Here is a 70,702-nt window from a genome sequence, read left to right as displayed (position 1 = left end):
CTTTTCCATAGAAAGAAACAGAGTGACAAAGGCACGTCTCACCTGTTCAGGCAGAAGGCACTGGACCTTCGGCACCACGCCATAGATTCTGGTAAGTGCATCTTTGAAATCTGCAAGCTGGTATTAAACAAAAGCATTAGCAATGAGTTTCAACAGGAGAACTCGCACAGACTCACTTGATTTTTTTTTTTTAAGCTTGAGGATGTCCTGGATTTGTCGCTGAGGAACAAGTCACGGCTAACTAACCCACTTGGGCTCTACCCAGGAAGCCCAAGCGTCCCCAGCAGCCTGTCTGCTCCCTGCTCCACCTTCCTCTTCACTAGGCAGCTCTTCGCCATCTCCAGCCCAGCCTCTTCCCGCTAGGCCACCTTACCTACAGCCATCCTTACCAGACTGATGGTTGGGATTCCCAAAGGGTTCCCCCCGGGCCTGCCCCTCTCTCAAAGCTCTGCACTGCAGCTTGCCTTCGCTGCAGTGGGCACTACCTCCATCACAGGGGAAAAGCCCCTAAGAGCACCCACCCCATCAATCAGCTACAGAATTACACCCTGTGTGCTGCAAACTCCTCCATCATAGAGTAAGCACCCATCCCCCACCAAGCTCCACTCCAGAGCTCCCTCCTCTTCCTCTCCTCTCCTTCCAGGGCATCTGCAGTCCTCTATGGCTTCTGTCAGACGCGTGTCTACCCACACCTGCCTCGCCCTCTGCCGAGCACTCTGCTGTGGACCTTGGCAGCACTAGCTCTACAGCACACTTGTACTCCCTGCTGCTGCTCATTGGCCTCTCGAGTCACACTGTCCGCACCATTCTCCTTACTCCTCCCCGGACTCAAACAAGCTGTGAGCTACACTTCAGCCACCAATTTCCTGGAAGTGCCTGGTCACCAGACCCTCCCAGGGGTCCCACACAGCACACGAGTGGACATAGCCTTGGATGCTGGGTGCAAAGGAGACAGCCTGCTGTTATGTCAAACACTTTGGGATGAGAAGCTTCGCCAAGTCCCTGTCTTGGATTCCTGCCACCTTCCCAAGGGCACCAGGCAACTCGGCAGTAGGAACACTTGCCTTCCCATCACTGCCGTTCCCATCATCCCTGAACACCAAGCCAGGCGGACCTGGAGAGCCCCTTCCACTTCTCAGCTTAGGAGTCCAGATGAGTCTGGGGGAGCCCTACAAACCCCAACCCTTTGGTTGCTCAGAAGGGTCTAAGCTAATTTGCAGCCAAAGCTCCTCCCTCAAGGCCAGGCTCCAACTTCCTGCTCTCCTGGGAAAGCGAACACGCTCCTGCAGACAGAGCTGCCAGGTGACTTCACACACCATCAGCAGGACAGGGGAACTGCAGGAGAACAGCTGCCCTTGAGCTGTTTTAAAGCTCTCCTGGAAGTCCAGGGAGTACTTTAGCTTTGTGGGTGACACATCTCTCTGTGGCAAACAGAAGACAGGCACATGTCTTTCATAGGCAACAAGACGGGACATTATTCCCTATGTCACATAGTTTGCTTCCCCTCCAGCATGGCATTGGATGTACTCCGCCTGTGCGGAACCCCAGGGGACCTACTGCTTGGCAGAACCATGAGTCTGTGCCTCTAAGTCAGTGGCCTAAGCAGCCTACAGTGTGTGCACACATGCAAACACAAACAGCTCCAGCACAACCTATTTCAGGAAGGTTTGCGCTGGGCCACTTTAAAGCCCAAGTGCAGCTCACAAGATGAGCGGATCCTGCCAAATGCCCCCAGTGGCAAACACTAGATGCTAGATAGAAGACTAAAAGGTAAGACTTACCTGATAGTAATTGATGGATGGCTTGATCCCAAATTTTAGCAGTACACTAAAATAAAATGTGAAAGCCATTACGACAGTATGGGTCCATAACAGCCCAGGACTAAGGGGAGGGAGGGGTCAAGGAGAGTTTCCAGCCCAGGGACCTCATATTAGGATGGAAGGCATTGGCTCCCTCCCCCTCCCAACATGGTGTCATCAACTGGCTCCCCCACCATCAGCCCCAGTAAGAACGCACTACCCTGACAGTTGTCAGGCCTCACTCCTTGTTTGACCTTATAAGGTTTTCCCCCTGTACCCCTACAGCCCCTGAGTATGCAGATGAAGCATCTTCCAACACCCTGCCCTGGCCAGTGGTGCAAACCATGCAAGCCTTACCCAGAGACGCTGCCCACCTCCCCAGGGGCATAAAGACCCCGTGTGTGTGTGTGTGTGTGTGTGTGTGTGTGTGTGTGTGTGTGTGTGTCTACACTGTTTGGCTGCGCACTCACTGCCGACCAAGGCCCTGCACTGCACCCACACGGCCCAGATAAGCTTGCATCCCTCCATCCCAGTCCAGTGCACAGAGGGCTGGCTATCCCTAGGGGGAGAAGCAGACACAGCGCCATGACAGTAGTTATACTTTGTTCTTTTCATTGGAGTTCACAGTGAAAATAAGACGCTTTTAAAAGAGAATGTCTTTTCTGACTTCTGGCGATAAATGCAAGGAGGCAGCTCCTAGCCGCTGCTTTCCTGGCCTGGGCACATGCTATCCACGTGGGCCCTCTCCAGAATCTGAAGCTGCACACGGTACCCCACACCACCCCACCCACAGCAATACACCCTGAGCAAGCTACTGCAGGACAGCTGGTCCTGCCTCGTGTGACTCTAGACTTATCCTTAGGAACTGCACTGGCCAGATCATCAAAGGATTTAACTGTGTATTACCTAGCAGCCTGTCAGAGCTTCTCATGACAAACACAGACACCAAAAGCACACTGTAAAGGGCGCCAGATCACTCATTGTGAAGGAATTCTCTGAGGTCCCACCAAATCGTCCTGGGTGAGTCTAGATTTGAGGCTGCAAGTCTTTCTGAGTGCTGGCTTGACATCAGTCTGTTGCAGCAGGGAACAAGCAGGAAAGAGGAAGCAGGAACAGTCCCTGAAATGTCCTCAAATGCCCCCAAATCCACCTAAGTGTGCTGCTGCCTGCCCTGGCCATCAGTATATAATCAGCTTAAGGGTCCAAGCTTTATAAGTTACAGCTTTAGTACCCTGGATAAACTGAACTGAACATATTACAGTTTTTGGCCCAGTTTCTTTTACTGCTGTTTTTTATGGCATCACTGGAAAGTGCTGCTTATACCTGTAGTCACAGACTACCACCTGCTGCAGGTATCCCAGGAAACAAAGACAAAGACGGGCCAACCTATGTCATGTCCCCTTCTGCGTAAAGCCAGCTGGGTGCCAGCCCACGCAGGCACTTTCAGGTGCTCTGACAACTGGCTGCCTTTGCACTAGGACGGGAGCGAACATGACCTACAGTTTATGGTTACCTTGTTTATAGCTTATGAAACAGACAGGATTCTACATTTCTCTTGGGGAAAGTGGGGAGCATAACCCTTCTTCCACAAGTGTCCTTTGTCACCTTAAGCCAGCGTTGCCTCCAGTTAGTGGCCTCTGGGATGACCTGCTGACAACCAAGTGAGTGGCTGTGGCCCTATACAGCCAGTGATTCAAGGGTTAAGGCTCTGTACGCGTCTATGACAAGAAACTACTTGGCTTCAAAGGCTGCAAATAGAAGCTACTTAAGTTCCTTAGGCCATTTTCAACTCTCAGCAAGAGCTATGCTTACGGCTACCAGGCTGGGCCAGGCTCAGCAGCAGAAGCTCTCTGTGGGCCTGTCTGTCAGCCTCTGTGGAAGGGCGGCCTCTCTTCAGCTGCAGCCCTCCTGTGCTACAGAAGCACATGATGGACCTTCCTGAAGGGAGCCCTCGCAGCGGCGTCTGAAGTGCCTAGGTTTCTGTGTCAGGCTTTCCAAAGGTTTTATCCTTACTGCAAGAGAATACTGTATTCTCAGAAAACCCCACAGGCTAAGTAAACTATATACACAACTCACAGTGCTGAGGGTCTGATACACATCACATATCACTGGTATGTAACTCCTAGTATATATACCTAATAATGAAAATGTTTGTTTGTTTTATTTTGTTTTGAGACAGGGTCTCACTGTGTAGTTCAGGTTGATCTGAAACTTGCTATGCAGAGCAGGCTGAACTCAAACTTACAGACCCACCAGCCTCTGCCTCCAAAGTGCTGGGATTAAAGGTATATGCCACCATACATAGCCTAATAATGCAAAATTAGAAAATACAAAATGAACTTCAAAATCTCAACACTGCCCATCCATTCATTCTATCTCACAGAGAAAAGATCTAAACAGATTTTCTAGCCAAACTGTCCAATGTATGTCAGAAAGGATTGGGAGGCCTCTGCAGCCCTGCACTTTGCCGGCTGGTGGCTGTAAGGCATTCACTCATGGGGATTCTTTGAAGTTTACCTCATCCTTCCAAAGGCACCTGCCCCTCCTGTGCCAGTGCCTGATTAATCAATTCAAATCCCAGCTGTCTTTGAACAAAATGACACAGAAAACAGTCTGTGTGAGACAGTGACATACCATTATGGGCGTGTGGAGACAGAGTGTGTCTAGAGACCCAGTGGAGGGTTATTCATCTTTTCAACAGGCTTAATTCATGAACCTTAAATATGGCTGATGAGCAAAGAAAGGATCTTGGGAGGATTATTCTCATCTGAAGGAGAACTGCTCTGGCTAGAACAAGCTGTACAAAATGACAAGCCATGTGCAGACACTGTAAAATCTTTCATTGTTGGCAGACACTTATTCCTCACATGTCTGGGGGGCTGGAAACTAAGGTCAGAGTTCTTGTGTCTGGTGAGCTCTCCTATGTCCTTACGTGGGGAGGGTTAACCATCGCTCGCTCCCCAGTGTCTGCTGTAAAGAGAACTAATCCCCACAGGCGTGAGCCACCCATCTGGGGATGAAGATTTCAACCTCCAAACACGGAAGGTCATCTCCATTCAGGCAGGTGCAGGGTGAGCTCCCTGCTGATGCCCTCCTCACTCTCTCTAGGTCACTGGCTTAGCACGTGCAGTCACAATAATACACATTAAAGAGCCAGCAAAAGGGCGCAGCAGGTAACAGTGCTTGCCACAACACCCAGAACCCATGTAAAGGTGGAAAAAGAGAACCATCTCCACAAATGTACACACAATGTGGTACATGCATTAAACATATACATGCACATGTGTGCACACATGTAATGATAAATAAATAATAAATTCAAAAAATAAATAAGAAGCACTTAACACGCTTGGCACAACAGAAACGACTAGGTGAAAAGGGTCAGGCCACCACTGCCACCGCAGGGCACGTTGCTCTCACACACTGTCTCAGTGTGGTAACTGCCCAGGTCCAGAACTGCAGTCAAGGCAGGCAGTAAAAGCCTACACGGCTGTGGCTCATTTCTAGGACTTAAAAGGCCCTTGTCCTGCATCCTCCCACTTGTTCAAGGAGCAACTACAACCAGATACAAATATCTGTTGATGGTCGGTTGTCTCCAGGAAAATAATCTTAAGGCAGCAACTTTTTCAGAGTTATAGCACGCCTGTGAGACTTCACTTCCCTGGGGCTGACTCACGGATGACAAGTCAGCACCATGAGGCAGCCATGGCCTGCACACCCCGTGGTCATAATCTAGAGCGAGCAACGATCTTCCCAGGAGTGAGCCCACCACACCACTCTCAAGGAACACACATTGGAGGCTGTCAGCAGGAGGGCTCTGCGCTCACTCCCAGAGGCCTGGGCTCAGGTCAATGGCAAAGGCCTGCAGTGAGATGTGCACCCACCTGTTGAGGTCAAGCTGCTTATACAGATCCAGGCTCTTCCCGAAGTACTTCTTCTCTGAATTGAGGGCAGCCACCTGCGCCGCACAGGTGCCATGTTTATCCCATTCATGTTTCCTGTGAGGTTTACAGTTACAATGCTCAGACAAGACCTCGAGAACAGAGCTGCCACACGCACTGCACTTGTCACTGCCTACACAGGGCGGAAGGACAGACACCCCGTGTCTGCTCACCCTTCCCCAAAGAAACCTGGCCAGACACCTGCAAATGATTAGTAATGACTGTGGTGGTTGACGTAGATGGCACTTCCTTACGCTCAATGCTAACGAAGGGGCTTTGTTGTTCTGTGTTCCCTGGGTTGGTTGGTTTGGTTTTTGAGACAAGGTCTTGCTATGTCACTCAAGCTAGCTCTGACTGTCATCTTCCGGCTTTGGCCTCCTGAATGCTACGATTGTTTCATAAACATTTTTGCATTCTTTACTGTTTTATAGAATTCTGCAAGGGGAAACAGTACTGCTAGTTTATGAGCAAGGAAATTCTGGCCTCTACTAGCTCCAACACACAAAGACAGACAGACAGACAGACAGACAAACAGACAGACCCCTCCAGACACACACACACAATTTTTTTAAAAAGACATTCTATAGGCTAAAACAACGACTCAACAGTTAAGAGTGCATGCTGCATGGCTGATTCCCAGCACTCATGTGGCAGCTCACATTATCCACATGTCCAGCTCCGGAGGATCTGGCATTCTCTTCTGACCTCCCTGGGTACCAGGTACACACACGGTACGCATAAAAGCATGCACACACACATGAGTAAGCGAGTAAGTAAGTAACTTTTTAAAGGGAAACTGTGTACTTTTAACTGGGGCTTTAACACTGTCTAAGAGCGCCCTCCGCCCTGACCACTGGACGGCAGTGAAGCCTCAAGGAGGCTCAGGCTGCAGAGGAACCACAGCAGCAAGATCCCCAAAGCACAGACACTAATCACAAGTCATGTGTGGGAAGTCTGACGTTTTAACATCCAACTTTAAAATGGAAGCAAACCAGTCTGCCATTAACAAAAGCCAAAAGTGAATTCCTATCTCGCCCATACTGTTTGGTTAAATGTATGGACTCAGTGTACAGAAAGGCTGCCTCGCCTGTGATGATTTACTTCCTGCCGGCTGACTGAATTCCGACTGCCTCGGGCATGATGTGCACCTGGAATCCTACTTTACATAATACTGCTACGGCTTGGTTCTGGAGTATTCTGGCCCATGGCCTGGTCCGTAGTCCCTAGTCCGGTCCCTAGCATGGTCCCTAGCCTGTGATGTAAAATCATAGCCATGTGGCCTTGTGGGAAGGAGTGTAAGCTTTGTCACAGGTGAAAGCAATCTTGGCGGGCTTTGCCCTTGGACACACCAGGGATACTCCCTGAGATTAACCTTGAGATAGACTGGGTGGAGCCATCGTGGGCCTGGAAATCAGGAAGGGGACTGAGGGACTCTACCTGGACTATTGTGTTTCTAATCAACCCTCAATGGGAGAGGGAGACTACCCCTTACACGTGAGAAACAGGCAGGCTGCGAGGACAGAGAACAACAGGTTCAGACCGGGCTTGAGCGCACGTGGATCAGGAAGAGGATCAGCGCGCAGGCCAGAGACACCTAGGGACCCATCCCGTGGAACGGATACCAGAAGGTTCACTTGTTTCCCTTTAACCTTTTTTCCCTTTTGTAAGTTAGTTGGGTTGTATAATAAAGTTTAATTGTTAAGAAACAGAGCCAACATGGCCCCTGAGAAGGATTCAGAGATACCCTCTTCCTGCGTTTGTTTGCATTTCCTTTCTGCCCTGAGGTGAGCTGCCTCCTCTGTATGTGCCACTCGATGATGTAATCACTGTGCTGCCAAAGGCCCAAAGCCAACAGGACCAGAGACTCAAGCCTCTGACAAGCTTGGCTTTCCATTGGATGTTTCTGGTGTTTGTTCAGTTACAGACACTACAGCTCATCACTCCAAGAGCATTACAGTGAGAAGGACATAAGGGAGTTTTCATCCTCCCTCACACTAACTAGCTGAAATCCTTCCTAGAACACAGGCTAGGACAGACAAGTTCAAGGCTTGCCTGGGCTACAAAGTTAAGCTAGCCTAAGCAACTTAGTGAGCAGCTTTCTCAGAATTCAAAACAATATGGGAGTCAAACATCCAGTGCCTGGGACAACCCAGATTCAAGCCAGGAAGCTATTCTCTTCGTTGCCCGGCTTCCACTGACCACTGTTTATCTAAGAGCCTGGAAGAGCTCGCGCTCAGGAGAACGTCGCTCCACACTGCCGTCCAGGACGGGTGTGTCCTTCACAGCCCACTGCTTTTAAAAAGTACTACACAGAAATGTTTCCACGTTAAATTAAGATATCTGGAAAATATTATTGGCTGTAATGTGAAATAATAAATTTTATTATTGGAAGATGTAGAAAAAATTGCCTTCAAATTGAGAAAAACAAAACAATGCTTTCAAACAACTGTGCTAATTCTGGGCTCAGCTATGGCTGACCTGGAAGACTGACCCTGTGAGAGTCTAGCCTTTCCTCTGACCCAGGTCACCGCGAGGTCACTCTCCTGAAGGCAGGCTCCCTCTTCATGTGTGTCTGACTCATACTGGTTTTTAAACATGCAAGCATCTGATTTAGTTAAATTTCAGGGTTAGGACTTTTTAAATGAAGTAATGGACGGAAGAGCAATAGGCTGGAAAGAAGCTCACTGAACATTTCACCTGGCCTTGTTTAGCCCACCAGAGGGGGGTGCACCAGGGAGAGGCATTCGGGGGGTGCACCAGGGAGAGGCATTCAGGGGGTGCACCAGGGAGAGGCATTCAGGGGGTGCACCAGAGAGAGGCATTCGGGGGGTGCACCAGAGAGAGGCATTCGGGGGGTGCACCAGAGAGAGGCATTCGGGGGGTGCACCAGGGAGAGGCATTGGGGGGGTGCACCAGGGAGAGGCATTGGGGGGGTGCACCAGGGAGAGGCATTGGGGGGGTGCACCAGGGAGAGGCATTGGGGGGGTGCACCAGGGAGAGGCATTGGGGGGGTGCACCAGGGAGAGGCATTCAGGGGGTGCACCAGGGAGAGGCATTCAGGGGGTGCACCAGGGAGAGGCATTCGGGGGAGGGGTGCACCAGAATCACTTCTTGACAAGGGCTGCGCTCAGCCTCTAGAGTCAGGGCCTCTCCCTACAAGCTGCTCCCAGAACACAATTAAACTCTTACACTATGTTAAATATACATATGGCTGGCCAGGCGTGGTGGCGCACACCTTTAATCCCAGCACTCGGGAGGCAGAGGAGGTGGATCACTGTGAGTTCGAGGCCAGCCTGGTCTACAGCGCGAGTCCAGGACAGCCAAGGCTACACAGAGAAACCCTGTCTCAAATAAAACAAAAAAACCATATGGTCAAAAGAAACTCAGACTTACCAGAACTGGGTGCGGTTGGAAGATGGGTGAATTATATCCGGCCAGTAGATCTTCATGTCTCGCAATAGGTCCTACACATAATTTAAACAAAAAGTTTACCTAAGACCTAAAAAACTCTGAACTTCTAAGCAAATTTAACAAACCAATATACTAAACAAAAAGCACTCAAGCTCCAACAATTCAAGTGAGCAAAACTATTTTGTGCTCCTCTGGCACGGAGCACATTAAAGCCGCACAGCTGCAGTGGTAACATAAGTTCTTACAAAAGAATGAGAAACGAATGAAGAGGAAGGCTCTGCAACCACAGAACACACATGGAGCTGCAAGTGTCCTGCAGCTAGCTACACACTGTACAACTCCAGCCGCAAGGCACTCTGGGAGAGGCACGATGAGATCCACGCCTGTCTCAGGTGTCAAGACTGACAAGAGACTGACAAGGTCAGGAGTGAACACGGGACTTCAGGGCAGCGATGCCTCCCCGAAGGACACCTGTCCTCCTGATTCGTCAAGACGCATAAAACCACGGCACAAGATACAAACCCTAACGCAGGCTGTGGGCCTCAGTTAATAACACGGGATCGATACTGGCCTCCCTGTCCTGTGTGAGCTAGCCCCGCCTGTCCCTGCCTTCTCCTTTCCAGTGCTGCCTGACCCACCTGTCACTTTCATGTGCCTCTTCACCTGCCACTTCCCTCATCCTGGCTTCGGCCCCAGTCAGACGTCAGGGGATAACCTCGAGCAATGATGTGACCTACAGACAAACCAGGGCTCTTTCCTGCTGGAGAGACACTACACAGAACACCAGGCCTTTCTGAGAAGGGGCAGGGCATGGCGACTGCAGACCCGCTGGCCCCTCGCCCGGCTTCTCTGGGTCTCCCTCGGGCTATCCAACCCACTGTAACCACCAATCAAGCCGCCCCTCTGCCGGCCTCATCTTCACGGCCCCCTTCTCCATAGCTGTGGGGACTTGCAATGCAGTGAGCACTAAACAGCGTTTTACATTCCCTATAGACACTGAACAACTTCGCTTTTAAGGGAAAATGTACTTTATTAAGTTACAATCATGTACTATCGGGTTTAGCCTCACGCTCTACTTTTACCTCATCATCTGTCTCCTGGAGGACCTGGCCCGGATTCTTAAGAAATAAGGGAAGCCTGAAGTTGTCTGTGCAGAGTTTTTATATGCCACTGGCAAACTTGCGTATCTCACCACAAAGTGTGGAAGGACAGAACCAGCTCAGTGATGCTTCAGATGAGAGCCAGTGTGTGCACACTCAGATACTCAGTAAAGAGCCAGTGTGTGCACACTCAGACACTCAATAAAGAGCCAGTGTGTGCACACTCAGACACTCAGTAAAGAGCCAATGTGTGCACACTCAGACACTCAATAAAGAGCCAGTGTGTGCACACTCAGACACTCAGTAAGAGCAGCCATTCCTGTCACCCCAAACAGAATGGATGGCTCTCTAGCATTCACCTGCCATGGCCTCTATGCCACCCCGGTCACACCGCCGTATGACCAAGCAGGAATTGTTGGGGACCCTTAAGGAAAGATGAGGAGTGGGTTCAATACACCCTGTGAACCCCAAGAGCACTCTGTTAAGTCTCTCATATGCTCACAACTTATCCCTGACTGAGGAACTCTGACCCTGAAGAGGCCTATCATTTCCTCCTTGCTCTGAGTTCCCACTTAGAAACTCACACACCTACAGCCAGAACCGACCAGCCTTGGGCACCAACGCCCCTCCTCTGCAAGCCACACTTGTCTGGAAATGTCCCACCGTAGCCGCACAGAGCAGGTGCCTGCTTTCACTCACTAAGCCAGAGGCCCAGGGTAAGGACTAACAAGGGCTGAGAGGTAAGCATCAAGGTCTGCGCAGCGGGGACAGCCCTGCTCCCACCTCATCTTGCTCCTGACAGCTTACTCTGGCTTGGGACAAGGAAGAAAAAGGTTGATTTTTCCTCTTTTTTGAGTTTATGGGATTGCTGTAGATCAGAGTAGTTTCTAAACAAACCCAGGGGCTCAGGCCCAGCGAATTCATTCCTGAGCCTGCAGTTTTAAACACGACTTTGAAGGTGCACTTTTGAAGAAAGAGTTCATCTACTTCAACATTCTACTGCAACAAAGGTATAACAAGGGCTGGAGAGGTGGGCTCTTCCAGAGGTCCTGAGTTCAATTCCCAGCAACCACATGGTGGCTCACAACCATCTATAGTGAGATCTGGTGCCCTCTTCTGGTGTGCAGGCATACATGTAGGACAGTGTATACATAGTAGACAAATCTTTTTTTTTTTAGTATAACAAAAAGATTAATACCTTAATCTCATCCAAGTTGAAGTGCCAGGATTGGTTACAATCTTCTGCTCTATCCGGCCTTGAAATCCAAAGTTTAAGGAAAAGAAGAAATATTACTCTCATTTAGGAAGCCTTAAAAAAAGACACTAGAAAGTTCCTTCATTAAAATCTGCAGAAAGAGACGTTCTACTCAGGAGCTCCTTATTGCACTGGAGCTGGTCTCCAAGCACTGGTTCTCAGCAAACACTCAGGTTGCCTTCGAATGGAGTCAACGCCGCCCAGGAAGAAGACAAACAGGCTGGACTGTCGTAGAGGGAGCAGTGCGGTGCTCTGGGCTGAGTCTCAGCTCCCTCCTGGCAGAGGATCTTAGGGTGTGTGGGCCATGGCCACTGTAAGGGCGGCACACTAATACGCACACTTCAATACCACAGCGTACGCAGAGATAAAGGACTAACTCAAGAGACGCAGACAGGCAAGGCGGGGGAGCTGGCTGCTTGTAAGGTGTGGTGCGAAGCAGGTGATTTGTCTACTTAACTACTGATCTAACACCTTAGCCTTAAATGTTTATTTATAATAGGCCCCAATAACAAAGAAAGGACCCAAGATCCTTATTTATCTTTGATAAGGGGGTCTGGAAAGCGTCTCAGTGGTTTAGAGCATTGGCCTCTCTTCCAGAGGACCTGTGTTAAACTCCCAGCACCCACATGGTGGTTCACAGTGCCTGTAACTCTAGTCCCGGGGTAATGCCCACTCCTGGCCTCTGCAAGTGTCAGGTACACACATGGCACACAGACACACATGCAGGTAAAACATACACATGAGATTAATATATATATATATTTGGCTGAATAAACTTCCACCAAGAGTAACGGGTCTCATTACGGTGACCAGACTCAAGCCAGCCTTCCCCAACTGTCTCATTAGGTGCTTGCCATAGTCCATGTATTGTCCAATAATCCAGAGAGTCTCGGCAACTGCTGACTTCCTAGGGGAAAAGCACAGAAGGTGACTGGTTGTTGAAATATTTATCAATTCCATTTCCTTTTAACATACACCAACTAGACACAGGTACACTACTAACAGAAAGTAAGCCCAGTGCTACTACTGTGCAGGGCTATCCTAGCATCACACTCACGAGGAAATGCTACATGGAGCTTTCCAGGTCAGCCCTCAGACCACTGAGCTAACAGACCATCAGGTAGCTAGTTTTGCTCTTTCCACTCATTCACAGACATGAATATACACATTTACCCACGAACAGTCATGTGTAAGGACATCCTGTACCCTGTGACTCTCAAGCTTGCTCTGGTACCAGACCCAAACACTTCAGTAAAGCAGAAAGTGCTGAACACTTGAAGCCAACAAGTGAGTAAAAATAGGAGTACATCCTTGACTTCAAATATAATGATAAAATCACAGATAAAAATCTTAAAACCTTAGTAAGTAAAACCTCTCGGGGCCCTCCAAATGGCTTAGCTGGGATACAAATTTTTCCACAGTAAATGATGAGAGAAATAAATGTCCTTGGACTATCAGATTGGATGAAACAGAACAGAACTCGGGACAGACAGACACACACACGCACACACTCGTACAAGCACACCACTAAATAGGCAAATATGACAGTCGGACCCAGTTACGACAGACAGACATTAAGCCCCTCGTACCCAGACACCTCCCCACCACGCAGCCTCAGTCTATGGGCGATCTAAAGAAGAGAGTCCACTTCAGGTGCCTGGGTCATGGGTGACAGCCGCCTGCCGCAGAACGGCGGGATGGCGAGAGGCTGGGGTACCAGGCCATATACTATACTCAGCCAACACCCCAGCCCCTTCCTTAAGGAAAGCTCATTTCCTGTGGGCTCACTGTGCCTGAGGAGCAAAGCAGGCGCTGCAAGGTCTTTGCAGAACTCCATGGTCTACCCTGCTTTTATGGAGCTGACTCAGACAAGAGACAACTTTCTTCTTCAGTCAGCATACACTTGGGTCTCAAGGTGCCTCTTGATGTCTGTCTGTCTCATCAGACGCGGGGGAGTGGGGGAGCGGGGAAGACAGACAAGGGACAGCACCTGCTGCTAGGGAAGGGCACACTGAGGCAGGAGCTTCCCCAGCACTGTGGGGCCACGGCCTGAAATAAGTTGCTCAGAGGTGACGTTCTTATAGTGCTTCTAGTGACCGATTTTCTTTTGTGAACTGGATCCTAAAGACGTAAGACAGGAAGGCACGTCCATGCACAGCTACACTGCCGAGGGACTACACACCCAAGTTTCCTCAGACAGGCCCGACCAGCCTGCGGCCTCCTAAGGGCAGCTCCTCTCCTGCCAGCCTGAGGCAGAGCTTTCTTTTCACGTGGGTTTTGCAAGAAGGAGTCAAGGTTTCTAGCCATCCCTGCCCTGAGAAGAGCCAGTGGGATCCTCGTCACCTAAAGCCCTCACGTCCTCTGCCTCCCTTACACACCTTCTTACTCCACCCCACAGCAGAGCCAGGGAGCCGCCCCAGTGTGGTGTAGCAAGGCTGCTGTTATAAGTTCATCTGTCAACAGACAATTAAGAAAGGGAAGTGAAAAGGGAAATCTCCACTACTCCAAGCTCAGAGAAACAAAAAGCAGGAGGTATCCAGCCCGGCAAGATGACCAAACCACAGCAAAGTGGCTAGATACTTGTACCCTGCATAATTAGGAGGCCTCAAATTTGTTTCATTTTGTTTTTCGAGTCAGGGTTTCTCTGGTTAGCCTTGGCTGTCCTGGAGCTCGCTCTGTAAACCAGGCTAGCCTCGAACTCACAGAGATTCACCTGCCTCTGCCTTCTGAGTGCTGGGATTAAAGGCGTGCGCCACCACTGCCGGGCTTCAAATTTTAATCTCAAACAGGTTTTCAGGAAAACTATCAATGAAACTGGTGCCCATGTCAGCAATGGGACACAACACCTCAGGTTTCATGTATCAAACCCCAGGAGCAGGTTTATAAACCGCCCACAAGGATGAGCCTCCAGCTGGCATCACTCCTGCAGAAGGACCCTGACAGCCTAAAAGGACACGAGGCATGAAACAAGACACAGACGAGCAGAGGGGTACCGGCCTCGAGGGGCAAAGGTATCATGGCTACTAAGGAGAACAGAGAGGGAGAAGGAGGACAAGATGGGTACCAAGCAGAACAGTGTTGGCGGCAGGCAAAGGCCTTCCCCCAGATTCTGCTCTGGGGATGCATCTGAATAAAACTCAGTACAGGCCTAATGAAGGCAGAGCCATGGTCCCGAAAAGCATCTCTCTGTCCAAAATCACCTACACATGAACACAACTGCATCTCAAAATAGTCTTTAAGGGTATAATAAAAGTAAGAGGAGACCCTACTAGATCAGGCTGGGCCCAAAATCCGATCACTGTTGTCCTGAGAGACAGAGCTACTAAGTGTAGTAATTGGATTAAGATTGGCTCCTCCAGGCTCATATAGCTGAATACTTGGCTCCCAGCTGGTGGAACTCTTTGGGAAGGAGTAGGACGTGTGGCCATATTGGAGAAGGTGCATCACTGGGGTTAGGCCCATGTCAGGCCTGGTAACTCTCTCTAACGCCTGTTTGTATCTCAAGACCTGAGTTCTCAGCTGGTGCTCCTGCACCATGTCTGCCAGCCACAGTGCCCCTTCCCCCTCCCCCACCCCCAACGCCCCAGTCAATGCTGGTCATGGACTCTAACCCTCTGAAACTCCAAGTTCTAAATAAACTCTTGCTCCTGTAGGTGCCTTGCTATGCTGTCTTCTTATAGCAACAGACAGGTGACGGAGAGACCATGTGAAGAGGGCAGACACTGACATGGTTCATTGGCGTGAGCAGGACACCAAGGACGGTCACCTCTACAGTAGGAGCCAGGCAAGAGGATAAAACATGTGCTCCCAAGAAGCACTAGTCCAGTGCTGAGAGAGAATGACCTTCCAGTGTTCTAAGTCACACCACTGGAGAGTTTGGGACAGCCACCCTCAGAATCCATCACATGGTCCTCATCTGCAAATCACGTCAGGCGGTCCAGTTACATGACAGCCACTGCACAGATCTAATAACATCCGGCATGCAAGGCGGACACCCAGGCATACCAAGCAACTCACTCAGGTTCACTGGATCAAAGGGGCCGGTCAAAACAGAGCTCACCTTGCACACTGTCGGGGGCCAGTGCTGGGTCAAAATCAGTTTCTTCCACTGGTGGCTGCCACTGTTAAAAGGACAAATTTATTTTTCAAGAATGCTTTAAGGTGACAAAAATTCACCCATCCAATCAGCCACTCTTTCAACGTGGAGAGTCTATGGGACTAGACATACTTCACCAGAAACAAAGTCCCCCACCTCCTGAGGTACATCCCACAGAGGGAGACATGTATAGCATGGCGGCTCACATGTGTAAGAGAGAATACAGACACAACGTAGGAGGACAGGTGGGCAGAGGTACAGCCAGGAAGTATAACTGTACTGCTGAGGGGAAGTAACTGAGCCACATGCTGCCTTTTTCAGGATGCTCAGGTGGTTTAAGAACACAGACTCATACTCCTTCAGCTGTGAACTCCTAAGGCTCTGAAAGCTCACCTTTTCAGTCCAACTCACATGGCAAAACAAAACATGACCTGAGACAGCATAATAGCATCATCAGCATCCTACTCCGTGGTTAGCGTCACTGACCGCCCTAATCACAGGGTGGACCTTCAGAGACCACTGTGGATATGGATACAGTTACCTAGAGCCCGGCCTGTGTATGCTCCCTGGGCACGTGCGTCATCCATAGCCTAGCCTGGGTAAGCGGCCTTGTTACACGTTACCTGGACCACACACAGCACAAATACCAAACTGCTCATATTACAAGTCTACTAAACAAAGCTCTCCCAACCCAGAGACTTCACAGAGGGACTGTGGAGCTGTGCTGCGGTGTCCCCAGGGTGTTTAAGGAGGCGGAGCTGGAGCAACAACCGGAGCTTTAAGAGTTGGGACCCATGGGCTCATCGGGCCACTGGTGGTAATGCCCTTGGACAAAATTATCTAGTTCTCCTAGGATCCTGGCTAGACCTCCTGACACTTGCCCTGGAAGCCTAAACGATGAAGAAAGCCTCCCTCTACCTAAGAGAAAGAGCACGCTGTGAGAACCGGGCTGAAGAAAGTTAAAGCCCCAGCCATCTCTAGTGCAGAAACTTTATTTGCAAAGGTTCACACTGAGCCTGGGAGGTTAAACATGCCCAGGAAGGTAGAACAGCAGGGCTTACACTAAAACGCAACCAAACTATCTCTATCTGTAATTCTGACAAATACAAGGTTTATCAGTTTAATCAGAGGCAGCAAGCCTCGCCTACTCCAACGCGGAGACGCTAGAGGCCCAGCAACATAAGGGCTTCACCTGGCCTTGGGGCTTAAATCAATTCCACGCCTAACATCATGTCAGCGGCATACATTAGGCTGGCTGTAGAAGAACCTCACACTGCAGAGCCTTAGCTAACACTCACTGCTCCAAGTGCTTTCAGACGCTCTCTCGTAATATCAACTGGACTGTGCAGGGTAAGTGTGCACAGTAGGACTCCAAGTTCACACTCCTAGACGGGGACTCGCTTTCGTACCACACCACACACCACACACACACACACACACACACACACACTCCCGAATGCCACGCCATGCCACAATGACTGCAAATAAATTTGAAAGCAAAGAAACGCAACTGGGTTTCAGTTTTCTCTGGGAACAAAATACTTCTTTTTCAATAGCTAAACCTTAACATTTCCGCTCCAGTGGCGTAAACACCAAAACCTACTAATTGACTGCTACGCAGAGGAGGGGAAAAAGTCAAACGTGTTTAGGGATTAATCTGACAGAACCGAAGTGGAGATTATCAGGGATAGTCCGTGTGTCCCAGGAAGAACTAAGGTGCGCGGGAGAGCGCGGGGCCCTGAGATGAAAAACTTTAAAACAGGAAGGGCAACCTTCGCCTAGAAACCCGCCTCCAGCCCCGCCGGCCCGCTCTCCGCCGCGCCTGCGCTCACCTCCACAGCGGGCCCGCCCCGCACAGGCAGCACAGCGCCAGACCCCAGCCGAGCACGGAGAGCCAGCCCGGGAGCGCGCCGCGAGCCTCCGCCGGCGCCATCGCGCTGCCCAGGGCTCCACAGCCTCCCAGCGGCCTTTGCGCACGCCGGGTCTAACCGGACTCCACAGTCGTTTCACCGAAGGTTTCCGCCAGGGAGCAGCTTTCCTCGGGATAGCCCCGAAGCCACGCCCCAGAGCCCAGGCGGACACGCCCCCACGCCCCAGAGCCTCCGGCGGACACGCCCACACGCCCCGGAGCCCAGAAGAACACGCCCCCATGCCCATAGCCCAGGAGGACACGCCCCCATGCCTATAGCCTAGGAGGACACGCCCCCACGCCCTAGCGCCCCAGGCAAACACGCCCCCACGCCTCAGCCCAGAAAGTCTCTGTGCTCCAGTTCCAGAAGCCCTCAGTTCCTGGCACCAGACTGGCACGACTCCCCAAACCGTGACCCTCCAAAGGGAACACACCCCAAACCCCTTCGGTTCTGACAGACACGCTCCGGCTTCAGACGTCCAAAGTTCTGGGCCCACCTGACAGGCACGCCATGCTGCAGCCCCTCTCCTTTAGGAGACACGTCCCCACGCCCGGCCCACTGCCCCCAACACCGCAGCCATGCCACGCCCCCCTCCTCACGCCCCCTCCCATCCTCACTCCTGCCCCACACACACCTGCACCTGAGGCTCCCTCCTCATACACACTCGACATACAATGAAGAGAACGAGGGTGAATTGTAAAAGTCTCCTCCAAGCCCAGACCTTGTGGGAATAGCACTACCGTTCAAGCAAAGACCTCATGATCTGGATTACAATCCGCCTCCCGTCGGAAATGACGCCCATGCCATTTTGCCCCGATTGTCACTCTGGGAGCTCAGTAAAGCCCAGCTGCAGACTGCATGGGGAGGGCTAACCAGACCACTTATACTCCACTCTGAGTTGTGTAAGTCTTTGTTTTTCCACACCCCTGGGCAGCACAGAGCCAAGGATAGCTATAATGTGGCCCAAAACCATAAGCTGACTTAAAACATGATTTTTTTGTAATTAAAAATAATAATGTTATGATTCCCTAAGATATGCATTGTGCATAGTAAAGTTGTGTCATACGAACAGGGACCAGCCTCTTAAGGAGGCTGGGTTCCTTGGTGGTGACAGACTTGGGGAGGGGCAGGAATTGACAGCCACAGCATTTGGGCTTTTATTCAGATCACACAGAGGAAGGACAGCTCTATCCATTTCCCAGAGCCCAAGAGTGAGGGGGTTGGTTTTGGAAGATCTGCCCTCAGATGGAAGGAGGCAACCTGCCCCCCCCACCCCCTAACCCCCCTCCTCTCCTCAGAATTACTTACCACCTGCTGTGCTCGCTTCCCTCAGCAAGTGACCCGACAGACATGGGGCTCCTGCTTCCCCCTTCTCTGGAACGGGTCCTTCCAAGACCCTGTACTTCATTTTGTGTTCATAGCTTTTCTGAGTAGGTTGGTATTGGTTTTTTAGACAGAGTCTCAGTTTGTAATCTCAGGCTGACCTGGAATATACCATGTAGACCAGACTAGCCTCACTCTCACAGAGGTCTGCTTGCCTCTGCTGGGTTAAATGTAAGGCTCCAGCTTATTTCTGTTTTTTTTTTTTTTAAGAGTTATTTATTTATTATTATGTACACAGTGCTCAGTCTGCATGTACACCTGCAGGCCAGAAGAGGGCATCAGATCACATTATAGATGGTTGTGAGGCACCATGTGGTTGCTGGGAATTGAACTCAGGACCTCTGGAGGAGCAGTTGGTGCCCTCCTCTGAGCCATCTCTCCAGCCCCATTTCTGTTTTTTAAAAAGGAGCTTCCAAGTTATGAAAGTTCTCAACTTCCCAAAAGCTGGACGTGACCCTAGACCAAGGGTCTAGCAGGATCCTAAGCAGTCCCAGGCAGCGTGGGGACTGGAGACATGTCTGCGGTAAAGCAGCTCACTAGCTTACCAGGAAACCAGGCATCGGGGAGGCGGAGACGGTCTGGGGGTGATTCCATTGCTTCCCATAACACAGTGTGAAGGGACAAATGCTGAGGTTTAAGGCAAGGAGTTTGTCTGTGTAGCGGCAGGTCCTTGCTGAGGGTGGGTAGCAGGCAGGGAGGGACCCTTGGCAGATAACAGTGCCCATGAGCTGGTGTCCTTAAATCTGCGTAGACCCCAGAGACGGAGACGCTTCCACGGCATGACCTTTTGTGACCTCCCAGTGTTCACACCTACATTTTCACTCCCCTGCCAGTTTTTGCCAGACTCTGTTGCAACAATAAACTTCCCGATCCTGGCAGCTTATTGCAACAGCTTCCTCTCCAGGTGCAGATACGGCCTATGGGTTTGGTTTTTTGGTTTGGTTTCCGCCCCCCCCCCCCCCCCCCCGACCCAGGCTGGAAAATAAAAGCTCCTTCAAGTGGCAGAGTGATGTTTCCAGTGGCCCAAACACACGAGTTCTGATGCTTCATCCTCCGTGGAGCCCTGGGTTCCAGTGTGGGGACAGTCCAGAGAGACTGAGAAGACAGGCCAGCTGGACCTGATCACAAACAGCTGCAGCATCTGTGAGTACAAACGTGTCAGTCCACAACGGCGGCCTGAGCAACGTGCAACAGTTGGATGTGCCAAGTGTCAGAAAGCAGACTTTAGCGCTTCACGCACCCCGATAACCTGGACATTCTCAGGAAAGCAGGTCCCAGGAATGTGGGGACAGTAGCAAGGAGAACAAAGAGGGAGCATGGCCGTCGGGCTCCAGTGTACATTGCTGCATGGTTTCCAGTGGGAAGGTAGGACAAGGAGCGCGTATCCTGCCAAAGAGGAAGAATACAACACGGGCTTTAGCTCTCGTTTTCCCAGTGCTGAGCACTGTGAACCAGGCAAGCTAACCGGCTTCCTCCCAGCCTAGTTTCCACAGAAAGCATCAGGAAAACATCGTCTCAGTAGCCTGATATGTGGTTTTCAAATAAAGATGTCGGAGCCATTATGCCCAGTCCCCAGGAAGATCCCAGGGTTGTTTTCACCTCCTGAGACAGAGGCTGGGGACCGTGTGGATGACACGGTGGGGTCAGGGCTTCCTGGTGGGAACCGCCTTGGCTTGAGTGCACACTTGTGTATGAGTCTTCCTCGCCCCATTAGCTGTGTCCTCACATTCTCAAGAGCTTGGTCCCAATGTAGTGAGTCTTACTTTTAAACTCCTTTGTCGTCTGTGTCTTGACGAAGGCCAACTCTAGTTTGTTCTGCCCTTTCTCTTCTTGAGGGACCAAGATTTCTGGCCTTGCCGTGTCAGGCTGACTGCTGTGGGACATGTGTTGTAGAACTGTTGTATCCTGAGCTGCGGTTATGACAAAGCACGGACAGGAGAGAAAGAGAAGAGCTTTGTCAGGTAAAATGTTATTTCCCCCTGTGAATGTCACAGAGATAACTAAAGCCGTGAAAAAGAAGCAGAATAAACCAAACATCTCTGATGCGCTGTTGTGTGAAATGTGTTGTCTTTATCCTTTAATTTTGTACCTTGGACCAAAATGTCATCTACAAAATTTTACCCTGAAAGTCTATTTTCTGTATATTTTTGACTCGTTTTACAAATGATATTTACTCTGAAAATGAAAAAAAAAGAGCTTATTCATACAGTCACGAGTACAGACGCCCACGTGCACCTATAAACGCTCCTACGTGGGGATTATGAAAAGCTGTTTACTTGAGCTGTTTAAAACATCGTCTTGAGGGAAACAAGCCAGCCATGGTAGACTCAGCAGGAACGTAGGGAGAGATGTGTGAGAGCCTGGCAGAGCGAGGCCCTATGCCTCCAGTGGCACTGCAGCCTCTACTGGGTTCCCTGTCTTGGGACTCTCACTGAAAACCAAGAATTGGGCATGTGCAAATGACCTTTACCAAGAGACCCACTAAAGGCTGGCCTACACAGGGACTCCCTCTGTTCCAGCTCCTCTGACACTTGAATGTTTACCCCTCTGACAACACCTGTTGAAATTTAACCTCCACTGTGAGGTATTCAAAGGCTAGAGACTGAATCCAACCTTGGATTGTAGAGAGGGGTGGGCTTGTGGGCGCTAATTGAGGTTGAAAAAGGTCATAGAGTCCTCCCAATTGTACCTATGGCGTTCGAAAGAGAGAGAGAAAGACCAGAGGACAAATAGTCAAGATGGTCCCTATGTCAGTGTTGTGTTACCTGCTCCACCTTAGGATGCTGTCAACAAGACAGCTGTCAATCAAGCACCAGAGACAACAGCACTGTGTGGGCTTCCACCCTCCCTTGAGTTAAATGAACCTCCTTTCTTCTTCCTAGGTCTGCAGTGTTGTGTCACTAGCAACAGAAAAGCTGAGACCCAGATGCTACCTTTCTATCACTGTAATAAAATGCCCCAAATTCTCCAAAAGGAACAATTGAAAGGAAGAAATGGTTTAAGGTCAAAGTTTAAGATGTTGTCAGGCCAGGGTCACCTGGCTCTGCTGTTCCTGGGTCTGTGGTAAGGCAGAAATCATGGCAGAAGAGCATGCTGATAGAAACAGGGCCAGGGGCACGTAAGATCTGGGCCGCAAGAGCACACCCCAGCTTCCTCAAGAAGGCTTCTCCAAATAGAGTTGCCATCACCTTCCACTCAGGAAACCCTCAATGAACAAGCCATCGATGGGCTCACCGCTCCCAGGATCCAGTCAGAAACCCCACTGTCTAGCAACCAAGATCGTGGGGGAGGGGGCGCATTTTAGGCACAAACTATGACATTTTTGGCATATTGTTAGTGGTGCTCAGTGTCTGGATCAGGTGCCTCCAGTTTTTTTTTTGTTTTGTTTTGTTTTTGTATCTCATTCAAAGAATCAAAAGCTTACACAGACTACAAAACAGCAAGGAAACTTTAGTCTAAAGAAAGCTATATAGTACAGGTGAGAAGAAATACACCATGAAGATGACAGCAAGCCACATGAATGAAGGTCCTCAAAGACCCCAATTGTTGGGGCTTCAGTTCTGGGATTCAGGAGAAGAAAGAGTTTGGTTGCTAGGAGGCATAGTAAGGGTACTTGTCTGCTTTGATTGACAGGCTTTTAAGCTACACAACCTTTTCTCTGCTGTGCTTGTCCCTTGCTGAGATGCATCTCATTTTAACCATATGTACACGCAGTTGTGTGCAGGTGTAAGACTACAGACAGGCGATGTTCTCGACAAGCTCACTTTGAAGGCACAACTTGCCTTATTGTACATGCACCCAAAACTAGTACAGGTCAGGTCAGCCCTCCCTGACCCTAGCCTGGACATAGCTGGAATATGATAGCGCAGAAGCTACGTTTGATGGTTGTTAGGATTAAACCATTGGTTTTTGCTATTTCCGCTGGTTAAAGTGGGATGTGCATGTAGATTTAGGTGCAGGTAGCAGATCTGGGTGGTTAACAGGTTGCTAGATACTTTGTTCAGAGAGGGGTGTGTGTGTCGAGCACGTGCAGGAGAAGGTCCCAGGTTGCCTAGGCTAAGCCAGGTAGAATCCCATGTTGCTGGGCTGTCCACTGTTTTTGCCTGCCTCAAAGCCTTGTCTAAAATGCCAGCCCACAAAATGTGTGATACTACTCAGAGCCTGTACATGTTCCATCACCATGGCAACTCGAAGACAAGATTGTCAATGGAGGGACAAACAGGATAGGATGGATGACACATTTCTTTGAGTTTGGTTGATCTTGGCACAGTGCGTACATTATAATTGTGAAGCAGTGTGGTTCTCCCTTTCCCTGAGGGTGCTGATGGCCACCAGCCCACCAAGGCAGGAGGAGCAGAAGAGGAGCCGCAGGGCCTGGGAGGCCATAGGCACGACAGAGATCAAACACTCTGGGTGCCGCTTCAGGAGATAGTTCAGCTTTACTCCGGGAGAACAAAGGCTACATAGCTCTTGGAGGCGGGGCTTCCAGGATAGGCGTTCATAATTGGTTGAAATCAGGCACTTTAAGGATGCTTGTTTTGTATTTAGTAGCACACTCCTGTCATATGGACAGGAACACAGTACATAATTATCCTATAGGTGCAGGGAGGGGAGCTAGCAGGGAGCTGTGTCAAGGACCATATATCAAGTGTGGTTAGGGGCATCTATGTCTAAAGACACTCTCCAGATGGAGTGAGGCAGAGAGCTGTGGAGAGGGAGTCCTGCACCTAATGCTGAGCTCAGAGTGGCTCTCCTGACTGGGAGGACTGCAACCTCAAGCAGCAGGGTTCTTCCAGCAAAACAAAACTTTATTCTTAAAACAGCAACCCTTAGGCAAATAGCCAAGTAGAAGGGAAACTTGGAGTGAAGATGTGAGTGGGGCTGCCAAGGTTCCTAGTAGGATCTTCATACGGAAAACCGAAACCAAAACTAAGCAAAACATAAAAGAAATCTTAAACTGTTTTTGGTTTCCATCTTGTTAATGATTACACAGTAGTGTTATTGTGAATTCAGATACATAGAGCAAATGAGTAATTAACTAGTCCACGTAAATAGTCCACATAACCAGTCCAGCTGGTCAGTTATTGGGGGGCCGAGGGGGGTCGCAACCTGTGGTTAAAGATATGGGCGAGAGAGACGCAGGGCTCAAGCGAACAGTTGCTTGTCAAGAGCCGTTTATTGAGGGTGGGGGCAGGCTTTTTAAAACCTGCTTTAGGGAGGGCGGGGTAAGCGGGGAGAGTAAATGGAAAAGTACAGAATCTTCTGGGGTTGAGCCCCGGGAACATTTGCAAGGGGAGGGGTCTTCCTAGGTGAGACAAAGCAGGATGTCTCTGTGGTTATCTCAGGATCGGATCGCTCTCTTCTCAGGGCTAAGCCGGATGCCTTGCATGCCTAATGAGTGGCCCAGCAGGATGTTTGCTGCAGATGCTGAATGGGTGGGGGTCGGCCACAGGCCGTTTGGTCCCTGGCAAGTAATGACAGTAATGGTAGGAAAAAATGACAAGAATATGGATTGGGCCGGTGAGATGGCTCAGCGTGGAAGGTGCCCTGCTAAGCTTGACAAACCCCGAAGGTGAAAGGACAGACCTGATTCTGACCTTCACATGCAAGGCTGTGGTACATGTGCACCCACATCTGTATGCGCGTGTACACACACACACACACACACACACACACACACACAAATAAGTGAATAAATGTAAAAAAAAAAAAGTTTAATTAAAAATAAAGATAAGTTGCCAGGTGATGGTGACACAGACCTTTAATCCCAGCCCTTGGGAGGCAGAGGCAGCCAGATTGTTGTGCGTTCGAGGCCAGTCTGGTCTACAAAGCAAGTCCAGGGCAGCCAAGATAACATAGAGAAACCTTGTCTTGAAAAACCAAAAAATTAAAAATTAAAAAAATAAAGATAAGGCAAACTAATAAATTTAAAATTAATTTAAAACCCCAGTGATGATGAGCAGCTCAGGGCCGTAAGCCTTAGGGCAGGAGCACCTGAGGACATATCTTCACAGAAAGGAGCCAGGATTTCTTAGAGAAGCCTCGTCTTTGGGGGCCAAGGAGGAACGAGACAGACTGTCTTATCTGAAAGCTAGGAGGCCCAAAGCACCCTGGGCCAAGGCAGGACCTGCAGGCTAATTTCCAGTGGCACCTATGGGCAGAATGGACTGATTTTTGTTTAAAGCACAAAACTGTGATAAATAGAAAACTCCATATGTGTTAAAGTATGTGAATATATGATGATGGTGAGGAAGTGATGGTGATGGTGGTGATGATGATGATGATGATGGTGATAATGGGGGTGATAATGATGGTAATGGTGGTGTTGGTGGTGATGGTGATGATGATTATGGTAATGGTGATAATGGTGATGGTGGTGGTGAGGAGGAGAATGGTGATGGTGGTGGTGGTGGTGATGGTGGTGGTGGTGGTGGTGGTGATGGTGGTGGTGATGGTGGTGGTGGTGATGGTGGTGATGATGGTGGTGGTGATGGTGGTGGTGGTGATGATGGTGGTGGTGGTGATGATGGTGGTGGTGGTGGTGGTGATGATGGTGGTGGTGGTGATGGTGGTGGTGGTGGTGATGGTGGTAGTGGTGGTGATGGTGGTGATGGTGGTGATGGTGGTGGTGGTGGTGGTGGTGGTGGTGATGGTGGTGGTGGTGGTGATGGTGGTGATGATGGTGGTGATGGTGGTGGTGATGGTGATGGTGGTGGTGGTAGTGATGATGGTGGTGATGGTGGTGATGGTGGTGGTGGTGATGGTGGTGGTGGTGGTGATGGTGGTGGTGGTGGTGATGGTGGTGATGGTGGTGGTGGTGATGGTGGTGGTGGTGGTGGTGGTGGTGGTGGTGATGGTGGTGATGGTGGTGGTGATGGTGGTGGTGGTGATGGTGGTGATGATGGTGGTGGTGATGGTGGTGGTGGTGGTGATGGTGATGGTGGTGATGATAGTGGTAGTGGTGGTGGTAATGGTGTTGATGATGATAAAAGAATTTTTAAAATCTTCATTGGGGCCTTGGGGCACACAGGGAAATAGTTCTGGACTTCATCACGTGCTCGGTGACAGCTGCGCTTCAGGTTATTGAAGTGACCTGAAGCCCCATCAACATTAGCTGGAAATAATAACCAGGCAGTAGGCCCCACTTGGGATACAGCAGGACCCATGCCACACCTCCACGCTGCCTTGACATCTGGCACTGCCCTCCCTTTCCTGGCTTTTGTTTAGAGCTGTGGCTTCAGGCTTTCTGGCACTTACAACACGCACCTTGCAGCCTCCAGTTCTACCGCTATGGCTACCCACGTTGTTACTCCAAGCTCATTCTGTCAAGACAACGCTGGTGCTTTGCAATTTGGTGTGCTGAGACCACAGCCAGGCTCAAGGACCTCTTGCCACTAGGCCAGCCCGTTCTAACCTGCTTGGGAGGGAGCCAGGAGGTGGTTCTGTTGGTTTCTGTTTTAAAGGAAACCCACGCTGAGTTCACAGTGACATTTGCAAATCAAAGGTAGGATGGGAGTCTCTCCCTTTTGGTCCTTTGCTTTTATGAGCTTTTCCACGTCCCTTTAATGTCTTACAAGCATTTGGCCACAGATTAACAAGGGGATTCTGCTTTGTGTAAATGGTACCCTGCTCCGTCTTCAAAATATAACTAGTCATTAAAGTAATTTTCGCTGGTCCCTGGGGCAGACTCTGTTTCAGAAAGATGGTTAAACCACAGAAAAGTCTCCCTGGGCCAGATTAAGGTGGCGACACACAGCTGGTCTCTGCTAATTTAAAGCCTACGCGATCCCATCATAATTTGCTTTCATCAGTGCCTTGGAAGCCTGGTGGAGGCCACTTGCTGCATCGTTAACACTGACCTCCTTATATGTCCGCCAAGACAGACTTCAAAAAGATGTGTAGGGGGTGGAGAGAGTGTGAAAGTGGCTGCTGGGGAAGAGAATGAAGGCTACACTACCTCACCCCGCCACAGAGCACAGTCTGAATACACACCAAGGTGCACTGCTCCGTGCACATACGCTCTGGAGACCTGCCTTCCCGGGGATCACTGCTTGTCTCCGGCATCGGCCTGTACCAAAGCCTCTGATGATGACACCACCATCCTTTCCACTTCTTCCTCTGTCTGCTTTCGAGACAGTGTGTGTGGTTCCTGCTCTCCCAGCCAAGTCTCTTTAAACCCCTGCAGTGCCTTACCAACACAGGACAGAGCTAACTCATGACCTTGTATGCTGTCACCGTCCTGTGACTTGAAGGGGTCTGTGACAAGTAAGCCTGCTCACTTCACCTCCTTCCTCCAGCCACTCAGTCCAGGGCACTCTATCCATGTACCCAGCCATAAATGCCAAGGGGGAAAGTGCAGCAGTTGCTGGGTCAGCACACACTTTACTTCCGTTATCTTGTTTGGTTAAGATACCCGTGCCTAGAAAATCAAGTGTCTGCACCACGTCACAGAATCAGAAAGTGAGACCTCGTCATGGTTGGCGTGTGTCAGAGTAGACACAGCTAAGCTCTGTGTGCCAGGAAGAGCCCAAGGGCATGGATGACATTTCTTCCTTCATTGCATAGTAGTTCAGGGTACAAGTTTAAAGCAATGTTACTTAACACTCAGAAGTATCCCAGAGGGGCCATGTCATCCCAGAACATCACCACACAAAGACTGACTTAATCTCCGCGACAGTAGCCCCTCATGGTCTTATTACGTTCCTTGCCTTGGTATTTAAGGACATCTATGTTAATGGTGGCCAGAGTCTGGGACCCATGTCTGCAGGTTCTCATGATGTCTCACTCAAGACTTAAGTAAAATTTACAAGTTGCAAGCTGAAGATTGCAAAGTAGCAAGAACACTCAACTCAAGGCAAAGAGAGTGCAGGTGAGAGATAAATACACTGTCCAGAAAGGCAGCAAGCCACATGCTTGAGGATACCCTGAATATTTTGAGGGCCTTTATTTTATAGGGTTCAAAAGAGAGGGAGTTTTGGTTGCTAAGGAGCATATCACAAATGGTTCCCTAATTTGATTGATGGGTTTGTATTACATAAGCCTAAGCTGGCTGTGCATTTCCACAAACGCATCTGATTTTAATGATATGCATATCGAATTATACATATGCATGAGATGGTAAGTAGGGGAATTCTCCCTCGAAATTTACTTAGAATAGTTTGCTTTGTTGCACATGCACTCAAACCAGTTCAGACTAGACCAGCTCCCCACCCTACCTGCTTTGTACCCAACAGAACTAGATAGCCATGGGCATCCAGAGTGTTTGGAGTCAGGTGTGCATGCAGCTTGACGCAGGCCTGGGTCCTGGCTTGCTAATAGGCTGCCAGGTGTATTATTAGGGAACGGGCACAAGCCTAGCCCAGGCCAGCTAAAGTCCCAGTTTGCTAAGCTGTTTCTTATCTGTCCACATCTACCTTATTGCACATTAAAACCGAGGACATTTAAAAACACTGAAATAGCTGCAATAAACGCATTAAGTGACCCGAGGGAGTCATTTCACACTGTCCACCATGTAGGTTCTGGGGATCAGACTCAGGTTATTTGCCTTAGTGGCAGCTAAGTGCCTTTACCCGCCCAACCATCTCACCAGCTCTCTGACACCTTCTCAGACACTGTATGAGCTATTTTTGCACTGATGTAGCTCTAAACGAGGCAGAGTTTTAAACCAAGGAGATGCTTGTTTGAGCTCACAATTCTGGAGCGTCCCAAGCCTGTTGTAGTGGGGAAGGTTTGGGCGGGTGAGCTCCTGTTGGCAGCAGTACGGGATGGGAGAAGCTGTCCCCACTATGGCAGACTGGAAACAAAGTAGCAGGAAGCAACAGCTGACGGAGACCTTTACAATCCCTGCCCTGGTGACCCGCTTCATCCAACCAAGTCTCACTTCAGGAAGGTTCCTCAGGATCTCTACGATGCACCGACAGCTAGGAACTGGCCTGTGAGGGGACATTTCGTATCGAAACCATAATGGTGCTGATGGGAAAACAAAGACATTACCGCAGAGGAAGTAAGAATCAATTCTGGAAGCAGATAGAGTCACGGCCTGGGAGCTGGGACTCAAAATTACCCCCAAATTCCATGTTCTCAGTCAGTAATGGTTTCTTGAAGTTTTTTTTTTCCAAGACAAAACAACAAAACCTAAGTCAAAAGTACCTTTCTAAGCTGCTGCTATGAACACTAGGCAGGCAGGTCAGAGCAAAGCAGAAATATCTCTACCAGATGTTATCTGAGGACGTTCTGAGCCTTTGGGCCTCGCCTCCTAGTCACAAGGATGGAGTGGAGGTATAGCACAGGGTGGGCAACTGGCTGGCTGTCGGTGGGCTAAGGCGGCCCAAGAGAATTTAGCCCTGGACCAGCATTCCAATTCTTCCACAACATTCCAATTCTTCACAACCACGGAAGTTCCAGACTGTCAGTCACTCTTGTAGACTCCGCCCCTCACCCCGAGAAATGCCCCTGCCCCCTCTCAGCCACCTCCCGCTGACCTCACCATAGAATCTTTAACATAGGAGGCTGTTCTGTTTTTCTGGGAACTCAGACTTTATCCACAAATATATGAAAATTTTAGGCGTGTGTGTGTGTGTGTGTGTGTGTGTGTGTGTGTGTGTGTGTGTGTGTGTGTGTGTTCTTTTTACCATGTGCATGCCTGGAAGGGAACATTGGATCCTCTGCCACTACAGTAACAAAAGGGCGTGAGCCACCCTGTGGGTGCAGGCAATTGAACATGGGTCCTCTGTGAGAGCAACAAGTATTCCCAGCCACTGAGCCAGCTCTCCAGCACAACTTCATCCACAAATATATGAAAGTGGTGAGAGTGGTTATATTTTAAATCCATTACTGAGGGCTGGAGAGGGTGCCTCAGGGGTTAAGGACGCCGGCTGCTCTTGCAGAGGTTCCCAGCTTTGCTTCCCGGGACCCACACAGCGGTTCATAACTGTAATGAAAAAACCCAGTTATGTTATGTAAATATGTTTTTGTTTTCATCCCAGGTGTGGGGTATGAGACTGGGTCAGAGTGTCCACAGCTGCTGACTGTGATTTGTCTCGTGCTCTAGAAGGGATGTGATTTTTGCCAGCTGTAAATAGTTTGTTTGAAATTCTGGGAACTCGCCGGGCGGTGGTGGCACACGCCTTTAATCCCAGCACTCGGGAGACAGAGACAGGTGGATCACTGTGAGTTCGAGGCCAGCCTGGTCTACAAAGCGAGTCCAGGACAGCCAGGGCTACACAGAGAAACCCTGTCTCGAAAAAAACAAAAAACAAAAACAAAAAAAAAGAAATTCTGGGAACTCTTGAGAGGGTATGTAATGTGAGAATCCTAAAAGGGCCTGTGGTAGTGGCTGCTCCCTGCTGCTACCAGTTCTTGATGCTACTTTTGCTGTTGCTGGATTGATGGATTGATGGGTGGATGGATTGCTGGATTGATGGGTTGATGGACTGATGGATTGCTGGATTGATGGATTGATGGGTTGATGGACTGATGGATTGATGGATTGATGGGTTAATGGATTGATGGATTGATGGATTGATGGGTTGATGGACTGATGGATTGCTGGATTGATGGGTTAATGGATTGATGGATTGATGGATTGATGGGTTGATGGACTGATGGATTGCTGGATTGATGGGTTAATGGATTGCTGGATTGATGGATTGATGGGTTGATGGACTGATGGATTGATGGATTGATGGGTTAATGGATTGCTGGATTGATGGGTTGATGGACTGATGGATTGCTGGATTGATGGGTTGATGGACTGATGGACTGCTGGATTGATGGGTTAATGGATTGATGGATTGATGGATTGATGGATTGATGGTTGGAATTATTCTGGTGAAGAAGACTGGACTTGCTTCCCCCACTCCAGGAACATTACACTCCTAACTCATCAGGAAGTGCTATAAAGGCAGCCATGCCTGCTTCCCCCTCTAGCTTTCTTTCTTGCCTACCCTGAGTTTAGGGGTTTGATTGGCGTGGAGAAGGGTGGTAGATATAAGAACCCGATAATGGAGCCAGGCGTGGTGGCGCATGCCTTTAATCCCAGCACTCAGGAGGCAGAGGTAGGCGATCGCTGTGAGTTCAAGGCCAGCCTGGTCTACAAAGTGAGTCCAGGACGGCCAAGGCTACACAGAGAGACCCTGTCTTGAATAAGAAACAAACAAACAACCCCCGCCCAAAAAACCAATAATGTAGAAAAACAAGAAAACAAAAACAAAAACAAACAAACAAAAAACCTGGTTACATACAACTATTTGTAACACCAGTTCCAAGGATCCAACCCCGTCATCTGGCCTCTGTCAGCACTGCACATAGGTGGTGGTATTCATGTACACTAGAAGGCAGACACCTGCACATGTAAAATAAAAATTAATAAACCTTAAAAAGATGTAAAATTAATTTCAGGGAACTTGGTTGACTTCGTTTATGAGCACCTTTGTGTGGGTTCTGGGGCATCTTCTTAAGTGCTTTCTTACAGTTTCCTGTTCAAGGTCAGGGTTCCTCCTCGTCTCTTTCTAATAAATCCTGTTCATGAGATTGGCCTCTTCTTTGATTGAGTCTCTAAATCCGTGATTTTCAACTTTCCTGACACTGCAATTCTTTAATACAATTTAATCCTCAATCATGAAGTTATTTTCGTTGCTACTTCATAACTGTAATTTTGCTGCTGTTATGAATTGTAATATAAGTATCTGTATTTTCCAGTGGTCTTGGTGAAAGTGTCATTTGACCCTAAAAGGGACTCGACCCGCAGGTTGAGAACAGCTACTCTATATTTTAGGCATACTCTGATTTTGTTATTGCTGCATCTTTTCTTTCTCCAACTCTTAAGTTTATTCAGCTTTGTAATCCATGAATCTACTGAAGCAGTTGCCATACATGGTCCGCGTGCAGCATCCGTGCTCCATGTGCAGCATACACACTTGACTGAGGACTACAGTTCAGCACTGCCCGTACTGCACAGCTTTCAAATAGTATTTATTACTGGTGTCGGGGCAGGGGTGGTGGTGGCGGCAGCGAGTGTTTGTGGAGGACACAAGCAGAGGCGGAAGGACAACTTTTCACAGTTCTTTTCCTGCACCTTTATTTGCGATTGAACGCAGGTCACCAGACTCACACAGCAAGCTGGGCAAGCCACCTCACTGCTCCTACTTTAACAGTTGCCAAACATTTACATACAGGATGTTTTTCTCAAGATACAGAACATTTCCTGGGAGCCCGGAGAATGTCCCCCCACCCCTTCTCGGTGAACTCCTCTCCTATCTCACAGAACCCCAATGCTGGACTCCAACAGACGGGTTTTGCCCACTCTTGGGTGTTTTTGTGTCTGATGTCTTGTGCTCAGCATTGTCTGTGAAATCAAGGGGGTGGGGGGGGGGTTCACTTGTCTTAGGTGCCTGTTGCTTCATTCCTTTTTACCAATGGCTAGTATCCCATTGTAAAAATATCACAGTGGTTTTTTTCTTCTCTGCTGGTGTCATTTGGATAGTTTCCAGGCTTGCCTATAGTACATAAAGTCACCATGCACATCCACGTAGAGCGCGTTTCACGTTTCTGTTTCTTTCTAGTAAATATCCAGGAGCAGAATTGCTGAGCTGTAAAAACATTTGTATATGTCCCTTGATAAGGACACAGGAAAAGAGTTGCCAGGTGGGCAGCTGAACCTGCAGTGCAGGAGCCAGGTGCTCCCAGGTACACCAGTGGGGACCGGCTTAGACTCTGTCACCTCTCTGTCCCTACATGCTACCTGGAAGGTATTTCCTTAGATGTGCTTACTGTGTAAACAAGTAGAATTTGAGGGTTTTTGGTATTTTGGTTTTTGTTTGTTTTGGTTTTTCAAGACAGGGTTTCTCTGTGTAGCCTTGGCTGTCCTAGACTCACTTTGTAGGCCAGGCTGGCCTCGAACTTACAGCGATCCACCTGCCTCTGCCTCCCAAGTGCTGGGATTAAAGGTGTGCGCCACCATGCCCGGCTCAAATTTAAGGTGTTTTTAAAGCCCCTAATGTATATGGAGTTTTGCTATGCCTCAGGACACTAGAAGGAGACAGGCCTCCACTGAAGGAGGAGTGATGGCCTAGAGACCAGTGCCCACATCTTAGCCACCAAGCCATCTCTCCAGCCCCTTTCTTCTGCTTTGCTTAGTCTTCTTTATATTATTATTATTATTATTATTATTATTATTATTAATTATTCACTTTACATCCTGGTCATAGCCTCCCTCCTCTTCTCCCTCCCTGTTTCTCCTATCCCCCTTCCCCTTCTCCTCAGAGAAGGGGAGCCCCCACCCCAGTGTCCAGAACAGAGTGCATCCTCTTCCCCTGTGGCCTGGCAAGGTAGTGTATTGTTGAGAGAGAATAGATTGGCTTTAAGAGAACTGAAGGCCAGTGCCTGCCCCCTCACCCCCATCGCACCCCACCCCACCCCCATCCCAGAGTTCTGTAAACTTGACACTAAGTACAGAGATGTCATCCTGCAGACAAATGCCATTGCAGTCCCCTCTCAAGTGGCAGCCCAAGCTCACTTCCTCCACTGGTTGCACTTCCCTGTAGCTTTGCTCAGCCACAACACTCTAGTGAATCTAATGCCAAATACAGTTGCTTCCTGTGCTTTGGGGTTTTATGATTTTTCTAAAAAAAAAATTAACCTTCAGTGTGAGGCTCTAGCCCCTTGCCAGCTCCCCTAGCCGTCACAGACAGGTAGCACCCACAATCCTCCCACTCCCCTCAGCTATGATCTGTAGGGAAAAGCGACCCTGACTTGTGTAGCAGTGCCTCTATCTTTGTTGTATTGTTACCCTATACTTTCACTGTTTTTTTAATGTCCTTCAAGCCTGTTTTAAGGTGGAGTTCCCCAGCCCTCCCCCTCCCTTCACCTCGAGGCTTCCTAGAGTGTCCTCCGGTCAAGGCTTTCTTCCGTGCGGCCCAGGACGACTCGAATGGTATTCTTCTGCATTTCGTGTACATGTGCAGGCAGACAGAAAGAGACTTGTTAAGGCACAGGCTTGGGTTTCACAATTCAGCTACATCATAGGTGTTAGTCTCTCCGTCTGCAAAATGAGCGTGTGTCTTGTCTTTGTGTACATGTGTGTTGCTGCAGTCTTTGGTGTGCAATGACCACTACTTAAATGGTTGGAAAATAGTAATATTATAATTCTGTGGATTCCTTAAAAAAAAGAATACACACGCACGCACGCGCGCGCACACACACACATATATGTGTATGTGTGTGTTTATAGTGTCTGTGCATGTCTGTGGTGTGCACATGACTGCAGTGCCCATGAGGGCCAGGGGTATCAGAGCCCTCTGAAACTGTGACACGTGGTAACACTCAACAAGGGTGCTGAAAACAAGCCTGGGTCCCCTGCAGGAAGGGCATGTGCGCCGAGCCTCATCTCTCCAGCTTCCTCCCAACACCCTGCCCCCTTCCTGAGAATGAGACCTATTACATCGCTCCAGATAGCCTAGGCTAGAGCGCACCATGCAGCCCGCACTGGCCTCAGATTCATAACCACAGAAGTCCTGACACCTATAGCTCCCAGTGGTGGAAGGTACTGTACCTTCAGTTTCCTGTGCCTCTAAGGCAGACAGACACTTCACTGACAGGCCATCTCCTCAGCCCCCTACACACACACACACACACACACACACACACACACACACACACACAAATTTGGAGTGAATTTGCAAAGACTTTTAAAAATTAAAATATTACTAGCAGGAGAATGGATTTCTATGTCAGATTTACAGTGTGTGTTTAGCATGAAGACTTCAAAGTCCTCAGTTCTAGCCCTAGTACGAGAAAAAAAAATTATTTAATTAAAAAAAATTTAAAAATCAAATAATAGCAACACCCACTTGATAAGCTTATCCTAGCACCATCTCTTAGAGTCTGGTCAGATTCTGGGCGTAAGTGCGGAGCGCACTTAAGTATTGGATTAAGAAGATGGGCTAGCAACAGTCAGACGCAGTTTTTACGCTTGCGACTCTTTGGCCACTGCCATTGCAGCACTAAGAACAAGCTTCCCCAGGCTTGAATGTGCCAGGTATTACTGTTACCATGGAGACAGCTTTTGAACCAATCAATTTAGCGTAGACATGCACTTAGCAACAAGATAATTAAAAAAAAAAAAGCTAGGAATTGTGAATAAGATGCAGAAGTAAATAACAAAACACTCAAAACCCTTCTCTCATTGTTCACATTTAAAGGCACGGAGGGGCTGGAGCTACACCTCAGGGGTAGGGTGCTTACCGGATATATGGGAGGCCCTGCGTCCCATGCACAGCACAGAAAAAAAATGCATACAACTTAAAGGTCAACTTAACTGTTGGCCAATTAGCTGGCCACACGGCATTGCATTTTCCCTCTACCCATTTCGGGGTCTGGGTCTGGCAAAGCCTCTGGCCACAGAGGTTAAGAGAAAAGCGGGACGAAGCGCATCTCCATGCAGCACGTGACCTCTAGAGGCACTGGGAGGAGAGTGCCCAGAAGCTGGGAGTTGAGCCTTTGCGTCCTAGAAAAGCGATTTGACATTTGACGAAGGCTTGGGTTCTAGGGCGGAACACATGGGCAGGTGCACACATGAGACATAGTGGCTGGAGAGGCTGGCAAGTGGTACAGTCTGATTTCTCAGTAGCTCCCAGGCTGCACAGGGTCTAGGAGGTCACTGGCTTTCCTGTCCCCTGGTAGAGAAGTAGACACCTTTGTAAATGCACATCTTGCTGGTAGGCAGAAGGCAGAGCGCGCTTTAAAAATACATACCTGCTTTTACTAAATTGCCTTTAGCCCAAAATAGTCCCCATGCAAAAGTGGTTCTGCAGGGTGGGGGCGGGAGGCACACTGTAGTTATCACGCCTTTGAGCAGGTAAGGCAAAGTACTGAGAAAGCGCCCTCTGGTCTTGTTCTGCTGTGCACTGCCCCCTGGTGGTTATGGGATGGAACTTGTTCTGGGAAAGCCCACTTGTTTTTCGTTCTACATTTCCTTATTCGGCTTTTAAATTTTCTGTTTTATTACTATTTAATTCTATTATATATTATCTCATTGCTGCTGTGCCTTAAAGGTTCTCCAACAAGTTCACATGTTGACAAGTGAACCCCCAAGCTCCTTCAGGAGGAGGCTAGGATGAGAGACCAAGGGGTGGGGCCCTGTGATGGTATTAGTGGCTTTGTGAGGAAAAAAAGGCTGGATGTCAGTGCCTCACCAGGAGCCACACCTTGGCACTGGTCTTGCCAATCTCCAGGAACAGGAGTTAAATGAACTCTGCTCTTTTTAAATTACCCCAGTGCAGCCGTAGAAGGCAAGGTCAGATGACTGTGTCCTGTAGGGCAAGAGCAGGGATCTAGATAGGCTTGTGGCTAATCTTGGCTGCATGCAATGGGCAAGCCGCTTACCTTTTCTAGGGTTCGGCCCTTCCCTGGGCCATGGAGCTCCTAAGAAAACAAAAAGCAATCTACTCACAGCATCAAAGAAATGTTCAGAAAAAAAGGAAGCTGGGCAGTATGCTCAAACAGTGAACATTTTAAAAATTGTTTATTGTATCTTTCAGACATTGAATGCTATTTACCAATAACACAACACACATCCATATGCATACACATATATTCTGCACTCTGTTCCCGTTTGCAAACGAGAGACAGGCACAGAGGGGCTAAGTGATGGCTATAGTCAATACAACTCGACGGTTACTGAGACCCATACACCGCGGCCTGTAGCCCAGGCTCAACTTTAGCCACTATACACAACCTGGTGGGTAAAGTCTTCAGGAAGACGAGCTAAGCCATTTTAGCACACTCTGATGATATCCTGGCAGAAGAAGAGTGAGTTCATCTCTTCCGCCAGCAGGCTACACCACACACACACACACACACACACACACACACACACACACACACACATGACCTGTAAACATACGAGGAGCCTCACAGGCCACAGAGAACACCCCTGACCCTCCCAGAACTTTCTAGTGAGTGAGTGCTAGTAGTCTAGTGTCCAGACCAAAAGACGATCTGCACATGTGTTTAATAGTAAAGAGACAACTTATTCTCGTCCAAGGGAATTCAAACAGAAGCTGGGAAGGCATTTTCTCTGCTACTCGTGTTTGCTCATAAAGGAATCTACTTAGTTACAGCTTTTTAGTACGTTCACTTGTTTTTAAGACAGTCTCACATATTCCAGATTAGCCTCAGATCTGTATGTAACCAAGGATGAGCTTGGCCTCCTGGCTTTCCTAACCTCTACCAGACTACAGGCATGCATCATGACACCCAGCCTTACAAACTAATTAGCTTTACGTGTTAACTTGACTGGGCCATGGGCACTCAGCCCGTGAGGAAGTTTAAATTTTGGTAACTTAAGTTTTTTTTTTTTTTTTACTTTCTTACATTTGGTGGGAAAGTTTATTTTTATTTTATCTGTATGGGCACTTTGCCTACATTTACAGTGCCTGTGAGGACCAGAAGAGGGTCCTGGACCTTCCGGGACTGGAGATAGGTGGTTCATTGCCATGTGGGTTCTGGGACTCAAACACAGATCCTCTGGGAAATTGGCCAGTACTCTTAACTCCAAGCCATCTTTCCCATCCTTATTTTAGGTTTGGTTTTTTTTTTTTGTTTTTTTGTTTTTTTTTTTTTGGTCTTTTGAGACAGGGTTTCTCTGTGTAGGCTTGGCTGTCCTGGACTCGCTCTGTAGACCAGGCTGGCCTCAAACTCACAACGATCCGCCTGCCTCTGCCTCCCGAGTGCTGGGATTAAAGGCGTGCGCCACCACGCCCGGCTCCTTATTTTAGTTTTTTAAAGATTTTTTTTCATGTGTGTGCGTGCGTCCATGTGTGCCTGTGTGCTTGTATGTGTGTGTGTGTGTGTGTGTGCGTGCATATGAGTACAAGTCCCCAAGTAGGTCAGAGGTGTCAGGTCCTCCGACACTGGAGTTGCAGGCACTTGTGAGCTGCCCAGTGTGGGCGCTGGGAGCCAACCTCAGGTCCTCTGCGAGAGCAGGATACACTCTTAGCTGCTGAACCCTCTCTCCAGCCTCTGGTCTCTCAAAGGACACATTCTCTCCAGGAAGAGAGTCGTTCCTGCTTCTGGCCTTCACACCAGGACATGGGAAGGAGGGCAGGCTCCAGGCTCAGGTACACTCTTCCTGGGTGCTGAGCCTGACGGCTCAGGGACAGTTTTCCTAGCTTCCAACTCACCATGCAGACCCAAGCACTTGTCAGCCTCCGTGACCCTGTGGGCAGATTATAATCAAAGTCCTATGTGCATAGGTAGACATTCATGAGCCCCTCCCCTACACAGGGTAATCTGCCTTTGGGTCCTGACGCTGCGCGCTGTCTAGAGTGCCTTTCTTCCTTACTCACCAGCAAACTTCCCAGTATAACAGCTGTCCAGAAGCCATCTGGGTTTGTGAGCTCAGGCTGTCTTAACAAACCTCCGCAGACCAGGTGTCCTCAACAACAGAAACCGACCTTAGTCACTGAGGACAAGGTGACTGGCCAGTGTCCTCAGTTTCTGGTAAGAGCCCCATCTGTGGATTACAGTGTTGGGCGAGCTCAGGACACTGGCCCAATGATTATGACCACACCCAACCTTTACTAGTTTGTGGAGGTCTCATCTTCAGATGCATCCACACCAGCGGTTACAGTGTGAAGCCTTACACATCCCTTGCCTCCTTCCTGGCCCTCCAAGGCTGCTGCTGTCTCAGTTCCTGGACTGATGGCTGCCTGCCGGTGAGAAGTAAGTTTTGACCATCTCCAACCCACTTGCTTTAGGGTCTAGAACTCAGTAGGCACTCAATTTCAAAGTGTTGATTAAATGCATTTCAAACCTTTCTGAATATTCAAATCTAGATATCAGCTGATGCCTTAAGCCCTTCACTCCCCAAAGTCACGAGCCATTGTCTTGCCTGGACCAGCTCCTCCCTTCTGCCAACCACACCAGTGCTGCTTTCACTGCACAGGGGCCGAGCTAAGCACAGACAGGTTTCTTCCTTGCCTGGAGCACTCGCCTCTTCCTCTTTCCCTAGCTTGAAGTTAGCACATTCCAAGGACTCCTTTTAGTCTGGCCAGACCTAGTCACCCCATTTTCTTTCTTGTGCTCAATTTGTAATCAGACTGCTAGCACAGAAGAACTCTTTGCCCCCATCTTACCCATGTCTTTTGTGTTAGGTGTGACCCTTCTTACCTCTAACTGTTCTCCTTATGGCCAGTCTTAAAAACTAACCTCTCAATGATTCCTTTCTCGGAATAACAAACAAACAAACAAACAAAAAAGCACTCAAGACTAGTTTCTCCCATAAACTGAAAAGCAGCACAGAAGGTATATGACTTTACTCTTACATGAATCTGTATTCGTAATGCACAGGCCACCTGCATGGTTGGAAATGAGTCCAAAGCCTTAATGCAGACCAGTACTGGGAACTTCTATGAAGTTCCAAGCCAACACCGTTCAAGTTTCCCACGTACGCAGCAGCATGGAGTTTCCACCCCAGGCCGATTGCTCTTTCAGAAGAACTCTCAAGAGCAAAAGGTACCAGAGACAGCACACCCTCCGCCGCCCAGCAAAAACGGACTCAGGCTGAGTGTGCGTATACACACACAGAGCCAAAACCAGAACACATACACACAGCTCCAGCTTGGATACAGTCCCAGGGAGGCCCCGCCCACCTAGGGGTCTCCGCCCCGCCCCCCGCTCTCCTCGCCCCTCCCACCCAGAGCCTCTTCTCCTGTAAGTTAGAGGTTCGGACCATTACGTTCAGCCTCAATAGACTCTCTTCTCTCACCGGAAGAGGGAAATTAAGTGCAATTTAAAGACGTTTATAATATGATTCTGTTAATAATGTGCCACTGGTGGCGTCGCCAGAGTCAGGTCCCGCCCCGCACCCGCGGCTCCACCCACAGACGCCACCTGAGGCCCCGCCTCTCGCGTCATGAAACCCCGGAGGCCCCGCCCCCTTACGCCCATGACGCCCTGATGCCCCGCCCCGTGTGTCTTCTCCCGGCGTGGGGGGCGGGGCTGCGGCTGCGCGCCGTGCGGCTTCCGCGGCGGCCGTTGGCCGTTGGCGCGGCTTGGGTGGTTGTCTTGGAGAAGCAAGATGGCGGCGACTACGGCCGCGGTGGTGGCCGAGGAGGACACGGAGCTGCGGGACCTGCTGGTGCAGACGCTGGAGAACAGCGGCGTCCTGAACCGCATCAAGGTGCGGCGGGCGGCTGCGCTTCCGCCAGGCGGGGAGGCTTGCGGGGCCCTCGCCGGGCGCGGGAGGCAGGCGCGGGGCGGGGAGGGGCGGCTTGGGCTGGGCGCGCGGCCGGGCGCGGGGCCTGGGCCGAGTTCGTGGGCCCGCGACCTTCCCACGCTGCACCTGCGGCGACCCCCGCCCCCTCGTGCCCGCCCCTGTCTTTTACACGGTAGGTGAGGGACACTTCACGTCGCGAAACTGACTTGTAATTTTGTGTGGGTTTTTTTTTTCCTTTTTTCCTTTTTCTCCTTTTGAAGGCTGAACTCAGAGCGGCTGTGTTCTTAGCACTGGAAGAACAAGAAAAAGTAGAGGTAAGAGATCCCCAGACCTTGATCGGACCGTACTTCTTAGTTGAATGACTAACCGGGGATAATTCTGAGCGGTTAAGGATTGTATTGTATATATTGTGCGTGTTGGGGTGGCCGTCAAGTGCCACCGTAACTCTGAGCATAGCTAAATCTCAGCCACAGGGGTTGCTTGAAGCGGTCTCATTGAGTTGCCGGCGGGGTTACTCTGAACTTTTAATGGCGATGAGGGACGTACCATGGAACCTTTATCCACATTCTGATTGGTCCGTTAAAAATCTGAACATTCAATTAATTTAAAAGCACTTCTCATCTTACTTATTCTAAAAAAAAAAAAAAAATCCAGGAAGACCTGAGTGTTTAAATGATAAAGTCCTCCTGTGTGACAGACCTGCCTCCCACCCTTCCACGGTGGTGGACTTTTAACTCTTTAGCTCTCCCAAACTTAACTTCCTCAGCCTCTTCTTTAGTCTTTGTCTCTGCTTCGTCTCTTCTGTTGGTTTTTGGCGGGGCTAGATCCTATTTTCCACAGCTCAGAACCCCATATTTCTTGGCCTTGGCAGCACCCATCTGATCACCTTTTCTTTCTTAATTTCTTTCTTTCTTTTTTTTTTAATGGATCAGACTTTATTGGTACAAGAAGAGGAGGCAAAAGGAAACATTAACCATCATTTGGGGAGCATCATCCACAGACGTGAAAGCAGCCTTTTGAAAGCCACCTTCTCTTCCTTTTCTATTGTCTTTTCCTCACAAGGAGATAGTAGTCACTAGATCCTAACTTGGTGTCTGTCTCATTACTGCTACCCCCAGTCTGTCAGGCCAGGGAGAGCTCACCTGTGCCTGTAGGTCTATATTTCATCTGCTTAGTGTGTGTATATAGTCCTGCTTTAGAAGAGGATCTGTCTTGCCAAATACACTTCGTCTGGGTTTGTCCTCCGTGTAGTCTCATGTCCTTAATCACGGTATCTTTGATTTCTTTTCTGCTGGCTCTTTTGAGCATAAAAGTGTTTAATTGCTCTTAATAGTTTCTTTTTTTCCCCATCTGCTTTAGCAGCCAAGTTTTGAAAAAATATGTATATCTCATGCTGTTTTTTTGTAGCCCTGACTCCATTAAAATTTTAAATATGCCATACTTGCTGCAGTCAAGAAGGCTCCTTCAGTCCTCACCTCGCTTACTCCGTCACTGCACCGTCTGACATTAACCCCTCTTTCCTTTATGGAAATGTTTTGACATTGGGAACCGTTTTCTATTCGGTTTTCCTTAGTTTCTTTCCCAAGATCTCTTTCCTGCACAGCACGCTTGAGTTGCTGGCACCCTGTCTCTGTAGCTTCCCCGTGGAACTTTAACACCGCTAGTAACTTCATCCTGTACCTCCCCTGCTGAGCTTGAGAGCTTCAGCTAGAGTGCCTAACAGACTGCCCGCCCCACCCTCCCCGCTGTCTCCTGGCAGAGCCTGCCTGCCCACCATGGCCTTAGTTCCGGCTTTTCCACAGCGGTACTTCTTCTCGTCACGTCTTGTCTCTCAGGTCTGTGTTTGTTCAGGTTGGCCATTTGTAGTACATAACCGGGCTTTGTCCTTCCATTTTCTCTTAGTTGTTTAGTTAGCTCAGGGTCATAAATTCTCTAGACCGTGTCCTTCTGTGATTTTCCTCCTGCTTGTGTTTTAACTTGAGGTATAATTGTTTCTGTAAACTATCTTTAAGAAGTCAGATTTGATAAACTAACATTTACAGCATGTGAGCAGCACAGCCGGGAAGAGAATTCAGACAGCCTTTACACTTTCCTCACTTCTGTGCGAGCTGCCTTCCCCAGCTTCTTGATCATTTCCAAAGCCATACAGATGGGAACATATAACATGTGTTTATGTGCTTTTTTGTGTGTGATGTCTTTTATTCAGCATAATGCAATATTGTGTCTTTTTATAAAAAGAGTTTATTATGTATAGTGTTCTGCCTGCACGTTCACCTGCCCACCAGAAGAGGGCACCAGATCTCATTATAGATGTTTGTGAACCACAGCATGGTTGCTAGGAATTGAACTCAGGACCTTTGGAAGAGCAGCCAATGCGCTTAACCGGTGACCCATCTCTCCAGCCCTTAGTAGTGTATCTTACTATTCCATTCAATCCTGATTTCATGATCATTCCTTTAGTCACTGAGTGGATAGTCATAATTTGCTTAGCCATCTCTCCTTAGATGCCGTGGTTGGGCTGTTGTGAATGGTCATGTCCAGATCTTTGCTGGGATGTGGGATTTATCTTGAGAAAACACCTGAGGGTGGAATGACAAGCCAGCATGCTGGAGATGAAGCAACCTAAACAAACAAGCGAAACCTCCCCACAGTACCCGTGCCGTTCTGTACGCCGTCCACAGACGTGGGGCTGCTTAGGAAGCCCAGCACTTACCACAGGCTCAGTTTGCAGGGAGTAATTTTTACTACGTTTGTTCAGATCTGTAATCAAAATAAATAAATAAATAAGTTGAGCTATGGGCACACAAAGTCATCTCATATACTACTGATTTGTAATTGCAAATGGTCGATATCTAAGATGATAAATTTCAAATTGTATGTATTAGATATATAAACAGTTAAAGTAAATTTAATACCACACATTTCAAAAGCAGTGAAGTTATGAAATGTTGAAGGGCTAGCGGTGTAGCCAGGTGTCGCGTCTGGCTTGTCATATGCCAGGTCCTGAGTCCAATTCTCAGCAATGTGAGAAAAAAAAAGAAAAGTTTTAAAAGTTGAAATAAATGTTTTGTGTGTGATTTGGTTTTATTTACTTGAAAAGTTGCTAAATAGCAGGAAGCAAATCCTATGCTAGGTAAACAATTGTGAAATGGATTTTAAAACTATGATTTTGTCAAAAGCGATATTTGCGTTCTCTATATCTTTGCCAAAAGAAATAAGCTTGACTGTTGGCCCTCAGCTTGGTCTGCTCTCCTTTCCAGAGGGTGTGCTTCCCACTTTCACTTCTTACCTGCTGATAATAAAGTTCAGCTGTGGGAGAGGGAACTCTAATGTGCACTTTTTACTATTGGAGGGCAAACAGATGATGCTTAAAATATTTCTTTTTATTTTCAACAGAACAAAACTCCTTTGGTCAATGAGAGCTTGAAAAAGTTTTTAAATACAAAAGATGGTAAGATGTTATTCTTGTGTTTATTTTATCTGCCTCTGAGTTTTAAACTTTTACCAGTATTTGGGGGACTAGCCTTGACTCTTATGACTCATGCTGGCCTTCCTGCCTGGTGCTGGCTACACCGGCATGCCTGGCTCCAAGCTGTCGCACACACTAAGTGTTCTGGGCCCCGGGCAGTCGTTAGCTAAGCAGAGAGTATAGGAAGTGAAACACTGAACCTGTTTATGAAATAAACGTGCCCTTGCAGTTGCAGATTGATGACCCTAATGCAGAAAACAGAAAGATTGCAGTGCTCATACTTAAGTTAATTAGTAACAGAAGAAATGTGTGATTTAAAAGGCTTAGGAACCTCGTTTCCCTACAGGACGCTGAGCGTTCTGCGGCTCTGTCCACATCGCCTTCCTCTTGATCTTTAGGTCGTCTAGCAGCTAGTCTCGTCGCAGAATTTCTTCAGTTTTTTAACCTTGACTTCACCTTGGCTGTTTTCCATCCTGAAACTAGCACGGTAAGAAAAATGGTTTCGTATCTACCCTGTGAAGTCTCCGCAGAGTGACTAGCAAGCAGAACGGTAATGAAGTCTGACACTTCATGGTTGCTTGTGCTTTGTTACTTTTGTGTCTCCTAGATGGTTTCTCTCAGGGCCCCCAGCTGCTCATGTCACTTGAAGCTGCTGAGGAAGGGGTGTGCTTTGTCCTGCAGCTGTCAGGAGACGTCCTAACAGTGCATGCTCTGTACAAAGCTGCCGAAACTCAGTCACTACACACTTAGCCTCCGTTAATTTAAGGATGTCTTAAGTTTCTAGAATACTCCATTTAAAACCTGGTTGTTCCTGCTGTATACTTCCTGCATCTAAATCTTACTTCTTTTTTAGTTTCAAGGTCTTGAAGGTCGAGAGAACTTAGCCCGAGACTTAGGTATCATTGAAGCAGAAGGTACTGTGGGCGGACCCTTGTTATTAGAAGTGATTAGACGCTGCCAACAGAAAGAAAGAGGACCTGCCAGTGCGGAAGTAAGTACCCTTCGTCCTTGTTTCTCATGCTTTATTGTAGTAATTGGTCCTTACTTAAGTAATGGAGTCAGTACATGCACCGTGAACTGAGGTTTGCATAGAAAGAAGCCATTGTGTAGCCCTGGCTGTCCTGGAACTCACACTAAAGAACAGGCGGGCCTTGAACTCAGAGATCTGCCTGCCTCTGCCTCCTGAGTGCTGGGATTAAAGGCGGCTACTACCACCCAGCGTAAGAAGTTGCTCCTTGTAACAAACTGAAATAGACTGAGGTGGCAATATAAACAGTTTAATGAAAACTAAAGTGTGCAGATGTGCTGTGCCCTGTCTAGGTGGGTGGTCCTGGCTCAGAGCGAGGCTGGAGCGTGTGACTCCTGCTATCCTTGACCATGTGTCACTGCAGCATCCACTGCCTGGTTTCTAAAGTGACAGTGGGAACGTGAGAGCAGCACTTATCATACAAGGCATCCCCTGCTGCTTGTTCTTCTTATTAGTTGAGTGTGAAATGCTGCTGTACACACAATAAGTTTTGAACTTAGCCAAGTGTGGTGGCGCACGCCTTTAATCCCAGAACTCGGGAGTCAGAGGCAGGCAGATCGCTGTGAATTCGAGGCCATCCTGGTCTACAAAGCAAGTCCAGGACAGCCAAGGCTACAGAGAAACCCTGTCTCAACCCCCCACCCCCCAAAGTTTTGAACCTAAAGGTTTTTTAAAACAACTTTTCTTACTATGTGTATGGTTGTTGTGCCTATGTGTGTATGCACTGTGTGTGTGTGCAGTGTTCTCAGAGACAGAAGACCGCAGTGGATGCCCTGGAGCTAGAGTTAGTGTTGTAAACAGTCGCGTGGGTGCTGGGATTCGAACCCAGGTTTTCTCCAAGAGCAGCCAGTGCTCTAACCACTGAGCCATTTCCCTAACCCTTCTAAAATTTGAGTTGTTTGTTTGTTTTAACTAAGCTTTAAACTGAGTTGCTGATACTACTTCTTTTTTTGTTGTTGTTGTTTTGTTTTGTTTGTTTGGTTGGTTTTTCGAGACAGGGTTTCTCTGTGTAGCCTTGGCTGGCCAGAACTCACAGCAGTCCGCCTGCCTCTGCCTCCCGAGTGCTGGGATTAAAGGCGTGTGCCATCACACCTGGCCAAATATTGCTTCTTTTTAAAGTTTTCTGTTTCGTTTTGTGCGTCATGTGCAGGGTCTCTGTGGTGTAAGCTGGCCTTGCGTTCATGCTCCTCCGCTGCCTTCCCAGGGTTCAGGTTACAGGGTCCTGCTGTCAATCCTTGCACAAACGCACACTTTCTTACCAGCAGTTACTTTCCTTATCTGCCGTCTGTCTGTTGTGCAAGTCTTGCTGATAGGATTGCGATCTGACTTGCACTGGCTCTCACCGGCTCTACCTACAGACGCTGTTGTCCGTGCTTGGCTCCTCAGTAGTGCTCCACTGGCAGCTGGAGTGTGCTCTCAGTCCCAGAGACGTTTAGAGGCTCAGAGTGTGAGCACCAGCTGTGTTAGAATGTAGTAAGCAGGTGCTCTGGGCAATCACGGAGCAGGGCCTAAGAAAGGGTCCTGAAGGAGCTCAGCTGATGGAGAAGGCAGGATTGTACAAGGAATCCATGTTTACACGGTCATCTCCGGTTATAAAGGGCTAGAGGAACATTCAGAGTACAGCGACTGTCTGATGCTGAACTCAGTGACGGTACAAGCTAAGAGTCTTCAGCAGACCAGACAGATAGTTGTATCTTCAAAAAGAAGATGCTTTGCTCTCCAAATTGCAACACTATGAAGTTGGGTTTTTCTCTACTTTTTGCTAGTTATTTTTAAAATAGAATTTATTAGTGGGTTTTGGAAAGGAGTTGTTGGCAGGAAGGGGTGGGGGTAGGGACGTGTGTATAAACAGTGCTTTAAGATCAGGAACTCAGCAGGGTCTAGTGTCTATTTTTTTCATGTCTATAATTCATTACTGTTTTATTTTGTTACTTTGAAAGGAAATGTCATAATGAAAATTAAAAATTACGGCTTTTTTTGATCCTAGACTTAGATTGTGGATAAGAAAGCTTGCTAGATGTAGATTGACTCATCGGACTCAGTTTTGCTGCTTTTCATCAAAACGGCATTTCAAGTTTGTATCGTAATTATTTATTCAGTGTTTGCCTGTGTTCAGCGGACAGCTGGGGAAGTTGTTCTCCCCTTGTGTCATTTGGGTCCTAGGGATGGAACTGTCAGGGCTGACAGCAGGGCCTTTCCCACCAGCCATCTAGCCAGCCCTAAACTGCACTTAAAGCTATGGGGTTGCCAGTTTTCGTCTCAGCTGTGGGTGATTAAAAACACCACATGTTTTCTAAGTTTCTCTGAGTGCCCTCCTTTTGACGTCTTTGGCATCTACATCTTCGTCTCTTCTAGAAGCATCCATCCTCCCAGTGGCCTCTTCAGTCTCTTCGTTCATGCTGAGTGGTCTCTTTAAAGCTGCAGTGATTCTAGCATGGGATTGGCTGAGTCTGTTGCCGTCTGATTCCATGCGGCTGGGTAGCCTGCGGCTGGCGCACTGGGGAGCAGCAGCACTTCAGACTTGGGGGTTTTGCAGTTTGGCATGTGTCCGTAGATTTTGCCAACCGAGCAGTTTCAACCTGAAGGCGTGAGAGCGTGAGCCCAGGATTGGGGGTTTCAGATCAGGGATGTTCAGCCCATACTCAAGCCAAACTGAACGCAGTCCTTGAAAGAGACTGACGCTTCCTTGCCTTTGGTTTTCTCATCCTGTTGTCCACCTTGCTCAGCTGTGGCCTGTATCACTTGTGGAGCTGCTTGGTTTTCCAAGGTCAAAAAGAGGAATTGAGAGTTGGTAAACCTGCATTTCACAAAGGGTAGACAAGTCTTAAAGGCAGTGTGCAGAGAAGAGCTTGAGGGCGAGATGTCGGTGCTTAGCCTGGGAGCTGTGTTCACGCAGGCCAGTGAGTTTCAGGGCAGAGCCATTAGGAGCAGCTTATTTTCCTGTTTAAACAGTTGTTGAGCTCCTGTAGCAAAGCAGCAGTGTTTGCTATGCACACGAAACATGTGGCAATGACAGGTAAGTTTAGGGAAAGGTTTCTATTCAGACCACATTATCAAAAACTCTTGTAGCCACAGTGATGGGGCAGTGAGACAGACGGATCCCATGATCACTTAGGCTGGGCCAGAACAGATGCTTTAATAATGGTGGGGTGGGGGTGGGGGTGGGGGCTGGGTGAGGGAGGGGGGGAGAACTCGTTTGAAGGGAGCCTGTTTGTTTGTTTGTTATATGTGGATCAGAGGACTCGTCTCTGACCTTGATTAGCTTTTGTGACTAATTGTTGTTAACATAAAATGAAACAGGGAAGCAAACCCAGGAAGGGAAAGAAAAATCAACCTTTGAGAATCCAGAGTCATTAGTGTTGGTTGGTAAAAAGGGGATTGGCCTCTGGGAAGCCATGGTGGAAAGTTGGACCAGGTATACCACAGTGTAGATTGGGTGCCCAGTTCAAGGTGGCTTAGGGAAATACTTCACAGGTAATTCCCGTCGGGGTGTTATATTTGTGTATTCAAATTAGATGAAAATCTAGAAAAGGTATTTGTGAAATCTGTCAACATAGTGTTCTTAAATGTTGAAATTCCTTAAAGTATTATCGGCATAGTCCTGTTTCAGTTTCAGAGTTTCACTTTAAGCTGTGATTTTTAGGGTGCACTGGATCTGTCTGATGGGCATCGTCCATCAAAGTCACCTGAAGGAAAAACAAGTGCAAACTCCTCCCCAAGTAAGGTGAGTCTCTGCTGGACAGAGAAGTGGGCCTGGGCCAGACTAGACCTAGGGCTCTGCTCTTTCTTCTCACCTGTTACCTGTAAAATTTCTTTTGTAACAAGTCTTAAAGTTTCTTGAAGGGGCTTTTCCCCTTTTGACTAAGTTGGTGTTTTGTTTTCTGTTTTTTAATTTGCTTCCTTTCTGTCATTGGTAACATTTGAATTTTGTATCTCGGAGACAGGGATACTTGGATTATTTCTGTATTGCACCAATAGAAAACATCACTCACTGTGCACAAATCCTAGCTGGGGAGCAAAGGTTCCGGAATGTAACATGTTGTAGCCAAGCTTTGTAGACTTAGGTAGATGACAAGATTTGGAGTCATGGTAGTATTGAAATATTAACTGTTTTTGACAGGATTTAGAGGGACGTGTACTATGGTTAGTGTGCGAGTGCGCGCCCGCGTGTGTGTGTGTGTGTGTACACGCTATTAAAGATAAGACTTGATTTCAGGGATTCTACATGAAAGAAAAAAATTGAATAGAACACTTGAGTTTATGATCAAGGATGGAAAAGTGATGGTCTCCCATAGCTGGTTAGCACCTGTCCTGATTGGCCTAGTTGGTCCTATGAGATAATGGGTTTGCGTCACCTTAGTCCACTCAGGCTGCTGGCATGAAATGCCACAAACTGCATGGCTTATGAGCAGCAGACACTGATTCCCACTCCGAGGGGCCCTGGCCGAGTTGGTGTCTGATGTGAGTTCAGTTCCTGGTGGCGTCTACCTCCTGTAGTGGGAGGGGAAGTCTTTAATCTCATGCACAAGTGCTCCATACTCTTGCTTAATTATTTCCCAAAGGCTCCACCTAATTCTATCATTACCTTAGGAGCTGGAATTTCAATATAATCAGGTTTTTTAGGAGAGGGCTAGCATAGTTCTGCAGCTCATTGAAGTTCAGCATTGCACTCTATGGCTCTTCCATAGGAATAGAAAGATGGTGTGCAGTCCATCCAAGCACAGGCTTCCTGTGGGTTGGGGTGGGACATAAATTGTGTAGCTAAAACTAGTATCTAAAATCAGGTGACCTTTGGAACTTGTGAATATACTGCCAGGTATGTCATTGCTAAGTGTGTAGGCACAGCATACTGCTGTCACTTAGGGTTGTTCCTTTTTCCGCTTTGAAAGCCAAAGAAATTTCATATTTGTAGCCAGCGAGGTTATTGTGTTGTATGGCTCCCCTGAGACAGCCAGGCCTTTTCAGATGTGGAGTGTTTAAAGATATTTTTCTTATCTTGATGGTTGTAGAGAGCTGTAACCCTGATTGACAGAACAGGTCATGGGTAAATTTTACAAATTCTTTCCACAAAAGAGCCTGTGGAAGAAATGTATTTCCCACAACAATAGAAGAATTAACCATTATTCCAAAAATACTTACAAATGCTTGAAGCATTGAGCTGCTTGGAAATGTACTCTTTAGAAATTTTTTTAGAAGTGTTACTGACGTTCCATGTAAAGTCTATCCTCAAGAAAAACCACAGTAAAATCTGTTAACACATGTTTTATTCTCTCCAAATTATTTTTTAAATATTTATTTATTTATTATGTATACAGTGCTCTGCCTACGCATACACCTCCAATCCAGAAGAGGGCATCAGATCACATTATAGATGGTTGTGATCCACCATGTGGTTGCTGGGAGTTGAACTCAGGACCTCTGGAAGAGCAGACAGTGCTCTTAACCACTGAGCCGTCTCTCCAGCCCCCCCCCCATATTATTTTTTAATATCTAAGAGTTACGTTGATACTCCTAAGTGTTTTAAGAAATGTTGCTGTAAGTTGTTAGAGAAGAAGGCTGGTGTAGAGGAGAGGGCTGCCACACTTCTGCCACCTGCCGTCTTCAGGGTAGCCTCCTATGTCAGGAGCTGCCTTAGAATAGTCCCAAGACCTCACTAGCTGGCTGGGACTGGGGTCGGCTTAGAATACACCTTGCTTGGTCACTTCAAGTACAATTCCATTACATACCTGAGGATTTGAGACCGTGGTTCTCCACCTCTCCTTGCCGGCCTCCATGGTCCCTCAGCAGCCTTATGAACCGCAAAGAGAAAGCCTAAGAGTGAGGGACCCTGAGAGTCGTAGCCAAGGCTTGGATTCAGCCTTTAGGAACCAGCTTTTTGGGCTCCTGGGAAAGGTCAAGCAAGGTGTGAACAGCCCTCAGCAAGTGGCGTGGGATTCACTCCAGGCCAGTGTGAGAGAAGCCAGGCAGCTGCTGGTGGGCGTATAGCCAGTGCCTGTCACTAACCGGGAGGGAGCCTGTTGGAAGCTGGTTAAAGCAGAGGTGGGCACTCCAGCAGGCTTTGAAGGCCTTCCAAATAGCAGGCTTTGGACAGGAACGTGTTAAATTGTCCATTTACAGATACTGTCTTTATTAGTTTGGTAATGAGTTAGTTTATTTTAAAGATCTATATTTTATGGTAAAATGTCATTTTATTCTCATGCTCAGATACCAAGGTATAAAGGACAAGGTAAGAAGAAGACAAGCGGGCAGAAGTCTGGTGACAAGGTAACATGCATGAGAGCAGAAGAGAAAAGCGGCCGTCCTGAGACAGACCTCAGGCTCCGGGGCCTCCTGCCGGCCTGCATTCTAAACTTGCTTTTTAAACGTGACTGTCAGCTATTAGCAGACCATGAGAGCCAGACCTAGTGGCCACAGGCCTAGCTGTCACCTAAGCTACCTGACAAGAGGGTGGAGGAGGACTGCAAGCTCAAGGCCAACCTGGGCAGTTCCGTGAGATCTACGTAAAACTAAAAAGAGAATGCATAGGGTGGGATACACTTAGAGTGCTGGCCGAGCACGGGGCTGACACGCACTAGGCCCTGGCTCAGGCCTCGGGCACGGAAGAGCGTGGGTGGATGTACAGTCTCAGCCAGGAGAAAAGACACATGGCTGTATGTGGAATGAGGCAGTGATGTAGTATTCAGCTCTGTGTGGAGTAATACATAGACATTTTCACAGGTTAAAAACTTATAAAACAAAGGCTTTAAAAATGAGCAAACAGCTGGGCGGTGGTGGCGCACGCCTTTAATCCCAGCGCTTGGGAGGCAGAGGCAGGTGGACCCCTGTGAGTTCGCAGCCAGCCTGGTGTAGAAAGTGAGTCCAGGACAGCCAAGGCTACACAGAGAAACCCTGTCTCAAAAAAACCAACCAACCAAACAAACAAGTCTTTAGTGTTGCAGTGATTTCAAAGGCAAATTCTCTTTCTATTCATTATTTACATATTATTCAGAAGATGCTCCATTGTCCAGTAAGTACTTTCGGAACATTTTCATAGTGAAGATGACTTTGTTTGAACTCACATTCTAACCAGAGAGGTGGGGCAGCCCTGTAACTACATAAGGATAATAACCTGCAGTTTGTATCCTTAAGATTCATTGAATTGGTTCTTTAGATTTATTAACTTAGATACATGTTTCATAGTATTGAGGTTTTATAAATTTACTAGTGTCTTAAATCTTGAACTTAGGACATTTTGAGTAAGTTAGTACATAAAACCAACATATACTGAGAGACATGGCTTTCATCTTACTGTGACACAGCTGTGCTTGGTTGATCCTAGCCTCGTGTGCGCTCTGACTTGAGGGGAGTTGAGAGTCTTCTGGCCCACCTCACAGTGGAGCCTGTAAGTGTAGCTCCTGCTTCCTTGCTGTGCTTCCTGAGCCACACTGTCTCCTCAGGCACCTGGAGTCCCTGCCTCTCCTTCTCCTGCTTGTTTCTGAGTTGCTTCTGTAGCCAGCGTGGAGCCTTCAATAGTAGCCAAGCCCTTCGCTCTTTCTTCCTCTGCCTTTTTGCTTTTCCCTCTGCATGCATTTAAGTTTTCAGACTCCAGAACATTCTTAACAGTATAACATACCTAGTTGCCGGTAGTGTTTCTGGTTACATCTACCAGAAAGCCAGAGGGAGCCATTGCTTTGGCAGGTGAGTGCATGCAGTTGCCAGAGCCTCATCCGTGTGATGGCAGACGTGCAGCTTGTGTGCTGTGTCTGTATAATTCAGGGATGTGAGCAAAAACCAGGAAGCCAAGGACGTGCTTGCATTGAGCTCTGGAACTCTTGAGACAGGCACAACTGTGGAGAGGCCCAAAGCTCTTGTTAGTTCTGGGAGTACACTTTTGAGTGATTCACATGATGTATCAATGTGGCCGTGCACACCCCTCATCCCGGTACTCTGGAGACAGACGCAGATGATTGCACGTCTGGGGCCAGCCAGGGCTACAGTACTGAGACTGTCTCAATTTTTAAATATGTGTGTGCGTGTGTGTGTGTAAGTATGACTGATGCGTAAGGCTTTCAAACAGTTTCAGGAAGGTTTTAGTTTTGTTGTTAGGAAACAATAGAATGGCTAGATTCAGGACAGAGTAAAAGTCAAATGGGAAGTAGTTCTTTAAGGAACGAGACGTTTGCTTTTTTACGTTTAACTGTAGTATGTGTATTTGTGTAGTTGAGCGTGTAGCACAGTGCACATGTGGATGGAGGTCAGAGAAGAAGTTGAGAGTGGGTTCTCTCCTCCACCGTATGAGTCCTGGGGATGGGGCTGAGGCCACCAGGCGTGGGCATGACTCTGCCTGCTGAGACTTGTCACTGGCTGCAAAGGGGGAGGCTCAGAGCCATCTGCTACGGCTCTCAAGGCCATGCCTGAAAAACAAAGCAAGATGGTTTTATTTTTAATACTTAGCCTCAGTGCATCCTTCCTCTCTTCCTGCTTTACTTACTGGCAGTGCTGCAAGGTGGGGTGGGGCTTTAGGGCCTCAGTTGTGCTGCAGGTCACTGTACCCACCCACCCCCCCCAGGTCTGCAGGGAAGTGCTTTCTCCTTTTTACTCACGACACTGGGTGAATGGAGGGTGAGCAGATGGACCTCCTAGTAGCCTTGGGGGTCCCTGTGTCTTGAGCTTCTGGACTTGACCTGAGCTGCTAGGGGCAAGAAGGCTGGGGCACCTGAACCATCCCAGTCCGCCTTGTAGTGGCTCCCGAAGGTCCTGCTTCTGCACAGTGTGCATCTTAGATGACAGGCAGCTGGTGGGGAGAGGGTTTCTCTAGACACTGAGCACTTTAAAGACTTGTCAAGAGGCTCTAGGATTCTGCAGCACTAAGGTGAGCAAATTAAACTCTGTAAGTGCAGTGCTCAATTTAACTATAATAATATTCTTTCAGTGCTTCGTTAGTAAACACTAGAAATAGTAAAAGTGAGCTTCATAAGTCAGATGCCTGTCAGATGGAGTCGGAGGTGCGGGTGTTAGAGTCCTGTGTGAGGAAAAGGAATAGCAAGTAGATGTAAAACTAGAGTAGTTTGTCTTCTTATGAACAGTGCACACTAAGTTTTTGCTTTGGAAACACACATTATATTTCCCCTTTTCTCCTCAGGGCCGAGAGTTGAGGCCTTTGTGCTGCCGAGTCCTATTGCCATTGAACCACACCCAAGTCCTTGTTCAGTCCTAAAGCCATTGCAGCGGGGATTCAGGTTTTTTGGCTGCTAGGCAAAAAGTATTTTTCATTGTGAAACCTTTCTCTGATGTTCATTTTTTAAACGATTGAATCTTTGATTATGTCTTTTATTAGAAAATTAAATCTATACTAAAAATTTGAAAAACACTCTCTTACTCCTTCTCCCCTTCTCTCTTCTCTCTGTCTGTGTCTCTGTCTGTGTCTCTCTCTCTGTCTCTGCCTCTCTGTCTCTCTCTCTCTCTCTCTCTCTCTCTCTCTCTCTCTCTCTCTCTCTCTCTTTCTCTCTCTCACCCCTTTCTCCCCTTTCCTTCTCCCCCATGCTCATTTAATAAACCTTATATATTAAAAATTTTTTTTGAAAAAATTCTTCTCATAATTTACCATACAGTTTGTGAGCCCTGAGCTCCATTGAAGGCAATGGCTGTGTAAAGCGACAAAAGCTACGTGTTGTATTATAAAGCGCTATGGCTTTCCTCCACTTCTGTATGAGAATATAAACTGGAGCTCGAAAAAGGCGAGGCCTGTTGTTTTCTAGTCTGAAGGCTTTTCTAATCTCTCTTGGCTTGTGTAGTCTTGCCTGGATGATGGTCTTTCCCTTACAGATGGATCGCTCTGGTAGTCCCTGCCTCCATACTCAGCAGACACTGGCATCACTTGTTTGTCTCTGTTGACTAGCTCCCAAGGGGCTTAGGAGTTTACTTTGAGCATAGTTATAGAGTTTGTTTTTGCTTCATCAATAGAACTGTATGGTTAGAATAAAATAAATAATTCTGTTTCTTAAAAAATGTATATGTTGCTGGCCATAGTGGTGCATGCCTGAAATCTCAGCATTCAGGGAGGCAGAGATAGGCAGATCTCTGTGAGTTCGAGGCCAGCCTGGTCTACAGAGTGAGTCCAGACAGCCAAGGCTACACAGAGAAACTCTGTCTCGAAAAAACCATAACAAACAGAAAGTATATGCCCTGCTATAATGGCCTTCAGGAAGCTTATCTTTCTAAAGTGGTCCTTGCATCACTAGTAAGAGTGTCCCTAAAACCAGACAGATGGTGTCTGTGGACAAGCACTAATCACCATACTCTTCAGTGACCTATAATCTGTGTGCGGATGTGAGGAAGAGAACATGTCCTAGAACCACTGACTTGCCATGGGCTTTGTGTTTGTCTCAATCTGCTTCCGCCCAGTTAAACGTTTTCAGCAAAGTCCTAAAGAAGAGAGTCACCATCGAAGACTCTGTGACTGTGTTTAAATATCATTAAGTCTTGAAGACATTTATTTGTAGTGCTTTTGAAAAATTATTGAAACATTTTCAAATCAGAAATTGAAACTGATGTGAATTTCATTTAGATATGTAAACATATTATACATCTGTATTTTACAGTATCAGGAAAACTTGCAAGTTGCAAGGTAATTTTTAAAGTATTCAAAAGTTTCCTATATTGTTTAAAAAGATATCTTGTATAATTTATTTTTCCAGACATCTCTCTATGATTACTAGTTTATCACTATTAATAGCCCATAGACTATATAGCTCTGTCTAAGGCCCCAAAACTTCTCTAGAGTGTCTTGCATCTGGCAACCACCCAAGAGCTTGAGTTTTAAAATGTGTGTGTCCTAAGACATGCTGTGCTCTCTGCATGCGGGAAGACAGAGCGTCACCTGCGTAGCACCTGTGCTGCCCAGCGCCTCGCCTTGCTGCTAATCAGCTCTGTCCCAGCCTGTTTGTAACTCAGTGTATGCATACTGACCTACATTTCATTCTTAGGGAAGTTCATATCTTCACAGCATTCCCTAAGATCACTCAGTTAACACCAGTTCTTGATTTCAGATGAGTGCTTTTTCTGGAGCAACACAGGGCTCTGTTACACTACTACACTCTGTAGCATATAAAATCAGTCCGTGGAAGTCATCCTTTTCAGCCCACGGAGATGCAGTTTGATATAACTAAGCTAAGGGTATAAGCTGAGTAGTAAGAACTAACCTCAGCTGGGTGTAGGCCAGGTGCCTGTAACTGCAACCACTGAGACGTAAGAGGAGTGGAGATCAAGGTCATCATCCTCAGCTGTCCAGCAAGTTCAAGGCCACCTGTGCTATATGAGACCTTGTCTCAGAAAGAGGAAAGGGGGAACTAACCTGATGTTCATTTTACCATTTACCTACAATTACACTAATGCTTTGTTTAGGCTATGCACATCCCACATGTATAACCTAAAGATGGAGTGAGGCATCTGAGTATTCTCCATAAATGTTAGCCATTGCTGTTGCTAGTGGCATTATTTGTTGTTGTTGTTGTTGTTGTTGTTATTAATATAGATAGAAATGTTTTTGGACTAAAAGAGGTATGGCCAGGTATAGACTAAAACTATGCTGTAGTCATCAGGGTAAACCAAACACTGTAATAGTTCATGCTAACCTTACTTTTCATCAGTGGGGCAGGATAGAAATGCTTCCTCAATAGGAATTCTTAACTTTGGTTTAAGTACATAGAGGACTTATATCCCCGCTTGTGTATATTACATGGGCTCAGGTCAGTAGGTAGCTCAGCAAAGCCTGATTAAGGTAGTTGTTGTAGCCAGGGTCTGCTTTTGGAATGTGAGCGTTCAAAGACCATGTCTCTCAACTTGAAGCCTTATGTGGTGTTGGTCAGAAACTGCTCTCCTTTCTGATGGATAGTGCACCTGTCTTCTTAACTTCAGTGCTCTCCTGATTGCAAGCTGGAAGTACATTAAGATATTTTATGCAACAGTGACATACATAGAGGATGAGAAGGGAAAACTGCTTATGAAGGAAAAGGTTGCTAAGGGAGACAGGCATGGTAAACACATCATCATTTAGAAAGGAAGGGAAGGAAGAAGTGGGAAAGCCTAGGGCTATCCTGCAGTTCCTGTTGTTGAGAGGCCAGACACAAATGCCTGCACACACACCACACACACACACATTACACACACACACCTGTGTTGACTGTTGCTTACACTATCTTAGAAGTTCTGTCACCAAGAGGACCTCTCTCTCTTTTTAGAAGTCCAGCAATGAGACCAGTCAGAGTGAGCCAAGTGTCTCCTTGTCGGAGCCCAGGAGTAAAAGCAGCCTGCACTCACTAGCCCACGAGACAAGAATTGCGTCCTTCTTAAACAGCACTGGAGATGCCAAAGACAGAAGTGCTCTTTGTCCAGACGAAGATGATGTGGAAGGAGATTCTTTCTTTGATGATCCCATTCCTAAACCAGAAAAAACTTACGGTTGGTGAGTAGGCGGCGGTGGCTGCTGCTCTGCTGCTGCTGCTTCAGGTTGTGTGACTCGGGGTTTAAAGACAAAACTTCTAGATGCTTTCACTTTTTATTTTAAAACTAATAATCTGCTAATAGCTTTATAATTATTGAATCCATAAATCTGATTTTGGGTCAGTAAAGCCTAGTATGTTGTAATGCAAGAGTACTGAAGACACCAAGTATGAGCCATTTCAGCAGATAAGCCTGTATATCAGACCCACTGTGTCTAGGAGCTGTTTCAGGGTGCAGCAGTGAGTTCTGACTCCTGCCACGGGGAGCTGACCCTCTGAGGGAGTCAGGCAGTCAGCAAGACTCAACCTTACAGTGGACACAGTGCGTGATGGGCAGCACTGTGGGTGCAGGCCCTTGTCAGCTTCAGGAGCTCACCAGAGGTGGCTGGAGTTGGGGCAGTTACTTGTGGAGTGCCCCCTGAGCCAGCAGCACAGGAAGAGAGCCAGCCACTTGGAGTTTGGGTTCACATCTCTCCCAGGAGAGGGAGCAGGATGTGTAAAGGGGAGACAGTGTGGCCATAGAGGGGAGAGGGCTGTGTGAGGTAGGTGGGTGCAGTGATAAAAGCTGATCACAAGCGTGTGACTTTGGATTGGAAGCCCTGATGTCCTGACCCAGTATGCAGCCCAAGCAGATCCTGGCTGCTGAGCCAAGTTCATGCAAGGTTTACAGACTGTTGATTGCTCAGGAGCAGAGTGGTAACGTGATGGAAAGTAGGTGGTTTCTGGTTAATTGCAAATGGATTGGCAGATAAATACAAAAGAACCAGGTGATAACCAGGGTGGTTCTCAAGGTTATAAACTTGAGTAATCAGGAGGTTAAAGCCCATAGTGAGAGGTGGAAATGGGGAAAGCTGGGTCAGATGGGTGACACGAGAGTTCCGAGTGGTGACGTGTTAGAGTCCAGGCGGTGATGGGCAGGATGTGCAGTCTGTGGCGAGACTGGGGATAGCCTGCACTGGAGAGAGCAGTGAGGGATGCATCAGGGTAGAGGAAGTTTTGAAGCCAATCAGTAGGTAGGGAGAGGACAAGAAGGGCCGAGCACACTTGAGCTCAGTGAGGTGAGGAGGCAGCTAAAGGAGGCTGAGGAACTAGGGCAGGAGGGACAGGAAGCAGCAGCTGCAGTGACATCTACTGGAAGTCACCCACTGAGGTTAGCCACATGGAGGCTAATGGTGACTCTGGCTGACAGTTTGTTGGATTGGAAATGTGGCTGGTAAAAGGGTTAAAATGGGGCTGGAGAGATGGCTCAGAGGTTAAGGGTACTGACTGCTCCTCCAGAGGGCCTGACTTCAAGTCCCAGTGACCACATGGTGGCTCACAGCATCTATAATGTGATCTGACGCCCTCTTCAGGCCTGCAGGTGTATATGCAGGCAGAGCACTGTATATATAATAATAAATAAAAATTCTTTTTAAAAAAAGGTTAAAATAGATCAGGAAGTATTGGAAGGAAAGGATTAAAATGACAATTCCTGGTGAGCTGTAAAAGGGTACAGAGAATTGAGGTGTGGAGACTTAGACAGCATATGGGTCCAAGAAACCTGTTGAAAGGGGGAGAAATTACACTCAGGGAGTCTGAGCCCAGCCTGATCTACAAAGCAAGTCCAAGACAGCCAAGGCTTCACAGAGAAACCTTGAACCCCCCCTAAAAAAAATGGGAGGGGTGTGTGTGTGTGTAAGTGTAAGGGAATGCCTGGGGTTAGTATAAGGGTGTGTGTGTGTAAGGGAATGCCTGGGTTAGTGTAAGAGAACAAAGAATTCTTGCAGTGCAGTCCAGTGGTGAACGCCATAGGGTTCTCTGCAGACCACTGAATGGAGGTGTCCAGTGTATACCCTGATGGCAGTGCCTGGGGAGTTGTGCGTGAGCTGACTGGGATGCATGCAGCTGTGGACTGAACACTCCTGGAGGTTAGAGGGGCCCTGCTGCTTCCTGAACAGTATGTACGTTTGAGACCTAATGCTCACTGGTGTCTTGAGTGCCTTCTCAAGGAAGTCCTAGATGGTGCAGGAGTCAAAGGTCAGCTTGGCTTGAGAGGTAGGGAGCAGCTTCCAATGCAGGGCACTAGAGCTTCACTGACAAGCTGCCTGTCTGGGTCCTTGACCGCGGTGGACCTGAGGCCTGCACTGCCCTCTAGGCACCTTGTAAAACCCTTTTCCTTCCAGCCATTGTGTGCATATAAATCTTCTTTAAGTTGCTTTTTTATGTACAGAGTGAAAGACTAGTGACAAGGCCTGAAATTGTCATTTAACTGTCAATTGCTTCCTCTTAGGAGAAGTGAACCTAGGAAGCAAGTGGGAAGTCTGGCCTCCCTGTCTGACAAACCCCCCTTAAGGAGCGGTCTCAGCTCCCTGGCAGGAGCCCCGTCCTTAACAGACAATGAGAGTAAGTGCTGGAATACTCGGTTCTTTTTCTCCAAATAACTGTGGTGGTGCTGCTGGGGTAGAACCATGACTAAAAATAAACTGAGGAAGAAGGGTTATTTTAGCTTACAGTTCTAGTTCCTCATGAGGAGAAGTCAGGGCAGGAACTGGAGCAGAGGCCACGGGAACACTGCTCGCTGGCCTGCTCCCCGGCGCTCACTCAGCCTGGTTTTTGGTGTATCCTAGGCCCACCTGCACAGTGAGCTGGGCCTGGCTGCAAATCAAGAAGATAGCCCAGGCTCACCTCACAGGCCAGTCTGATGGAGGCTGTTCCTCAGTTGATTGTTTAGTCTTCCTGGAAGATTAGCTTATGTCAGGTTGACAAAACCCAAACAAAAAAATTAACCAATCCTAATTTTAATCAGTTGCACAATATTTTGTTGTTGTTGTCATTTTTAATGTACTCAGTATTCTCTACCATTTTGAGTTCTTTTTTTTTTTTTCTATACTACTAAACTATTTTTAGGAAGCTGACTTTTAACTAGTTTAGACTATTGATAATTATAAGAATAAGTACACAGTTTATGGCTTGATTTAGAATTATTGAATTTTATACAGAAATGATGCACATTCAGTAGAAACCATACTTGAGATTTTAGTCTTGATTCCTCTCTGGCTGCAGTATGCATGCCCCTCTGCTGTATCATCATGCTGGTCAGCCACGTGATCACTAAGGAAGGCAGCGAGTGCGCTGCAGCATGCTGCTTGCTAGACTGTGATGCTGTGGGTGAGGCATCTCTAGTGGAGTTTAATTTGTATTATTGGTAACTTAGGATGATTGTGAGATGCTGTCCCATCCCAAGGCATTTGTAATCTGTAAGGCATGTCTCATCGACCTTTAAAGAAGTTCTCAGAGTGATTTTTACAGGAATCATTCTGCTGTCAGGGGCTTGCCTCTGCTGTGCCTTTTTGTATGGCACAGAGACAAGAGATTGTCAGCACTGTGTAGGCTGTCCAGCCTATGCCATCCTATCTCATCCCATCCCATCCCACCCCTGGGACAACATTGCCAAGTCTTTAAAAAGCATGTGTGGCCTTCACCGTATCACAGCCAGTTCAGTGTTGAATCTGCAGGTGGTGAGCATCAGCAGTTTCCTGAAGCAGATCCCGCTGGACTACACAGAGTTGCCTTTGTGTGTGGTTTTATTTTGATGATTGTGAACTAATAAAGAATAGTAAATTCTGGTTTCTCAGACTGGAGAGATGGCTCAGAGGTTAAGAGCACTGCCTGCTCTTCCAGAGGTCCTGAGTTCAATTCCTAGCAACCACATGGTGGCTCACAACCATCTATAATGAGATCTAATGCCCTCTTCTGGCCTGCAGGTGTACATACAAATACAGCGCTCATAGACATAAAATAAATAAAATCTTTAAAAAAAAAATCTGGTTTCTGTCCATAACACATGGACAGATTTGCCTTTTACCAATAAATGCCCAGGGAATGATGGTACATACTCTACCTTCTACTGATTACAATTTGTAATTTTTTCTAGGTTTTCCTGTACTCTGAGGGGTGTAGCTGCCCCACGGAAGGAAAACTTAGAGAATGTTGTTCTGAGCTCCTTTGATGCAAGTGTTCTTTCTGTCCACAGGTAAAAGGGGAAGCGCAGTCCTGAAGGATCTGAAGTTGGTCGGTGAGAAAATCGGGTCACTTGGACTTGGTAACTAGATTTCAGTCTTCCTGATGGAAGCCCACGTGCAGGGCTGTCCCGCTCCACACAGCAGGTGTTAGGGTTGGCCTGTGTGGAGTCAGCCAGTGCAGGGGGGGCGGCTGTAACAGTAAGCTGGACAGACCTTTGCCTTGCGGGGTTGCGGCTGTAGGAGGTGAGTGCCTGTGGCCGGGGCTTTCATGGAAGACCTCAGAAGAGGCTGCAGCCAGACCTGGTGATAAGTGAGAGGTTTCAGTTGCGCGTGGATAAAGTTGGTTCAGGGGACAGATCTGTACTCTGGGTGCTGTGAGGACAGGATCCAGACCACAAGGAGTCAGCCTAGTGCAGGCTCAGACTTGTGAGAGGGCAACTGTGGCTGTTGTGTTATCTGGAGCAGGTGTAAGTAGCCAGTGTGCACATAAGGAAATGCTGCAGCTGGGGCTCTTGGCCATCTCCTGTCTCGTTTATGGCTATGATGGGATGCTAAATTAAGAGCCCTGCTCTAAGAGCACTGGCCTCTGAGGGTCTTAGACCACTGCTTCTCAGGCAGGCTGGGGAGAAAGTGCCATGTACACTGTGCACCTGGTGAACTTGGGCAAGTCATGGGGCAGGTCACATCGCCTGGATCTGGCCAGCCACTCTAAATAGTGCACAGGACCCAGGTGAAGAAGGATAAAGCGGTTTGTGTGACGATCCCAGCTATGGCCTGACGTGGAGTAAACTGTGCCTTTCTTTCTCCTCTGTAAAGTAGGGCCAGTACCATCTACCTCACTTTGAAGACTAATTAGGATTTAGACATGTCTGCACACCTATAATCGAAGTACCTGCCTCAGGGAGCCGCAAATGCTGGTTTCCTTTTTGTGTCACTTTGCTTGCCATTTGCAGAGTAGGCGTTGTCTAGGCTGCCTAGACTCTTGTTCCACACATGGCCTGAGTCCTGGTGACTGCTGGCCAGCTAGGTGGGCCCACTCCAGCTCTTCCTGCCTCCTCCCCATGAGGTGTGGTCACACCTGCAGGGGTACTTTATCCTAGCACCTCTAGATTTTGCCCCCTTCCGTGACTGTGACACCTCAGGAGCTGCTCTGTCCCCTTCCTTCTGACATGCTGTTTCACCCTGTGGTGGTTCACCTGGTGCCGAGCCTTTGTTGTTGTTCTCAGAGTGTGGGTTCCCTGCTCTGCTGCTGAGGTAGAGTTGCAGAGAACCCTCCTTTGGAGATGTCAGCTCTGACTGGAGGCTGCTAGAGGGAGTACAGTGGCAGGCCCCTGCTTCATTTTACCTCTGCTGGCATTTGAGCACACCTCGGGTTGAAATCTGGGTATTTGTCCAGGGCACACAGATATGACTTGATCAGATTCTCTAGAAATGAGTAGTCCGGTCTAGTGGCACCACAGCACTCTGTGAGAAGCATGCACGACGAGATTCTGGGTATTGGGAGGAGTATAGAGTTGGCACTGGATTCAAGCAGGATGTCAGTGATGTGCACCTCTCACCTAGGAAGAAATTGGTTTTATTCTTATCCTGAGAAAAAGGCTCTGTTCTGTATTACAGATAGAAGCTTCTGGAATCTTGATGTGTCACTCAGAGCCTTCAGTCACTATGGTATCCTTGGGCAGTATTTATACATCATTTCAATGGGGATTGGATTTCATAGGAACAGTTTAAAAATACAGCTTTGGAACACAATCTATTTTAGTTTGACAGAAATTAAAAATAGGCAATGAAAAATAGGTGTGTGGTCTTGTGGCACACACCTTCAATCTTACTGTTTGGGAAACAGAGACAGAGGCCAGCCAGGCTACACAGTGAGACCATGTTAGGTAGGCAGCTCCTTCTAGAGAGTAAAACCCAGCGTGGTGACTACAGTTAGGATAGTATACTGAGTATTTGAAATTTTCTAAGACAGTAGATCTTAAGTGTTCATACCACAAAATTAAAGCAAAAAATGCATCATTTGTTGCATTAATAAGCTTTACTGTGCTAATCATTTTACATTGTACATGTACATAAATGTGCATGCTGTATAGTAAAGGTAGAAACAAAAGTTTACAAATGGCGTGTTTACAAACAGTTTAAAGCAAGAGAAGTAAACCGTAACAAATTCAGTAGAGTGGTGAGTTCAGGCTTTTCGAGCTCCATGTAGTCTCCGCACATATTTTGTGGTGTTTATTTTGTTTTTGTTAAATATTTATTTATGGGCTGGAGAGAGATGGTTCAGTGGTTAAAAGGCACTGACTGCTCTTTCACTGGAGCTGGGTTGAGTTCCCAGCATTGTATGGCAGTTCACAACTGTCTGTATAACTCCAGTTCCAGGGCATCTGATAGCCTCTTCTCGCCTCCAAGGGCAACACTCATACAAGTGGTACGCTGACATACTTGCAAGCAAAATATGCATACACATAAAATAAAGATTATTTTTTTAATTATTAAAAAATATAAAAACCACTATTTATTAGCTCATTGGCTTATATTGGTCAAAAGAAAGAATGAGTGAAAAAAACAAGTGGTAGGCTAGGTGACGGGGATAAAGGCTCGGGCTGAGGCAGATGTCATAGAGATAAAAGGAAGATGCTAGGAATCACTGATTTAATATGTGCTCTGTTAAGTGTATTCTTTTCACCACATAAACTTCTAGAGCACGCTAACTAGGAAGGCAGAGAGCCTCTGTGGTAGCACAGTAGTCAGTCAGCGTCTTGAGTTTGAACTAACTACATGTATCAGAAAGTGAAGGAGTGGCTGGCTCAGACAGGCGCAGGCTGCAGCTCCAGCCTCCTGCTGTCCTGATGTGGTCTCCTCCTCTGTTGGGACTCAGTGACTGGTCCTTAGAAGCTTCAGTGCATTATTAGCTGCCACCATTGTTTGTATAGTGATGCTTGCAAAGCAGCCATGGCTGTGGTTTGTTACCACCTTTTCTTCCTCTCCCCTGTGAGGACCACACACTGCCTGCTGCCTCGTAAGCTCTCGCAGTCCCTGAAGCCTTGTGGCTGGACGCAGAGATGGCCTCCATATTCCAGAGAAGTGCAGCCCAGAAGCTTGTCTCTGCTTAACTTCAGGGGCACCAGCAGAGAGTCAGCTTCTCACTCCATTCTGCAGCATTGCCACATACGCATGTGCGCGCGCGCACGCACGCACGCACACACACACACACACATACACACCCCTCATTCCCCTCAGCTCTTGGCATTTGACCAGGCTCATTTCTCAGCACCCACATGGTGGCTCACCACTGCTGTAACTCTGGTTCCAAGGACTCCAAGACTCTTCTCCAGGACTCCAGGCACACACATGGCACATGTGCATACATACATACAGGCAAAAATACTCATGGATATAAAATTTAAAGGTCTAAAACTATTTTAAATACTGTTTTGGTACATATGTTTTCATGAAGTAATATCATTCAATAATGAATTGCTTTAGCAGGAAGCATGCTTATTTAAAATTAGTATTTTTCTATAAGTGAATAATAACATATTTCTTTTCTTAAACTGATTGCCAGGGACTGGAGAAGATGAAGACTATGTTGATGATTTTAATAGGTAAGAAAAACTTTGAAGTGAATATGTAATCTTTACTTTCTAAATATAGGTATGACAAAATTACATTAGGGTTTACTTTGTATTTAATTTTCTTTTTCATGTAGATTGAAAGTACAGAAAGATAGTTAATCCAAAATTATATTTTGGAGTGACTTCTTCATCTTATATCACAATACAGATGAGCATGTGTGTTGTGTTGGGGTGTTGGAAAGAAGAAGATAAAGGGGTGCGCCTGTCTCTTGAAACCAAGTCAGGCGCTTATCCTGAGGCTCACTGCCTCGTGCCCTCTGTCCCTGTGCTGAGCATTCTGGTGTGACTTAGACAAGTGCCTTCCTGCGCCTGACACCACGTAACATTCTGCTTGAGGGAGCTTTCCTGTATGAACTGCCTACTAAGATGAACGTAATTTCTGTATAAATATAATTAGAAAAAATTTGATTGCATGCTTGGGAATTTTGAAAGTTATCTTTAGAGATTTCTACTTACACATAAGAATGGCATGTGGTGAATGACATTTGAAGAAGCCCATGCTTTCTGTGTGATTGCCACTGAAATTGATGTTTAATGTTCTTTTTATATGTTACTTATAGGATTAAACATTTCTCAAATTTAAGCAATAATATGCTTCAGATTTCCTCTTCCTTTCCCCCCTCTCAAAATTAGTGCTAGCCATCGCTCAGAGAAAAGTGAGCTAAGCATTGGTGAAGAGATCGAGGAAGACCTTTCTGTGGGAGTAGACGATGTCAACACCAGCGATAAAGTAAGGTGCTAGCACGGCTGTGGTGTGGCTGCCTGTTTGTTCACTTGCTGTGAGGCTCCGTAAGTTTATAGGACTAGTACAGATGGTTGAGAATTACAAAAAGCGCTTGGCGCAGTGGCGCACCCCGTAATCCCAGCACTTGGGGAGGCAGAGGCAGGTGGATCTCTATGAGGCCAGCCTGGTCTACACAGTGAGTCCAGGACAGCCAGGGCCATTACAGAAAGAAACCCTGCCTTGGGGGAAAAAAAGGGGGTGGGGTGGGCTGAGTGGGGATCAGGAGTCCAAAGGAGAGGAGAGGTCGTGTCTGTGGGGCTTCTGGCATCTCAGGCTGCCCAAGCCAGGGCAGAACTGCAGGAGGCAGGAGAGCAGAAGGAAACGCCTTGTTTTGAGGAGACAGCCAGGAATGCATGCATTCTTAAGGTCCACATTGGAGCTTTCCACACAACAGAGAAGGGGTGAGCCGTGGCGTCTCTGTTCACAGCACAGATGGGCTCTGCCTTTTGTGTCACAGGGTAGCCATCACATGAGGAGAAGGCCTTCAAGAAAAGCTGTATTTAAAACGAGTAAGAGAAATTGGGGTTTATGTTACTTTTAATGTCTTAGATTTCTTTGTTTTCTAGTATGGATTTTTTGGAGCTAGAGTCCTACTCTAAGTCCTAGGCTAACCTTTGGCACGCTGCAGCGCAGGCAGGCCTCAGGCTCGAGCACGCTGCAGCACAGGCAGGCCTCAGGCTCGAGCACGCTGCAGCGCAGGCAGGCCTCAGGCTCGGGCACGCTGCAGCACAGGCAGGTCTCAGGCTCGAGCACGCTGCAGCGCAGGCAGGCCTCAGGCTTGAGCACGCTGCAGCACAGGCAGTTCTCAGGCTTGAGCACAGTGCAGCGCAGGCAGGCCTCAGGCTTGAGCACAGTGCAGCGCAGGCAGGCCTCAGGCTCGAGCATGCTGCAGCGCAGGCAGGCCTCAGGCTCGAGCATGCTGCAGCGCAGGCAGTTCTCAGGCTTGAGCACAGTGCAGCACAGGCAGTTCTCAGGCTTGAGCACAGTGCAGCGCAGGCAGGCCTCAGGCTCGGGCACGCTGCAGCACAGGCAGTTCTCAGGCTTGAGCACAGTGCAGCGCAGGCAGGCCTCAGGCTCGAGCACAGTGCAGCGCAGGCAGGCCTCAGGCTTGAGCACAGTGCAGCGCAGGCAGGCCTCAGGCTCGAGCACAGTGCAGCGCAGGCAGGCCTCAGGCTTGAGCACAGTGCAGCGCAGGCAGGCCTCAGGCTTGAGCACGCTGCAGCGCAGGCAGGCCTCAGGCTCGAGCATGCTGCAGCGCAGGCAGGCCTCAGGCTTGAGCACGCTGCAGCGCAGGCAGGCCTCAGGCTTGAGCCAAGTCTCCTTCAGATGCTGGGCGTCATAAGGAAGCGTGAGTCTCTCATCAGTGCATCTTTGTTGTTGTTTGTTTTTTGAGTAGAGACTTTGGCTGTTCTGGAACTCATAGAAATCCACCTGTCTCTGCCTCCCAAGTGCTGGTATTAAAGGTGTGTGCCACCATGTCCAGCTTCATCTCACTTTCTTCTAAGGAGAAAATATTAATATTTAAATGACAGCAGGTGAGAAATCATCTTAATTACTACCCCGGTATGTAAGCAAAGATTTGGCTCTTCTCTTACCTTTTCACCATTTGTCATCCATTAGAGATCAGGATACAATTTGAGTCTTATCAAAGACTGTCCTGAGGGTTGTTTGTTGAGCGTTTGTGATAGAGTTCATGTTGGAGGTCAGCTGCTGACCCATCTTCCTGGAGTATCAGAGATTTCCAAACAGCCATAAGGAGGCTAGCTCAGCAGGAGAGCACTTGTGTAGTGAGCACGAGACCTTGGGTTTGGTCCCCAGCAGTAGGTAGCGCTGAGTGGGGGCGGGAGGGGCAGTGAGGGGAAGAAATGAGAATTCCACTGATATCTACAGTAGATTATGAAAGATCACTTTTTATCCATAGCTTTTACCCACTCTTTCTTCTAGTCTAAAATTAGCATTAATACAGTATTCAGTTGTTTTGCCAAAAAAAAAAAAAAAAGGAATACATTGAGTTCATTATTTAATAATGAGTTAAAAAAAAATACAGATCCAAAGTATCAGTGTTATCTATTTTGCAGCGTGTGGGCTTTTCTGATTTTCTTTTTAAAAAATATAACAACTTTGCCGGGTGGTGGTGGTGCACGCCTTTAATCCCAGCACTTGGGAGGCAGAGGCAGGCGGATCGCTGTGAGTTCGAGGCCAGCCTGGTCTACAAAGTGAGTCTAGGACAGCCAGGGCTCCACAAAGAGACCTTGTCTCAAAAAACAAAACAAAACAAAACAACAACAACAACACACACACAAAATATATATATATATATATACATATATATACATATATATATGTGTGTGTGTGTATATATATATATATATATATATATATATATATATAACAACTTTAATTAAGGCTCCTTACAATAATTAAAATAATTTTCTTTGTGTACCAAGACTGCTGCTTGACCAAGAAGAGGGAAAGAAGGTGATTTATTTAAAAGGATTTTATTTCTAATATTTCCTTGTATCCAAAGAAATAACAAAATAAGATGTCAAGAGGCAGGTGAACAGATTTAAGAGTGAGTGTTATAAAGTCTGGAGAAGAAACTTGTTCTCACTTAGTATCCCTGTTCCCCAGCAAGCCATCTCTAGTCCAGAGCTGGCCCCTCCAAACAGGCTACAGAGGATAAATCATAGTTTTCAATTATTTTATTATTACTATTTTGGGTTTTCGAGACAGGGTTTCTCTGTGTGGTCTTGGCTGTCCTGGACTCACTTTGTAGACCAGGCTGGCCTTGAACTCAGTGATTCGCCTACCTCTGCCTCCCAAGTGCTGGGATTAGCAATGAATCATATTTTTATAAATTGTATATTTATAAATTATATGTTTAAGTTATAACAATATACAGATTGATTCAGTCTTTATTTATACTGATTTTGCTCTTTCTCTTGGACAACAAAGCTCGATGACCTCACACAAGACCTGACTGTTTCCCAGCTCAGTGATGTTGCTGATTACCTGGAAGATGTGGCGTAGACAGGAAAGAGAAGTGTTGAGTCAACAGAGGACAGAGGACCTGTGGGCTCCGTTCTCCTCAGCAGTCGCTCTCGACAGAGTGCCCGCTCCTGCTGCTGCCTTGCATTTCAAAAAGACTGCAGATATTTTTAAAAGTTAACTTTTCAGTTTAGTAAACAAAATACTTCCTGTATGAGCCCATGCCTAGGAGATTTAATATTCTTAATGTGGTTTAGCTGCATATCTCCAGGGAGATTGTCTGTAGTCAGGCTCAATAGGAAGAGAATCCCTGAAACATCAGTGCTGAAGAGAATAAAGAGGGATCAGTACCGCCATCGTCTGTGCCACTGTGTGTCTGTGGCTGCTGCAGGGTCTCTGAGCCCTGACCCTGAGTGTGTGCCAGGTGGGTCAGCCTAGGGCTGCTGAGCTGCCCTGGGAAATCCGTGATGCCCAAGAGTATCAGTACAAGTTAACTTGCATATACGAATTTTTATTTTGTATTTCCTTCCATTTGGAAGGTTTGTTAGACCATTACGGTTATATTAAAGTACTCTGTGCTATTAGTTTTGCTTGTTTTAAACTAGAAATGGTTAGGACTCTTAATTCATAGACTTGTCAATAACAGTTACTTTTAAGGTCATGTTCTTCCTGCTGTCTGTAAGCTTCAGTAGACATAGATTACTTCATTACAGTCTTAATTTATTACTTCTAAAGATGCTTTCAAGCATTACCAAAATGCATCTGAAACCAGTAAGCAGTGCTTGTACTTCAGATCTGTAAGTTGATTATATTTAAATCCAAATTGGAATGAAATAGTAGTAATGGCCTAAGACCATGTATATTCAGTTTGACAAACTTTGTATACTGTACATAATTGCGTTGTAGTCCTTTAAAAATAGAGCCAATAGTAGAATTTCTGACAGGTTTAATTTACGCTGTTGTATGTAGTGCTGCAGGGATGTAGGCCACTGACATTTGTAATGCTAAAGTATTTAAAATGTGAAGTAGGAAACTCAGCCCAATGCATGCACACTCATACCTAAAACTTGGGAGCGTGTGAAACTTAGATGCATTTTATTTCAATTATGACTATTAAAAGTTGCCTTTATTGCGAGTCCAGGACAGCCAAGGCTAACACAGAGAGACCCTGTCTGGGGGTGGGGGTGGGGGGGCAGGGAAGTTGCCTTTATTAATAAAAAAGAGAGATTGGAAATCATCCATGTTGAGTGAGCTGCATCGATGCCACTGTGAGTCCATAGTTGCCTGAGTAGCGCAGTGACAGTCACCAGCCGTGAGCACAGGGGCATGAAAATGCAGTGAAGAGTCAGGCTCTCCGGCACTGAAAACTTAAGTGAAACTGAGCTATAATCATCAAGAGGAAGTAGGACAGAACATGGGCCAAATGGCCTGGAAGCCCCCGTGTATTTATGTCCTCAGTCTGCCCCAACATGGTGCTGTCTGCTTGCTCGAGACCGCATGGCCTGCATCCTCTCTTCAGTGTTTTGTAAAAGCCTCTGGAGCCTGGAACACACATGGTTTAATATCTGGTAGGCACTGCAAGCGAATGGACTGACCTTGAGCATGGCAGGGTGAAGACTTTGCAGCAGTCAGATGTGCAATGTGTCGCTTTCTGTTGCCCAGTGACTGACCTTTTGGTAACACTGGAGAGGCTGGAGAGAAAAGTCCACTTGAGCTTTGTGGTCAGCACTGCATACAGGTGTTGAGTAATTCTGAGTGCTGAGACTCAAGAGAGGAAGTTGTTTCCACTGCATTCCTTGCTCAGATGTTGTTGTCCTACTAAGCCTTAGTGTGTGAAATGACAGATTCTGCATGTAAAATGTGTCTTTTTAATGTGAATTAAAATGTTGGCCAGTGGTAAGCCTGTATTTTATAGTGGATTATTTTTGTTGTTGTTTTTTGGGGTTGTTTTGTTTTTTGTTTTTGGTGTTTTTGTTTGTTTGTTTGTTTGTCTTTAATGCTAACCAGCTGGGTGGTGGTGGTGCACACCTTTAATCCCAGCACTTGGGAGGCAGAGGCAGGTAGATTGCTATGAGTTCGAGGCCAGCCTGGGCTACAAAGTGAGTCCACGACAACCAGGGCTACACAGAGAAACCCTGTATTGAAAAACCAAAAAACAACAACAATAAAAATGTTAACAAGACTTTGATTTGTAATAGTACTGTGCC

At 47.6% G+C, this 70,702-nt stretch overlaps 2 protein-coding genes and 1 long non-coding RNA gene across 5 annotated transcripts in view; 1 reads left to right on the top strand and 2 right to left on the bottom strand.

Moving 5' to 3' along the window:
* Window positions 1-17,678, bottom strand: part of RNASET2 (ribonuclease T2) — a 19,482-nt gene extending 1,804 nt beyond the window's left edge. The window contains exons 1-8 of the mRNA XM_084777559.1: window positions 17,435-17,678; window positions 15,567-15,627; window positions 12,361-12,413; window positions 11,450-11,507; window positions 9,134-9,204; window positions 5,684-5,797; window positions 1,782-1,827; window positions 43-117 (exon numbers count right to left, since the gene is read on the bottom strand). Of these exons, the coding sequence (XP_084633685.1) occupies window positions 43-117; window positions 1,782-1,827; window positions 5,684-5,797; window positions 9,134-9,204; window positions 11,450-11,507; window positions 12,361-12,413; window positions 15,567-15,627; window positions 17,435-17,535 (579 nt within the window). The 5' untranslated portion in view covers window positions 17,536-17,678. The remainder of the gene's footprint in view (window positions 1-42; window positions 118-1,781; window positions 1,828-5,683; window positions 5,798-9,133; window positions 9,205-11,449; window positions 11,508-12,360; window positions 12,414-15,566; window positions 15,628-17,434) is intronic.
* A 22,191-nt stretch (window positions 17,679-39,869) lies between these two features.
* Window positions 39,870-70,402, top strand: CEP43 (centrosomal protein 43). 3 transcript variants are annotated; one of them, XM_084775428.1, is made up of 13 exons: window positions 39,870-40,076; window positions 40,373-40,426; window positions 43,509-43,563; window positions 43,980-44,068; window positions 44,435-44,572; window positions 48,252-48,332; window positions 50,813-50,872; window positions 56,827-57,050; window positions 59,357-59,469; window positions 61,100-61,141; window positions 64,654-64,693; window positions 65,357-65,453; window positions 68,463-70,402. In XM_084775428.1, the coding sequence occupies exons 1-13, from the start codon at window positions 39,975-39,977 to the stop codon at window positions 68,535-68,537; spliced, it is 1,170 nt and encodes a 389-aa protein (XP_084631554.1). In that variant the 5' UTR covers window positions 39,870-39,974; the 3' UTR covers window positions 68,538-70,402. The 3 variants fall into 3 exon arrangements, with proteins under 3 accessions (XP_084631554.1, XP_084631553.1, XP_084631555.1); XM_084775427.1 differs by having other exon boundaries at window positions 39,871-40,076; window positions 61,100-61,168; XM_084775429.1 differs by lacking the exon at window positions 50,813-50,872 and having other exon boundaries at window positions 39,872-40,076; window positions 61,100-61,168.
* On the bottom strand, window positions 40,123-43,923 carry LOC311593995. Its single transcript, XR_014777894.1, has 3 exons — window positions 43,913-43,923; window positions 42,826-42,872; window positions 40,123-40,402 (listed from the first exon to the last, which is right to left on the bottom strand). It is a non-coding gene; the product is annotated as an uncharacterized lncRNA (long non-coding RNA).
* Window positions 70,403-70,702: the final 300 nt, after the last annotated feature.

This window comes from Acomys minous (genome assembly GCF_964271855.1).
Source record: "Acomys minous genome assembly, chromosome: 3".
NCBI lineage: Eukaryota > Metazoa > Chordata > Mammalia > Rodentia > Muridae > Acomys > Acomys minous.
This window is presented reverse-complemented; position numbering and strand designations above follow the sequence as displayed.

Coding starts and splice junctions, on each gene's coding strand:
- CEP43 (XM_084775427.1), top strand. CDS start 39,975: ATGGCGGCGACTACGGCCGCGGTGGTGGCCGAGGAGGACACGGAGCTG. Junction 57,051..59,356: donor CCAGAAAAAACTTACGGTTG/GTGAGTAGGCGG, acceptor GCTTCCTCTTAG/GAGAAGTGAACCTAGGAAGC. Junction 59,470..61,099: donor GTCCTTAACAGACAATGAGA/GTAAGTGCTGGA, acceptor TTCTGTCCACAG/GTAAAAGGGGAAGCGCAGTC.